Source organism: Oncorhynchus kisutch, linkage group LG1 (genome assembly GCF_002021735.2).
Source record: "Oncorhynchus kisutch isolate 150728-3 linkage group LG1, Okis_V2, whole genome shotgun sequence".
In the NCBI taxonomy this organism is placed as follows: Eukaryota; Metazoa; Chordata; class Actinopteri; order Salmoniformes; family Salmonidae; genus Oncorhynchus; species Oncorhynchus kisutch.
In genome coordinates this window covers 45760284-45830512 of record NC_034174.2, presented here as the reverse complement: position 1 = coordinate 45830512, position 70229 = coordinate 45760284, and the positions used below count along the sequence as shown (strand labels likewise).

Genomic DNA, 70229 nt, shown 5'->3' with positions numbered 1-70229 from the left:
CTGAAAGATGAAACCAATTCCCACAAAGTTCACTTGACCATCGTAGTAGTTTATCACTGAAAAGTTTTCTTCCCTGTTTGGCTCTGCCACTGAAATGACCAGTATTTTACCCTTACACTTCAGGAACTTTTGTCTTGTGTTGATACTCTGTTGGAAAAGACACTGTCCTTGATTGCAAGTCTATATTGTATCTGATAGTGACTTCAATATGTTACGGTCCCTGGAAACTTCATGGTTTCTGATGCACCGTTCAACTGTTATGTAAATTATTTGATTGTGATCATGTGGGAACGTGCCTCAGCCAACGTTGGAGTTGGGACTATATTCAGAACAACGGGCATTATTCTGAAAAGGAAGTTGGGACGTGCTACACGTCCCATCAGATGTTTTCATTGGAGGAGGGATCTGCTCACAAGCACCTATTTGTTGGAATGCTGCCTCAAGCACCTAACAAGGGAATTTGGGCAGAGTTAGTTTAAGCTGAACTGCGGTGCACCGTTCTAAGGCCCGTGATGTGAACGGCAAAAGTGGTGAGGGAGGAGCGCCCTTCACAAATAGAACAGTAACCTGTGTCGCTCAGTTATGTTGTGATACTAAATATACATAAGTATATCAAAAGTAAAAGTATAAAACTTTATAAAGTGCTTATATTAAGCAAACCAGACAGCACAATTTTCTTGTATTTTTTTTTAATGGATAGCCAGACATCATTTACAAATGACGCATTTGTGTTTCGTGAGTCTGCCAGGTCAGAGGTAGTCGGGATGACCAGGGATGTTTTCTTGATAAGTGAATGGGAGAAACGGTCCATTTTGCTCACTCGTGGGAGGCTGCCCGGTTCCAAAACTAATGCAATCACTTTTCACCTGATACACCTGTGTTTGGAGATGGACTACTACATTGCTGTCATACTGTAAAGAATCACTGATCCTCAAGTCACCTTGCATCCCAGATAACTCCTCATTACAGATCAGCGATTCTGCACCTCGCCTTGCTCAACTTGAGCCCTAAAATGCACCCCTAGACAGTCAGTCAGATTCTGCTGTTTGGAGCCAGTCAGTGTTAGTCAGTTAGCTCTCTCAGCACTCACTGAGGGAGGGAGTTTCCTGTATGACAAGAGGATGCTGTAGGGGAAGCTGATGTGGTGAGCAGAGTGGGAAAAAGGTCAAGCACAGGGAAACTCTTACTCCGGGGGGGAGAGAGTGGTGTATGTTTTAGCTTGCGGATGTGTGCGCCATTCTCCCCACCCCTTAATCTCTCCCCACTATTCAGCTATGAGCAGAGGAAGTGGTTACCAGGGTGGTTGTGAGATCCCCACAGTTCTGCCAAGTCAGGTTTTCAGAACGTTGGCTGGTGATGTGGGCAATGTCGGGGGGCCTCTTCCTGTCAGACCTGAACCCAGTGGGGCGTTCTGCTGGAGTTGGTGTTTTTCTTGCTGAGTCACCAATCCCCACGCTTTATGACAGTTTCTCAGGCCTGTTAACTTTGCTGCAGCAGGAACATCTTACCACTTCAAATGGCTCCACGTCCTGCCCGTTGGAACATCGCTCTCCCTCCTCTCTGTTGTAAGTTACAGAACCAGAGCTCAGAACAGCTCTCTGATCAGCTATGATGGAGATTAGCGTGTGGAGTGTGAGTTAAATGTAGCTATATACTGTCTTATGTAGGTTATATTAGGATATGTTTGTGAAGGTGCTAATACAACTAAATGACTAAATCAGGGGAGATTACGATCACTTTATTGGTCAAGTGTCCAACCAGAATTTGACTTCGTCTTTTAACCCATCCCATCCGAAAAACACGCATATGCACTACCGTTCAGAGGTTTGGGGTCACTTAGAAATGTCCTTGTTGAAAGAAAGCACATTTTTTTGCCCATTAAAATAACATTTTTACTGTTGTAAATGACTATTGTAGCTGGAAACGGCTGATTTAAAAATAAATTGAATATCTACATGGGTGTAGAGAGGCCCATTATCAGCAACCATCACGCCTGTGTTCCAATGACACGTTGTGTTAGCTAATACAAGTTTATAATTTAAAAGGCTAATTGATCATTAGAAAACCCTTTTGCAGTTATGTTAGCACAGCTGAAAACTGTTCTAATTTAAAGAAGCAATAAAACTGGCCTTCTTTAGACTAGTTGAGTATCTGGAGCATCAGCATTTGTGGGTTCGATTACAGGCTCAAAATGGCCAGAAACAAGGACATTCTTCTGAAACTCGTCAGTCTATTCTTGTTCTAAGAAATGATGGCTATTCCATGTGAGAAATTACCAAGAAACTGAAGATCTCGTACAATGCTGTGTACTACTCGCTTCAGAGAACAGTGCAAACTGACTCTAACCAGAATGGAAAGAGGAGTGGGAGGCCCCAGTGCACAACTGAGCAAGAAGACAAGTACATTTGCCACATCTCAAACTGGCCAATAAAAAGAAAGGATTAAGATGGGGGAAAAACAGACATTGGACAGAGGAACTCTGCCAAGAAGGTCAGCATCCCGGAGTCGCCTCTTCACTGTTGACATTGAGACTGGTGTTTTGCGGGTACTATTTAATGAAGCTGCCAGTTGAGGACTTGAGGCGTCTAGTTTGAGAAACAGACACAATAATGTACTTGTCCTCTTGCTGGTGTAGACTGAACAAGAATAGACTGATGAGTTTCAGAAGAAACTTCTTTGTTTCTGGCCATTTTGAGCCTGTCATCGAACCCACAAATGCTGATGCTCCAGATGCTCAACTAGTCCAAAGAAGGCCAGTTGTATTGCTTCTTCAATCAGAACAACAGTTTTCAGCTGTGCTAACATAATTGCAAAAGGGTTTTCTAATGATCAATTAGCCTTTTGAAATGAGAAACTTGGATTAGCTTACACAAGGTGCCATTGGAACACAGGAGTGATGGTTGCTGATATTCCATTAAAGATCAGCTGTTTCCTGCTACAACAGAAATTTACGACATTAACAAAGTCTACACTGTATTTATGATTCAATTTGATGTTATTTTAATGGCTTTTCTTTCAAAAACAATAATATTTTTTAAGTGATCCCAACTTTTGAACGGTTGTGTATACACAGACAGGTTTTTGGAAAGGTGTGGGGGCTACCACACTGCACCCAGGGAGCTGTTGTGGGGGGGGGGGGGGGGGGGGGGTTGTTTAAGTACCTTGCTCAAAGGAACAACAGCAGGCAATGGCATCTAGGTTTTGATACCAGCAATAGGAATTGTAAAGGACCTGTCATTCCTTGTCTCTCCCACTCTACCTATCTGAAAACACAGCCTAGGCCTCTGACAACAAGTCATCCTTACCAGGAAAGATATTTTCTTAGCTGCCCACTCGGGTATGAGAATGATGCGCCCTAGATCAGTGCAGGTTAAGGCAAAGGGATGAGGAAAGGAAGCGACAGGCCATTGAGATGCACCCTGACTCTCCTCTCTCTGTGCAGGTGTTCACCATCTTTGCCTTTGCCACCACGGGGGGTTATTCTGGGACGACCCAAATCCTTGTGAAATGTGTGGGGGAGGAGCTCAAGACCGTAGGGGCAAGGTTCAGCTACCCCTTCAGGTAAAACCTGTTATCCCTCACAGATGGAGCTGCAAATTAACAACATTACTGTAATTGTCATTCTGTGTTTGTGATATCTTCTTTTATAATGCCTACCTAATGGTCTTCACAGTAAGCCTATCCCTGACAAAAGTTGTGTAAAATCTGCTGAAGGGCCTATTTACTCTTAAGCTGGTTGTGATATGCTTGCATTCACACATGGAAAAAAACAAACTAATCTTCCCACCAACATCATTTTCTTTGTCTCTGACTCTTGCCTCTTAAGTGTTTTTGTGGTTGAAATGCATTCGTGCCATACAGTTGATTTTATAGATTTGGTTTTGTTTCTCAACCGCCTCACTACTCTCTAGGTTGTCTAGCTACGGCCCTTTCATGGTGCCTGCATGTAACAGCAGCGCTGCGAATGCGACCTACCTCCAGGGCGACTACTCCTCCTCAGCCGAGTTCTATGTCAGTGTCGGTGTCTTGGGCTTCCTGTACTGCACCGCCACCCTGGTGCTCTACCTGGGCTACCAGCATGTGTACCGCGAGGGCCGCGGACCCACCTTTGTGAGTCTAAAGATACCGTAGTATCTCGTGTTTACCACTGGTATGTTAGTTACTGTGTAGTAGACTATTATTACTACTACAGTATAGTTGTAGAATAGCTGGAGAACCATTTTTATAATAGTTAAGGCGTGAGCCTTATCGTTGTAATGATATTTGATTGGAAAGCTACGTACCTCTGTCCTCAACATGGTAATATAGTGATGATATAGCCCTGTGTTTCTCCCAGGACCTGTTGGTGACTGGTGCCTTTGCCTTCCTGTGGCTGGTGTCCTCCTCTGCCTGGGGGAAGGGCCTGACTGATGTGAAGTGGGCCACCAACCCATTACACCTGGTTGAGGCCTGCCAGCCCCAGTGCTCACCTGGAGAGTACCCGTCCATGGGAAAACTCAATGCCTCTGTGGTGAGCAATTTCATATTGTAATACATTTTATTCAGAGTGTTCTGCATTTTCTAGCTAATTCTCAATGTGAATGTGCAAGTTGAGCGTGAATGACAGGGCTACAGGTATAGGGTAGCATTTGTAATTCCTTTGTTTGTGTTTTGTCTTTGTTTTGTACTCTTCCTCCTCTGTCAAGATTTTCGGGTTTCTGAACCTCATCCTGTGGGCAGGTAACTGTTGGTTCATCTTTAAGGAGACTCCATTCCACAAAGACTCCAACCCAGCAACCACCATGGAGGGTGGAGTCCCCAGCTCTTAATTGGCACACAGAAGCTCCACCTCTATAGTTCAAGCCAATCGCAAAGGTGCTTGGGACTGACAGTGTAACCCTATTAGGAAAGAAACTAAAATGTAGAGCAAAATTAATTTTTTTAACCACCAACAACACAGGCCCCTTTTCAATGACGAGTGTTCGGCTCAAGCTGAGGGATAGTAGTTAGTTGCCCATCTCTAACTTTCACCACAGTGAACCCAGGTTGTTGTTTATCTACTCTTCATAGAATTGGTCAGTTAATATGATTGATTTGCTAGCTGCACTCAACACTACCCCAATTTACAGAGTGATCACTATTTTTTTACTTTTTTAAATGGAATTTCCCTTCCAAACTAAGTGCCTTTACTGTACATAAAATGTGTTCAGTTACTGTGAACGTGGCTTGAGTTGAACACTTTGATGGGGATCTGGGTATTTGTGATATCCAACATGTTTGATTTGGTCGGTTCCTCTAGAACAGGTGCTTTCGATCACATAGGCCTACCACAAAACAGGGCTCGCAGACAACCTACTGTAGCTGAACTGTTCCCTATATTTGATTCATATGAGGAAGTTCAGTAATGCTGGGTTGACATACAGTAATTGCCTGTCTGAAGGTCTCCTCCTTTCCCATGAATTTGTTAAAGGAGATGTCAAAGGTCATGTTGAAAGCCCCTCTTCTAGGTTGCCTTTCAGGTCTAAATTTGGCCCTTTCAAATAAGAAACAATTTAACTATTGGCCTTTCAGTAACTCCCTAATATTCCACTACTACTGCGTGTTTTGAAACGGACCTCATAGATACATTGATGTTGCGTTTCTGTGTCTGAAAGCGTATTGCTTTGGTGCACTTAACTCGTTAGAGCTGTGTTAGCTACTTGATTGCAGTCGTTACTGATGTACAATGCGTTCCTCTCTTTGACGTGTGGTATGGCTTTTTTGTCATTATTTTGTTAACCGTATGAAAAGTGCCTTGGTAATTTACACCAAATATCAGTATCTGGTTAAGAGATTACTTACTCTCAAAGAGTAACCAAGTTATTTTGGCTACAGTCAAGTTGATGTAACACGTTTTTAGTAACGGCTGTCTGTTTTAGTTATTCAAACGGTCAGTGCCTATAGTCCTCGACAGCGCTGGTTGGTGTATGTTTGCTCAACAACCTGCAGATAAGTGGTATTTTTGTGGATATCTTGGAAAATTTAGCCAAACTTTTTTTAAATTTGTGTATTGTGGAGGTGACCATTCAAACAACTACAACACTAAGTTCCCTATGTATTTGACTCTTCTCAAAAATGTTGTTTGAACGGGATACGGCAACTTTAGAAAAGTCATTATTTATACTTTTTTCTTTCTTTTTTTTTACCAACATTCATTGGTCAATAAAAAAATAAAATTAAAGCTAATTTATGGCTTCTGTGTGCTAAGAAAAATATATTTTATGCAGCTTCTCTACCGGAGTCATTTTTATACAAACACGGGTCCTAGATTTGTTGCTTTTTATTTGGCACCACTGGACAAGCTAGACTTAATCATGGCGCCGCCAAGTAACAAGTGGCAACATGTAGGTGCCAAAATGTGGTGAATCCTGCTGTATTTTTTTGAATAATGCTTCTTTTTTCCCCCTCACTTATTTACATTGGTCCTACATTTAATTTCGGCAATGATTGCGTTTGATGGTTATGTGGGGATGACGTGCAAAGTCTGTCCAGCTCTATGGGAAGTGAATGGAACTTGAGTTTTTTGTTGTTGCTTTGCACTAAGTGTTGTAATTAATGTCATTGACTTATGAGTTGTGATTTGAGGGAAATGCAGACATTGTGCAATCCACATAGTGCCGTTCATACCGCCTTGGCCTCTGTAGTTATTTACAAAGGGAAGGTTTGAGTCAATATCAGTCATCAAAAGACACTGATCTAGATCATTTGTGCCATTTTAATAGAAATAACCTAGCTTTTTAGGGTAGAAGTCAGACTTGTGGGTCTTCTATATTCTCGAATGGGATTTCTGAAATTTGACTCTGTATTTCTTTTTTATTTTGTTCCATGTTTGTACAAAATAAACGTCTGTACATCCTCTGTATTGACAACACATTAAAGGATAAGAGAGCTGCAACAACCTCTGTACTGATGTTTGTGTTCACTGCCCTGTAACTGTAATGTTACCTATGAAGTAAAACTAAAGTGCATTTTTTTTGCCAGAAGATGGCGCTATTGCATTTCACAACTAAGGTTGCAGTAATTTGTTTGCCCACTAGGTAGCACTGTTTTGAAGACAGTCATGCCCAACCCCAAATCCTTATCCCTTTATAAACAATTAACAAAAATATAAATCCAACATGTAAATTGTTCGTGTCATGGGTTGAAATAAAAGATCCCAGAATTGTTTTCCATATGCACAAAAGCTTATTTCTCTCAAAGGTTGTGCAGAAATCTGTTTACATCTCTGTAGGTGAGCATTTCTCCTTAGCTGAGATAATCCATCCACCTGACAGGTGTGGCATATTAAGAAGCTGATTAAAAATCATGATCATTACACAGGTGCACCTTGTGCGGGGGCAGAACGGCCACTAAAATGTGCAGTTTTTTCACGCAACACAATGCCACAGATGTCTCAAGTATTGAGGGAGTGTGTAATTGGCATGCTGAGTGAAGTAATGTCCACTAGAGCTGTTGCCAGGTAAATGAGTATTTGTTTCTATACCATAAGCCGTCTCCGTTGTTTTAGAGAATTTAGCACAAGGTTCAACCTGCCTCAACCGCAGACCATGTGTAACCAGGCCAGCCCAGGACCTCCACACCCGGCTTCTTCACCTGTGGGATTGTCTGAGACCAGCCACCCGGACAGCTGTTGAAACTGGGTTTGCACAAACAGAATTTCTGCACAAACTGTCAGAAACAGTCTCAGGGAAGCTCACCTGCGTGCTCGTTGTCCTCACCAGGGTCTTAACCTGACTGCAGTTTGTCGACCTAACCAACTTAAGTGGGCAAATGCTCACCTTTGTTGGCCGCTGGCAGGCTGGGGAATTTTTATTTATTTTATTTCACCTTTATTTAACCAGGTAGGCAAGTTGAGAACAAGTTATCATTTACTATTGCGACCTGGCCCAGATAAAGCAAAGCAGTTCGACACATACAACGACACAAATTACACATGGAGTAAAACAAACATACAGTCAATAATCCAGTATAAACAAGTCTATATACAATGTGAGCAAATGAGGTGAGATAAGGGAGGTAAAGGCAAAAAAAGGCCATGGTGGCAAAGTAAATACAATATAGCAAGTAAAACACGGGAATGGAAGAATGTGCAAAGTAGAAATAAAAATAATGGGTTGCAAAGGAGCAAAATAAATTAATTAATGAAATACAGTAGGGAAAGAGGTAGTTGTTTGGGCTAAATTATAGGTGGGCTATGTACAGGTGCAGTAATCTGTGAGCTGCTCTGACAGTTGGTGCTTAAAGCTAGTGAGGGAGATAAGTGTTTCTAGTTTCAGAGATTTGTGTAGTTTGTTCCAGTCATTGGCAGCAGAGAACTGGAAGGAGAGGCGGCCAAAGAAAGAATTGGTTTTGGGGGTAACTAGAGAGATATACCTGCTGGAGCGTGTGCTACAGGTGGGTGATGCTATGGTGACCAGCGAGCTGAGATAAGGGGGGACTTTACCTAGCAGGGTCTTGTAGATGACATGGGGCCAGTGGGTTTGGCGACGAGTATGAAGCGAGGGCCAGCCAACGAGAGCGTACAGGTCGCAATGGTGGGTAGTATATGGGGCGTTGGTGACAAAACGGATTGCACTGTGATAGAATGCATCCAATTTGTTGAGTAGGGTATTAGAGGCTATTTTGTAAATGACATCGCCAAAGTCGAGGATTGGTAGGATGGTCAGTTTTACAAGGGTATGTTTGGCAGTATGAGTGAAGGATGCTTTGTTGCGAAATAGGAAGCCAATTCTAGATTTAACTTTGGATTGGAGATGTTTGATATGGGTCTGGAAGGGGAGTTTACAGTCTAACCAGACACCTAAGTATTTGTAGTTGTCCACGTATTCTAAGTCAGAGCCGTCCAGAGTAGTGATGTTGGACAGGTGGGCAGGTAGCGATCGGTTGAAGAGCATGCATTTAGTTTACTTGTATTTAAGAGCAATTGGAGGCCACGGAAGGAGAGTTGTATGGCATTGAAGCTTGTCTGGAGGGTTGTTAACACAGTGTCCAAAGAACGGCCAGAAGTATACAGAATGGGGAAGTGTGCTTTTCACGGATGAATCCCTTTTTCAACTGTACCAGGCACACCGCGTGTATGGTGTTGTGTGGGCGAGCAGTTTGCTGACATCAACATTGTGAACAGAGTGCCCCATGGTGGAGGTGCGTTTATGGTATGGGCAGGCAATGAACACAGTTGCATTTATCGATGGCAATTTGAATGCATGGAGATACCGTGACGAGATCCTGAGGCATATTGCCGACTCATTTATCCGCCGCCATCACGTTTCAGCATGATGTCGCAAGGATCTGTACACTTCCTTGAACCTAAACATTTGCAAGTTCTTCCATGGCCTGTGAACTCACCAGACATGTCACCCATTGAGCACGTTTGGGATGCTCTGGATTGACGTGTACGACAGCGTGTTCCAGTTCCCGCCAATATCCAGGAACTTCGCACAGCCATTGAAGAGGAGTCAGATACAATCAACAGCCTGATCAACTCTAAACGAAGGAGGTGTGTCGTGCTGCATGAGGCAAATGGTGGTCACACCAGCTACTGACTGGTTTTCTGATCCACGACCCTACCTTTTTTTTGACCAACAAATGCATATCTGTATTCCCAGTCATGTGAAATCCATAGATTAGGGCCTAATGTATTTATTTCAATTTCCTGACTTCTTTATATGAACTGTATCTCAGTAAAAATCTTTGAAATCGTTGCATGTTGTGTTTATATTTTGTTCAGTGTATGTACATCTAAACTTAAGAAAAAGTTGGATAGATGTAAGGAATGTAACTAAATTGCTATCAGAGGTCAAGGAGGATTTTTGCTTCCACCTATCCTATTATAAATGAATCAGAGGGTAGGTTGATAAGGGATTAGGCAGCAGTGGTTGTTTTGTATGTCAGGTTAGGTCAATAGTAATTCTCAATTCCTGGGATGTCCTCCACATTCAGTAAGCCATGCATATCTGTGGCTGTGAAACTGATCCTTTGGTGTTGACCCATGCACCAACCCCTGGTTTTCCAGCACTGGTACCAAGCACAATATCCAACCCTGCCAAAACACCAACCCAGGTTTTCCTGGTCCCAGCCCCAACACCAGCAACAACACTGGACACGGCACCGACCAACCATAACTGCCACCTTCATCAAGCAGCTCAGACCTCACCCCTTCCCCTTCCCTCCCCAACACAAAGACACAAACACACTGTCAACCACTCCACCAGACCAACCATGACTGACTAACTAACAAATTGATGGACTGTGTGGAAATATTGAGACCACAAATATGAATTAATATGCTGTGAACACTACCTAGCAGCAAACCTGCTTGCACCAATACCTTGTAATTACAGTCAAATAATGTGAAATACAAACCCATCCACTCAATGAATTTCATCCATCCATCCATTCATTCTGATTACACTAATTGTACTGTAATATTAAATAAAGAATTTTACTTTCCATCTAGATTACTGTCAAATTCATGTTAACCCCTTTACAGTGAACGTTACAGTGGTTTTCATAGGTGTCTGCTAATGAGGATATTTGTGTGTAGAGCGTGTGTATGAGTAGAACACAATAGTATTGACTTCTGGGGTTTAACCTCTCAATGGTATTATGGTATTATGTGTAGGCCAGGTACAGGACAGTACAAGTAAAGAAGGCTCTACTCAAAATGGGAAGCCAGTGAACAACTCTGAAAAGAAACACGTGTGGTCAAATCCTATTTTTATCCCTCGACCCTTTCCTTAGCACCTATCTTTTGTGTTCACTGATCTGAAAGGACTGGATTTATGTTGGTAATATAGTGATGCCATATTATATATTTTTTCCAGTGCTTTGGGGTCTGTGAAGGGGATAGCATCTGACTGCGTGCTTTCATCTAGGTGTACCAGTGCCTGGTTATGCAGGAAGATACAATGTTCCATCGGCAGCATCTGAATGGTCTGAACTTCTGAAGTGGTCTCCTCTGTATCATTTCCTTCACCTGTGCTGATGTGGGAAAACGACCTTGTTCTTTTTTTTGTTTCAGTTTCAAGTTTACTACTGCAGCACAACAGAGATTGAAATAGCGAGGTTTCCCATCTTGTCCACAGCATAAACACTCAACACCCAATAGACAGTCAAGTGACCTCCTGCTGTTCGCCAGTTGTTCACTGTAGTTCTCCCCCGCAATGTTTTAGACTCGACTGCTACGTGCGGGAGTTTCGTGAACGCGCACGCAGGGACTTCCCATCGCTGTGGTGAACGCGGAATATGACGTAAGTCACTTGCGGGGCAGTGATGATGGCGGTGTGTGAACGCGCAGTAAAAGTAATGGCTGCTCTGGAACGGCGGGTGCCTAGTCTCGATGATTTCGTGGGCCAAAGCTGGAGCGCTTGGGCTGAGAGAGCCGGTGTGACTGCGTCGGAAGGTAAGGGAGCACCTTTGGAATCGGTATTGTCAGATATCAAATCGATTGGCCATTCTGTTGAGGTTTATTTTCGTGGAAACGGGCGGCAGCCATAACCATGTTACCCAAACAAAGACCCTGCTGGGTCCTAGCGCTTGCTGGATAACATGTTGCTCTCTCCCAGGTCCTAGCGGGCGGCGTCTTCTGAAAAAAATAAGTGATAATTGTGTCTATTTGATCCTCATTTTGTCTTTTTATGTACACATACACACACCATGGCCACCAGTTGACAGTATGCTCTCATTACAGCGTCACACGCCCAAATATAACTGTGGCCCTACACAGCGGAAGGCGGCTTGCATTAGTTGTAGGGATGGTTGGGCGAGCAACTTCTTGCCATAGCAAGCTGGCCGTATTAGCAATGAAGATAATACTGCTAACAGGATGATACAGTCTGATGCTGTTGCCACCATGTAAATGCTAGTCTAGATTGTTATTTCAGGGCGAATTTCGAACTCTTCTCGATTCATGTTCTTGGAAGCACTGTGGATTCGAGGCACAATTATTTTTCTGATTCTTTTTTAAAGTTTGTTTCAAGACGATAAGTGTCTAAACAGTTACATTAGTGTATATGCACGCGCATTCATTGTCTGGCACCTCTCAAAGTGCTACTCTACTCTCTCCCTAACTTTCTTATCAACCAACAATTATCTCTAACATAATGAACACGATTCCAACAGTAAACACACGCATTAGGTCAAAGATCATGCTCATAGCCTAAATCAAGCACAGCAACAGACAGAGGGGCCAAGTTCACCATGCGAAAGGGAGTCACTTATCCAGCTCGCTAGTTTTCTTGAAAATGAACATTCATACTGAAAGGGAATTCCCATCTATATATCCTGTATGCATTACAGCTTCAATATTTCTGTGATCTGTTGTGCAAGTTACCAGTTGTGAGACAGGAAGTCACGATCAGAACCTGTCTAGTCAACACCGACAAGGGGATTCATCTTAATAATCTGATATGGAGTAACTTGACTGGCAAAGGTGTGCGTCTTCCGTGTTGCTTTCACTTGACCTGCCTTTCAGATCATTGCGGATCAAATGAAGAAGAGGTGATGGAGGAACCACCTTGACTATTGAGATGCGCCCAAAGCCTACTATCCATGCGTTTGTATCCTGTATGCCTTATCCCCTCTGATGAAATTCCCTGACCACTGCACCTCAGTCACAGAGTCTCTGTTTTCAGGCTCTGATGGAGATGACTGCAGCAAGAATGGGAAGAACGCAGCCGAGGCAATGTCTCTTAGGAAGGAAGGTAAGTCTTTATTGGAGTGCATGTTGGTTACATCCTTCATACTCAGGTTTAGATTGACATCGAACCTTACTATCCAGGTCCCCTGGCAACAATGGACACAGCTTCTGCACAGAGTGCGTTTCTCCAGATTTGTCTTCTTCGTCCAGTGCTCCCCTGTGTGTCTTGTCTTAAGATCTGAATGGGGTGTGGGGTTGGGGGGCACAGGGGGGCTGCTCCTTGCTAGGATCTCTCTCGCAACCAGCCTGGCAGTCTGCAGCTGTCTGACAGACATTACCGTGTGTACTTGTCAGACTGCGTGTGTTTCTCAGGGTGACAGACAATGTGATTTGGGTTGTTCCCCCTCAAAAACAGACAATTTCGATGGCTACCATCTCATATTGTTCTGAAATCGTTTTTCTGTTTCAAACAAGATTAATGGAACATACATACTTTTTGTATTTTACCCCCTTTTTCTTCCCAATTTCGTGATATCCAATTGCGATCTTGTCTTATCACTGCAACTCCCCAACGGGCTAAGGAGAGGCAAAGGTCCAGTCATGCGTCCTCCGAAACATGACTCGTCAAACCGCGCTTCTTAACACCTGCCCGCTTAACCCGGAAGCCAGCCGCACCAATGTGTCGGAAGAACACCTGTCACAAGGAGTCGCTAGGACAAGGACATCCCGGCCGGGGAATTTACACAAGATATACTAAGAATATGTACAGCAGTAGATATATTAGTGAGCGATCTCAAGAATCCAGTATATAGATAAATATGCGGTGTGTGTGTATAAACAGGTTAACTAAACATACAATGTACAGTAGGATAAATATTAGAATGAGCTATGGGATACTGGATTTAAATACAGTGTGAAACGTTAAGTGTCTGGTGGTTCAATGTCTCTATAACATGTGACCGCAGCTGGCTTTGAGTGTGTGTACATTCGTGTGTTTGTGAGTATGAGGTGTGTGTGATGGCTTGTGTTGCTGCCATACCTGGTCCATGTAAGAATGCTTACAGGGTAAGGAAACCAATGTTACTTAGTAATTTGGGTGAACTATCTCTTTAACAATGGGGGGGGGGGTCTTAAAAAAATTATCGCCTAATAGCAAAAACAGCACCAGCAATTGGTCAACCTGGGAAGATGTAGGATGAGACAATAACTTCAATGATTCATTTATTTGAACAGGGAGAAAAAAACGCACCAAATTCACTGAGAATACATTAAATAGGATGAAGAAACAATATTCCAAGCCGCAGGTCTATGCTACTTGTCAGACTTAGTGAACTGATACTATATATTGGGGTATGAAGGGTCCGTGGTTTACTTTGGCCACTTTGGATTTATTTTTCAAATCAAATTGGACTCTATGTAAACAGGAAATAAGAGTAACTATCATTATTGAATCCTCCTGTCTTACTCATTGTTAGTAGAAAGTTTGGTCCAAATTGGATATTAGCAACTATCATTATTGAATATTTTACGAGTCCTATAAATTAAAGTGGTCAATTTGGATGCAATCATTTAGCTTAATTGTTCAGAGAACTAAGTATATTTCAAGAAAATAATGTTTCCGGAATGCTAATCTTATTTGTTTCTAACAGTAACCATTTCAGAACAATCTGAGATGGTGGGAGTCATGGCTTGCTGAAATTACATGGAACGACCCATGTGTGTCTATACCCGCTTTCCTGGTATGTGTGATTTCTCACCTGTTTCTCATTTCACTCTCTCCTAACCTCCTTCAGACATGTCGATCTTCGGCCACTACCCGGGCCAAGATGACTTCTACCTGGTGGTGTGTAGCCACTGTGGCCAGGTGGTCAAGCCCCAGGCTTTTGAGAAGCATTGTGAGAGGAGACATGGCCCCCTGAGCAAGCTGTATGCACGCCTCCGCCCCCCCCCTCCAGCCCCCCAGCAGCGACCCCGCCACAGCCACTCCCCATCCTCCACTCACGCAACCTCTTCCTCCTGGGAAGGAAGGGGGCAAGGGTCCGGAGCACCACGAGCAGCCCCCCCATCCCCATCCACCCCCCCCCAGTTCAGACATACCAAGCCCCCCAAGGATGTAGTACGGTAAGAGGGATGGGATAGATGAAGGGGATTAAGAGGGGGGATCTGAGGATAGGTTTAGTGGTCCTATTATTTTAGTGGTCCTAAGAGGTTAAAACCATCTTATTGGTACGTTATTGGTAACATTTATTCTGATTCCATTTCCATGTTTTAAACATCTGATCATGTTCTCGCTCTTTTTGTTGTTGTCCCTTCAGCCACTCCCCCCTAGATAAGAGCCCCCACAGCGGTCACTCTGAGTCGGCTGTGTTTAAGCAGCCTCCACCCCTGGAGCCTCCCCTGAGCTCCCCACTCCCCTCCCTCAGAGACCCACCCTGGCCCCATGGAGACACCCCGCCCGGCCGGCCCTCCAACAGTGAGAAGACACATACCCAGAGGAAGGAGGTCACATCGGCCCCTAACCTCCCTGCCCACCTCCGTGGACCAAGACCCTACAACAAAGTGGCCTCCAGTGAGTCTTTATTTCCTTTCATCTTAGTTCATACAAGTTTGGGTCACTGAGATGCAATGTGTTTTTTTTAACAGAGATGGGCCTTCCCCTCAGGATCTGTTTTGTTGGGTGAAGAGCTTGTTAAATAGAAGAATGCTAAAATGAAGTGACATCTTCTATTACCAGGCTAGTGATCAGAGAGGAAAGAGCACAGAGCTAGGAAGCTAATTCCGACTGAGTCACAGCCGTTGAGTCTGATTGCTATTAAGACACTCTTCTGTTCCTGTCATCTCCAGGGAGAGAGTGTGATCTCGACAAGCACTGCGGAGTACTAGACCCCGAGAGGAAGAAAGTCTGCACTCGTCTCCTGACCTGCAATGTAAGTTCGCACACTCTGCATATGAAATCCAATCTCCCTCCTCTATCCCAGTGTCCTCTCTTCTTGGCCCAGCATTTTCTTCCTTGCCACCTATAGTATTCCATCCCTCTTCGTCCCCCCCCCCCCCCCCCTTTTCTCTCCTCTCTTTTCCTTCCTCTCCCTCTTCCAGCTCGTTCTCCCTCTCCCCTACCTTTTCTCTCCTCTCTTATCCTTCCTCTCCCTCTTCCAGCTCGTTCCCCCCCCTTTTCTCTCCTCTCTTTTCCTTCCTCTCCCTCTTCCAGCTCGTTCTCCCCCCCTTTTCTCTCCCCTCTTTTCCTTCCTCTCCCTCTTCCAGCTCGTTCTCCCCCCCCCCCCCGCTTTTCTCTCCTCTTTTCCTTCCTCTTCCAGCTCGTTCTCCCCCCCCCCCCCCCCCCCTTTTCCATCCTCTCTTTTCCTTCCTCTCCCTCTTCCAGCTCGCTGAAGCTTTGGGAAAATGACTTCTGTCCTTACTGCTTTTGACCCAATTATGTTCACTCTAACAAGAGTCCGTATAGGATGTGAAGTTTGGAGGATTGTGACTTTTCCCATTGTTCACTGCTGTCAGATATCTTGTTCCAACTGATTGATTTGTTTGAGGAACTTATCTACACGCGCTGGCTCCTCTATTGTGGGTCCAACTGGCAAGAGATGAAAATTCTTTCCCAATAGAAAGACGGTCAGTGATATGCCCAGAGTAATAACTTGGGTGCTTTCTTTTATCTGTGATTCAGCGACCATGAGAAACGGGAACTGTCGGACACAGATAAGAGACATGTCTAGGTTATTACTCTCCTGTGTTAATTGGAGGAGCTCCAATGATGGCGAAACCTTCAAAACTATGAACCCATAGATGACAATAGTAATTGCTTACATTCATGACGTCACATCAGGCATGTATTTCAAACAAAGACACTTTAAATGAAAGGGGTGACATGACGTGTAGGCTTAATTGGGCTGTTTTCGTATGATGATGAGTCATTTCTCTCCATTTTGACACTCTTGGTCCTCCTCATGTCTCTTCTATAGTTTACACTTCAGCTATTCATTGCTATGGCAGCATAGTACATTAGTCGTCTAAATATCATGTTTCGTGATTGCGGTGTTGCCATAGTATTTGAAAGGTTCTCTACATAAAGGAAGGGGTATTTTGTGCAGGGTATTGAGGACATTGTGGTATTAAAAATGCAAAATGTCCCCTAGCCTCAGTGGAGTTACAGTGGAAGAGACAAACCTTCCTCCTTATCAAAATCTCTGCTCTGACATGACTAGGGAGGTGAAGGCGAAGTAGTGGAAACCTTTCACCCACCCCATGTTAGATCGGTTATTACAAGGTCCTCAGGTCTCTCAGCGGGCAGTGGGGTCACGTGTAGGCAGGAGCAGATATGACCCAATTTGATTTATTTTATAAAAAATCTTAATTTTCTGTATTTAAAAAAAAAAACATAATAATAATTACAGGAAAGGGAAAGAATCTGAGAAACTGCTTCTCGTTCAGACGCCCACACTGGATTTTTCTTAACGTCTAATTGTCTGCTGTACCAGGGCTTATCCTCCCTCTTTACCAAGACTATTTGATAGAGCAATCTTTTGTCATCTGTGGTTATACCAATGTATTTTGAATGAAATCCAGGCTCTTTTTAAATGCTTTCTACATATCTCTCACATTCTGGTTAAGGCTCTGCTTTTCTGAGGCACTTCTGATGCTTTTTGTTTTTTCAAATCATCCCTCCTCATAGTTTGTCACTTCTTTCAACAGATTTGCTCGGGCGTATGTTGACTGTATGTGATTCAGGTCATCTCTAGCAGATCCGTTCAAATGCTAATGAATCCCACCTCGTCTCAGACCCATCTGTGGATGTGAGAAGATGGTGATGTGAGAGAACACATTTACCCTAGAATTAGTGAACTAGATTGAAAAAGATCGCTACAGACAGTCAGTGGTTATCAGGACTTTGCAGTCATAGGGGCTGGGCGCTATTTCCTCCAAAACACAAAGGAAAGTTGGACAGCATCACCCTTTATTCACCGCACGAGGACTATTTTTATCATGTCTATTCGGATGGAAAGTATAGGCTTTGAGTCACTTTTGTGTGTAAGAAACTGACGTTTTTAGACAAACACATAATTGTGTTTAATTGTTTTCTCTCCCTGGTCTGTTTCTTTCTCCTGTCCTTAGATTCACTCCATCCACCAGCGGCGGAAGGTTCCTGGTCGGAGTAAAAACTTTGACCAGCTGGTGGCCGAGCTGAAGACTGGGGCCCGGATCCGTGAGCGGGGGGGTCAGACCCAGGAGGGGAGCGGCTCGGGTCGGTCCCCCAGCCCAGAGGCCCCCGAGGACCCCCCAGAACCCCCCCACTGCAGGAGACCCCTCACCAACAACCCTGCCTTTAGGTAGGGGACTTATGTTATCAGATGAGTACCTTTACTATTACTTTAACACGTGGTAGATGTGGACAAAATATTAACACGTGTGTTCAGTCGGTCCAGGGCGTCTTTAGAAAGCGCTCCAGAGGAGGACAAACCTTGTCAGGAGGAGGGTAGTGCCCCATCACCCCTCACCCAAGGGCGCATCTCCAGCGACGAGAGCGAGGGAGAGGGGCCTGAGGAGCCGTACGAATACCCTTCCTCCTCCTGGCACCCCAAACCAGCCGCGGTAAGATTACAGGGTGTCATCAACTACTCCTAGTGGTATTATCAGATGTACACTGGGTGTTCTTTTTGTTTTTTTGTACACCTGTTCTGTCCATGACAGACTGACCAGGTGAAAGCTATGATCCATTATTGATGTCACTTGTTAAATCCACTTCTATCAGTGTAGATGAAGGGGAGGAGACCTGTTCAAGAAGGATTTTTAAAGCTGCACTGTGCAGAAATAACTCTGCCATTTCCCAATTGCTAAAATTCTAATAGTTCTCTTCATTTCAGTTTGTGACAAAACAGGCAGGTATAGTCTAGAGCAGTGTTTCCCAAATTATGTCCTACTGCTTCTTAGACTGCTTTCAATGAGACTTTGAACAGGGTATGGTAGTAGGTGCCAGGTGCACCAGTTTGAGTCTGTTAAGAACTGCGAAGCTGCTGGGTTTGTTACGCTTAAGTTTCCCGTGTGTATCAAGAATGGTCCTCCACCCAAAGGACATCCCAGCCAACTTGACACAACTGTGGGAAACATTGGAGTCAACATGGGCCAGCATCCCTGTGGAATGCTTTCGACACCTTGTAGAGTCCATACCCCGACGAATTGAGGCTGTTCTGAGGACAAAAGAGGGTGCAATGCAATGGGTGTTCCTAATGTTTGGTATACTCAGTGTATATCACTGGAGTATGGTGACCTTTTCACAGCTGTAAAATAGAGATGTTGCCAGCACTGACTATATTAACAGTCCCCTAACCCACCATGTGCTCTGTCTCCTCTCCCTAGGTGTGCTCGTTTGGCAGTCATGAGATGGGTCGTGGTGTGTACGCCTTTGACCGACGGCTCCACCACCTGCGGTCGGCACTCAACGCCATGGTGGAGCAGCACATCAGCGCCCACCTCTGGAAGTAAGATTCTTTGTGATGTGTGGCCCTGTGGTAACTTAACAAGGTTTACTGGTGCAGAGGTTTGTCATAAGAGCTACATAGTGCTGTTCGAGCACCATTTTCCTGATTGTTTCCCCTCTGGACAAAGTGTTGCATTGTTGTTCTCTCTATCTAATACAGGTATATTATCTCTGCAGGAAAATACCTCAAGCTTCAGACCTCCAGTCCCAGAGTCCCTCTGCAAAGAACAACCCCTCTTCCTCCTCCTCGTCCTCCTTTTCCTCCCTGCATTCTAAAGTCAGGACAGGAAGCCACAGCACCCCTTCTCTCAGGCCCCCCTCCTCTTCTTCCTCCCACGGACCAGGAAGGGAGACACGCCTACAAATCCCCTCCCACTCCACAGTCATTAACCAATCAGCGAACTCCAGTGCTTGTGGCAGCCAAATTGTAGCCCCGGCGCCCCCTCCTGTCCGTCAGACAGGCCCAGGGCGGCCACCAGGGCCCGGAAGGCCCAAGAACCCAGTAGGGCGACCCAGCAAGCAGCAGCTGAGACTCAGAGAGGAGGCTGCTGCTGCCGCAGCCCTCCGTAAGCGCAAAGCCCCGTCACAGGAGGGTGAGCACTGCGGCCCAGACAGGAACTCTATCATCCCCCAGGACCGGGGACGGCCCCCCTCCACTTCCTCTAAGACCACCCCGCCCACTCCTCACAGCCAGACCAATGGTACTCTCTCCCCCAGCAGCAAACCCCGCCCCCAGCCATCCCCCTCGGAGCCCCATTCGCCAGCGGCAGCCTGGGCGTTTAAACGGACACATCCAACCTCTGGACACTCTTCCTCCCCACCCGACCCTCACAGCCGAGGTGGGGACTCAGGACTACACGGGAGGGGGGCGGCGGGGTACGAGCACAGGGGGCTGGGGAAGAAACGCAAGGGGGGCAGCAGTGAACCCTCGCCCCCCTCTAAACTGCACCGCCTTCCCTCCTCCCCTCGCTCCAATTTCTACCCCTGGAAGGACAGTAAGGGGGGGGCGCTGCCTGGTGGGTTGGAGAAGAAAATGGGCACACAGAAGGTGGGTTACTACTTAAGATTATATTAGGAATACGTTATGTGCATTCGGGAAAGTATTCAAACCCTTCACCGTTTCTACATTTTGTTACATTTACAGCCTTATTCTAAAATGTATTATATTGTTGTTTTTTTTACCTCAATTTCCACACTACCCCATAATGACAAAGTAAAAACATAATGACAAAAAAAAAAAAATGAAATCACATTTATATAAGTATTGAAATCAAATTGTATTTGTCACATGCCCCGAATACAACAGGTGTAGACCTTACAGTGAAAGGCTTACTTACAAGCCCTTAACCAACAATGCAGCTAAGAAAAATACCTTAAAGAACTGAAATAAAAGTAGCAAATAATTAAAGAGCAGCAGTAAAATAACAAGAGCAAGGCTATATACAGGGGGTACCGGTACAGAGTCAATGTGCGGGGGGGCACCGGTTAGTCGAAGTAATATGTACATGTAGGTACAGACCCTTTACTCAGTACTTTGTTGAAGCACCTTTGGCAGCGATTACAGCAGGGATTCTTCTTGGGTGTTATGCTACAAGCTTGGCACACCTGTATTTGGGGAGTTTCTCCCATTCGTCATTACAGATCTTCTTCCAAGCTCTGTCAGGTTGGATGGGGAGCGTCACTGCACAGCTATTTTCAGGTCTCTCCAGAGATATTAGATCGGGTTCAAGTCCGGGCTCTGGCTGTGCCACTCAAGGACATTCCCCGAAGCCACTCATGCATTGAGGAACTCTAGAGCTCTGTCAGAGTGATCATCGTGTTCCTGGTCACCTCCCTGAGCAAGGCCCTTCTCCCAGGATTGCTCAGATTGGCTGTGCGTCCAGCTCTCGGAAGAGTCTTGGTGGTTCCAAACATCTGCCATTTAAGAATGATGGAGGCCACTGTGACCTTCAATGCTACAGAAATGTTTTGGTACCCTTCCCCAGATCTGTGCCTCGACACAATCCTGTCTCGGACGTCTATGGACAATTCCTTCTAACTCATGGCTTGGTTTTTGCTCTGACATGAACTGTCAACTATGGAACGTTATATAGACCGGTTTGTACCTTTCCAAATCATGTCCAATCAATTGAATTTACCACAGGTGGACTCCACACAAGTTGTAGAAACATCTCAAGGATGATCAATAGAAACTGGATGCACCTGAGCTAAATGTTGAGTCTAAGCAAAGATTCTGAATATTTATGTAATTAAGGTCTTAATGTTATTTTTATACATTTGCTAAAATTTCTAAAACTGTTTTTGCTTTGTCATTATTGGGTGTTGTGTGTAGATTGATCAGGAAACAAATTATTTAATCAATTTTAGAGTAAGGCTGTAACGTAACAAAATGTGTCAAGGGGTCTGAATACTTTCCGGATGCACTGTTTGGTACAAATGATATTGTATTTGTTGTCCAAGTATTTGTGACTATAAAGCAGCCATTTGACTGTGGTCTTCCTCCTTTCTCCACAGCCAAAACTGCACCATTAAGAGTGCTTGCCTTACAAGCCACTATGAGGGAGACAGCCCTGTCTGCGCAGTCAGACATCACAGGACTTGAGATGTGTGTGTGTGTGACTGGATGTTCAAGCCAATGTCGATGTATGCAGGTGCATATGTCTATTGAAGCCTATATGGGAATGGGTATACAGGTGTATGTGGGACAGAGAGTGCTTAAGACCAATACAATACGAGCTAAGTGTTGTTCAGTTCCTGAGTCGGATATGCGTGTGTGTGAGTGTATCTTTGTGAGTTTGTAGATGTTGGTGAGTGTGTGCAGGACAAAAGGGACACGTGAATTTCTGTGTGTGAATTTATAAATACCTCAAGACCTTCTGGTTATGCTGCTAAATTAATATGTTGGTTTATAAAAATTGTTTAAAAATATCCTTTACACTTGAACTTGTGGCTTTTCTTTTGAGGCTGGTATAGGAAGGGGTCACCAGATATAATTTTTTTGCAGCCTTGATATACCAGATCATATACAACCATGTTAGTCTGAGAAATGATCTCACTGTATTGTCTAATTACTGTTGTATGATGCCAGTATAGAAGTGACATAACAGTAGCCTTCACACCTTTGCATCAAGGTGGGAGAGGGAGCGCTGAGTTAGACAATTATTGCTCAAAGGACTGCATTCCATGACGCCATGTGCATGAAATTGAAGCAACTCCTTAAAAAACAACTGGGGTAAGAAGTGTTTTGTTCATGGGTTGGATAGAAAAATGTAATGTATTATGAAGGCTATTCACGCGTGTGTCAAATTAGTGCAATACAAGCTCTTGATTCCCTAGCGCCAGTTCCTCGTTGGATAGCAGCTCGTGCTGCTGGGGATATCGCCATTAGATGACTCACTGATTTGACAGCTGACTGGCTCCTCTGTCAGTGACGTTGCTGTTTTTCCCCCCGAAGCCTCTCTAAAATGGAGGGGGTTCGATTAATCTCGCCCGTGTAGTCGTGTTTTGCACCGGCTGAAAATTCGCATTCCATCTAGAACCGGCCTGCCTCCCGGACGAGAGCTAGGTGCCCCGCGCTGTCAGACGGTGAAATAATTTAGCGGGGCGGCAGGTAGCCTCGTGGTTAGAGCGTTCGGCTTGTAACCGAAATGCTGCAAGATCGAATCTCTGAGCTGACAATGTAGAAATACGTCGTTCTGCCCCTGAACAAGGCAGGGCCGTCATTGAAAATAAGAATTTGTTCTTCAAATCTAATTTATTTATATAGCCCTTCGTACATCAGCTGATATTTTAACTGACTTGCCTAGTTAAGTAAAGGTTAAAAAAAGCACGTGTCGTAACATTCTGTGTTTTCCTATGCTGAAGTGATAGTTTTCATTGTGAAGACTAAAATATTTATTTTATGGAAAATATATTTCTGGCCTATGACCGAGCGGCGCAATTACTGTTCGTCTGTGAGGGCGCTCCTCCCTCACCCTCTTCACATGATTCAACCCGGGCAAGTGTAAAATAACTCCCTCATGTCTCATCCACCAAGAGATTCTATCCAGGAAGTGGATTCGAGAACCCACCTGATCGACTTGAACCAGTGGTAGTAGGCCTACAGTAAATATTCCAGGTGCGCTGGTCAAAAAGTATCAGCTGGTCATTATCTGCGGGGTGTTTTGGAACGAAACCTGCCGGCCTGGAATTTGATTTAGTCTACGTAGGTGCGTAACAGTAAAATGCTGCCGCTTTATAATCTCTGTAACAGGAGGGGATTTACTAGCTACAGACTAATCCGTTGAGACCGCACATCCATCGTTTCGTTTTCCTGTGATGTGTTGGTCCACATAGTTTGTGATACGTTTATGAATGTGATGCAATTTGATACATCCTTGCTGCGCAAGAGTCCCGAGCGCGGTCACGGATAGACTGGCGCCAACGGTTCAAGAACATTAACTGTCCCGATTTATATCCAACTAATCTCCATGTATCTGCCACGACGCTCAGCGAACACAGACCATCGGTTTATCGTTGTACAGTTAGCCCGCACGCTCTCCATTTAGCCGGCCGCGGAGCGATGCGCGCAGATGTGGAGTACAGCCCGGTCGGCGAGGGGCTGGGGATGAGCGAGTTCTGGCTATATGTGTGGATGCGAAGGGTCGCAGTGATCGCTGCGCATGTCATAGCTGTGGGTCTCACTGTACTGATTTCAATACTATCCCGCCCGGGAACAAGTAAGTTGCCTTCATCTTGTTGACCTGTAAACTATTGACAATGATTTTGGCAATGAGTCCCTTTATCTACTTCCCCAGAGTCAGATGAACTCCTGAATATTATTTTTCATGTCTCTGTAACCAGGTTTTCATTCAACCTTTTTATGCGAGTAAAGTAGCCTACTGTCGGATAAAAAATGTCACGACGGGCCTGATAGAAAGAGTACATTTCTAAGAAACAATTCAAAATGTCGCCAAAAAGACGCTAGACAAGGTGGGATCTTTTTGTGTGTGTAAAATTAATTATGCGAGAAATGGCGGTGGAAACGCTTTTATGCACAAATATTGCTATAATAATCATCATATTGAAGTAACTTGGAGTCACGCGATGACGTGTGGTCCCCCCACTGACTTGAAAATATTGTTTTTTAGGCCAGGGTTCCCCAACGTTTTCGCTCAGGTCCCCCTTCCAACATTGGGGAACGTGCCCTGCACAATCCAATTGTATTTCTATGGGCACAAGCACTGTTCACACCCCTCTTGTTGGCGGAGAGAACAATTAGCAGGTTTAAAGCTTATTTCCTGCAATTCTACACTTATTTGTCATGGGGTGCAGATATTATTTTGCAGTTTTAAAGCAGATTTGGCACGTCTATACATTTTGCCATGTCTAATGTGTATTCATGTGATATGAGTGACTCGAACATTTCTACAAAATCTTTGGACTAAAAAGAACCATGCTAAAAAAACGTTATCTGACATGGGGTAGTTCATCTCAACATTTCTGAGCAGTTATAAATAGCTCCACGGTATGCAATGACTTACATGATAAGAGGGAAACCGATGACACACTACCCAATTTCGAAATTGCACCTTTTGCATTCTGCTACTCCAACTTTCAAGAGTAAATTTAAAGTCTGACTGAGTTGCGCCCCCCCCCCCCCCCCCCCGAAAAAAAACATTAATTGCACAGATGAAATCAATTATGATGAACAACACAGGGTGGTGAAAGTGCAATGTGATGAGCTTGATGCTTCTTTCCAATAAATATTGGAGAGTTTTATTCAGGTGACATGATCGATGCTTGGTTTGTCTGCCGTTTGACAAATACAAATAATCTCGCTCTTTTGTCTATAATAATCTCATCATGTAGGCCAGTGGTTTTGTTGCCAAAGTACAATCAGGATGTTTTTTTTATGCTATATTGATAGTACATGTACCAATTCTTTGACAAGGAAACAACAGTCCCACTTTTCCCAATGTCAGTCATTCAATTTTGCCCATATTCTTGATGAAGAATGTTAAACTCACTGGTTTGAGACCACAAAAATCAGCCAAATCCACTAAACGGCGCTGTTAATTACACTACATTGAAAATACTGTGACAGAAGAAAAAGTTCAGATGTTAAAATATGGGTTCATTATCATTTCTACACACTTTATACCTAGTTGTAGTCATTTAAATTCAAACGGGAGCATTTTTCATTAAAGAAAATACTACTTTTTTACTCAGACACTCATGGCCCATTCAAAACCCACCAGTTGAGAATCGCTGATGTAGGCTATACCTGTATCTGCGACATGTTGGCTAGAGTGCACATGCCAATATCAGAATGGGCACATTAGCTATATAATGCAACATTTTTGGTGACAAAACCATCAGTAGAGTTGAAAATGCCCATTTAACTTGTATTTACAATTCAGTACATGGGAATTTAACTGCAAAGTTATTGTGAAATGCTCTTTATCATCACCCACATCATTTTATCCACAACAAGTCAATATGATGGAAACACATCTCTGGTGGGAAAATGTGCATATTGTTTTGAGGATCGCATGAAAATCTGTCGCCAATCGGATGGAAAACTAGCTTCTCTCCAGTATGAAGGAAGTTGGAGGTAGTTTTGCGAGCCATTGCTAACTAGCGTTAGCGCAATGACTGGAAGTGATAACCATAGATTTACAGTCATTGCACTACCGCTGGTTAGCATTGTCTCGCTTCATACTGGACACAGAGACATAAAATGGTATCTGACTGGGGAAGTAGATAAAGAGCCTCATTGCCTAAATCCTGAAGTATACTTTTAAGCACAAAACCTGCAGGCCTGGGGAACTGGTGGGTGCAAGGTTTTGTTCCAGACCAGCACCTAAGCACCTCAAGCATTGACCAAGTATCAGTTGATCAATTATCAGGTGTCTAATACTGGGCTAGAGCAAAAACCAGCACTGATCCCAAGGACTTGATGACTGCATTAGTAACTTTCAATTGGAATGTTTTGTCCAGTGTGGACAATCACACAATGTGTCTGTGTTTCAGGTCTATTTTCCTGGCATCCTGTGTGTATGTCTATCGCAGTAAGTTATCCTGATAACATGACACACACACCACAAAGTACCATAATATACACAGAACAAAAATATATACGCAACATGAAAAGTGTTGGTCCCAATATTTTTCCATACTTTCAAAAAGCTTATTTCTCTTAAATTTTGTGCACAAATGTGTTTAAATCCCTGTTAACATTTCTCCTTTGCCAAGATAATCCATCCACCTGACAGGTGTGCCATATAAAGGATCTTATTAAACACCATGATCATGACACAGGCACACCTTGTGCTGGGGACAATAAAAGGCCACTCTAAAATGTGCATTTTAGTCACACAACACAATGCTACAGATATCTCAAGTTGGCATGCTGATTGCAGGAATGTCCACCAGAGCTGTTGCCAGAGAATTTAATGTTAATTTATCTACCATAAGCCACCTCCAACGTAGTTTTAGAGAATTTGGCAGTACATCCAACTGCCCTCACAACCATAGACCACATGTATGGCGTCGCGTGGGCAAGCGGTTTGCCGACACAATTGCATTTTATCGATGGCAATTTGAATGCACAAAAATACCATGACGAGATACTGAGGCCCAATTATATTTAAGGTATCTGTGACCAACAGCTGCATATCTGTATTCCCAGTCATGTGAAATCCATAGATTAGGGCCTAATGCATTTATTTCCTCATATGAACTGTAACTCAGTAAAATCAATGAACACGTTGCATTTATAGTTTTGTTCAGTATACTTCTAGTCTTAGGTAAGGTACTGTCACATGTGAGAGATTAAGCTCTACAACCATCTTACCTCTTGCACTACATGTGGGCCCTGCCTTGCCCGCGGCACGCTGCCGGAAAAGGAGAAGCTGCAAATAAATTATACATCCACCCCTCTCTCTCTCTCTCGCCTCTCCCCCTCTGTTTCTTTAATAATGGATCGAAGTGTGGAACAGAGATGTGACAGGCAGGTAGCCCTGGGCTGATGACGTAACCAGGTAACTTGACCCAGAGGACTGACTGACTGGAGGAACATTATAGAGCAGTCTCCAAAAACAGCTCAGAGGTCCTTTGTTGTTGTTTAGTGGGACAATGCTGAGTATAGGTTGCAGATGAGATGTACTGGGCAGAACTGACCCAGCTTTCTAAGTCAGCGCAGAAACATTATTTCCCCCACCACAAGAGATTCCTTCTTTCGCTCACCCCCCCCCCCCCCCGTCCCCCCCCCCGTCCATTGTGTCTCTGAGTCAAAGTCTCTGTCTTTTCATTATCCTCAGACAGTGTTAACCCTCTGATTGTCCTCTGATGGTCTTCCACCTCTCCTCTTGTGTCTATCAGTACATCCTGTGCCTGACCGAGGGGATCCTCCTCTTCTGTCCCGAGGGGACTCCGTTCTGCTTCAAGGCACGGAAGGGTAAAGTCCGTCTGCACTGGTTCATCCAGGCCCTGGTCATATTGGCTGCAGCCACCGGAGTTGGCTTCATGGTTGCCAGCAAGAACGTGTCAGAGCGCCCCCACCTGGCCACCTGGCACAGCCTGCTGGGGGTGGGCACCCTGGCTGCCACCGTCCTCCAGGCCGCCTGCGGTATCTGCCTCCTCTTCCCTAAGCTGCTCAAGCTGTCGCCTCCACGGCTCAAGCTCTACCACGCCACCTGTGGCCTCGTGGTGTACCTGCTGGCGACTGTGACCGTGGTGTCGGCCATGTTTTCTGACTGGTTCCAGGCCACGGTGAAGGGGGTGGTGTGGTATGCCTTCCTGCTGCTGCCGCTGTTCCCAGCCCTGGTGATCATGAACCAAATCACTAACGCCTACCTGCCACGCAAGAAGATCACCACCTGAGACTAAGTTGTAGGTTTTCACAGTACAGTAGACTATAGATCAGTGTCTCCCAAACCTCTCATGAGTACCCCCAGCCAGTCCACGTATTTGATGTATTCGACAACTAGCACAGCTGATTTAACTAACGAGGGGCTTGATTTATTAGGTGATAATTTCAATCAGCTGTGTTAGTTCTGGAAAACGTCAAATAAGTCGACTGTCTGTGGGTACTCATGAGAGGTTGGGGAAACTGCTATATATACAGATATACGTATCTTGAAAGACTACCACCAGGAACTCATTCTTACACAAGTACAAACATATACAAAGTACTAGTGACGGGAGTTAGTTGCATACACACATCTATAAGAAGACCTGGGTGTGACCGTTGAATCCTGATAAACATGTATGGGGACATGTATCTGCCCTGAAAGGCTACTGAAAGCTGACCTCTGCTGGGACAGAGTGGATGTAACCCTGAAGTCGTCTCCATTCCGTCATCTGTTTCTCCAGAGGCTACTCTGCAAATATTATCCAGCGAACAATAAGTCTGAGATACTGTATCTGGATGATTTAAGGCAGGGCTGGCCAACCCTGTTCCTGGAGAGCTACAGTCCTGTAGGTGTTCACTCCAACCCTAATCTAGCGCACCTGATTCTAATAATTAGCTGGTTGATAAGCTGAATCCGGTTGGTTACAACTGGGGTTGAAGTGAACCTATAGGAGGGTAGCTCTCCAGGAACAGGGTTGGACAGCCCTGGTTTAAGGGAATACAGTACCATGGTGTATCAACCTGAGTGTGGTTGTGAGCAGAGCAGCTATGTGAGTGTGTTTTACCAACCCTTTATACATTTTGTTTATGATTCTTTTGTCTTCAGTCAGCCTATATGTTACTGTACATTAGCGACACATTTTTAAAAGGCTTTTTTTTTTACCAGTGTTTGACGTCCTGTCCGGAGAAGTGTGTGTGTGTCATTGTCATTGACACTGGAAAATATGAGCTTTCTCTGAATGAAGGTATTCGCTAGAAACACCTGGCGCACAAAGGCCTATTGGATGTACCAGCACGATGCCTAAACTTCTCCCAGTCTTATTCAGTAGGTAAAAACACTTGAAAGAAATTGTGACCAAATACCAGCATGTTGTTGGGCCATTTTTTTATACTTGATAAAGGGCAAATAAGTCAAACAAAAAGGGAATAATATAGTAAGAGACCATAAAGATTTTTTTTATCAAGTCTTCATATGTATTGCCTGCTGTGGCAGCCGCAGGAGTAAGGGAGTTGGTTCCTAATTTTGTTTTCAGAGCATACCTAGAACTCTGTATTTCCTGCTATGCTATAGGTCAAGTTTACCACCAGCAGCTAAAGTAACTTGGTGTCAGACTAATAAAATGGCCTTTGGTGCCCATGTTGTAAAACACAGTTCCTTGAACTACTCAAATCTCTTCTCTGCTTCACTTGCTTGTAAAGCCAATCCAACGCCCTCCTGTTTTAATAACATCTCTCCTAATTTTAACTAATGCAAGGATGTGTTTACTGACTACAACGAGTGGCTGAATTGAGTTTCTAAGGTGGTCTTTTTAGTGTTACTATATGCTCTAATAGTTGTCGTTTGAGTTCCGGGAATTGGGCGAATGGACTCACACTGTGTACTTGCAGTTGGAAAATTTCGCCTAGTTTTCACTTCTGCGCACCTATGAACATAGATGTGTCTTCAGGTGTTGAGAAGTTGATTTCTTCAATGTTTGTTACGAGCACCTAATGAATGTAGCCTATCCTACTAAGGGCTATGACCTTCAAACTCTGTGCTCATTAGAGTAAGAAGTGGCCCCTAACCACTGATACAGGAGAAAATATTTTCTCATCCCCCTATAGGTTAGCATTGATATGGGGTGTAGGGAAATCTGATCTTAGATCTGTGTTTGAGGCAACTTCTACCTTGTGTGTTCATTGGATGAGCTGAGTATTTTATTAGTGGTCAGTAATCTAGGATTGTTTTAAAGAGGAACATGCAAGAGATTGTAACTCCTAACGAAGTTATTTCCCATGTTATGCTTACTGGACATGACCCAGAACTGTAAAGTTGCAGTGAACCTGCTGATGTGTTGTCTAAATAAAAACCTTGAATCCCATGATTTTTTTGTGAGGAATCATTATACTGTAGGTAAAGATTATGGATTCTAAAAAGACACCAATCCTGAGGGTTTAGAAGTTACACTTCGATGCTTAATGTATCAACATACACACTTTCACATCTCAATATTTACAAATCAAACAGGATACAAAACCAGTGTCCCTTGGTGTAGCATAAGTTAGTTTTATTCATTCCAAGCTGCCCAATGTTGCTAGGACAGTTCATACTTCACCAGGAAGTAGAGGTTAGGGGTCACTGGCCCTCCCCACAAATGAAAGTGACTGTTCCGTTCAACAAATCCTCCATGCTAACCGCCATCACCTCCGTGCTGGAGTGACCGTCCTCCGCGTCTCCCAGGGCAACATACACCTGCTGGGATTGGTCCACAGATATCACTTGTCCCGCCACGCCAGCGGGGTCCTCCTCTGTCTCAATCACCTGATCGGAGGTATGACATGTCAATCACATTTCACTAACATGCCATAGTTACATTGTATGAGATAAGAGACTAAATACAGGAGAGCCTAGAGCCCAAAACCACCCGTCATCCCAACCTCTACTCCCTTTTTGAGATTGAATAGGTGTAAGTAATATGGTGAAAATGACACTAAGGGCTCTATTCAATGACGCGTTACAGATTCCTCAATAGAAATGTAAAGGACATTTCCGATTGAGCCGACATATGCAGTGTTTACCGTGAATGCAGTCTCTGCTAAAGCAGGAACATTGCCTTTGAATTTCAATCACGCTGTAAAGCTGAACTTCCGCGATGCAGATTGAATAGAGCCCTTGGTTTATTAGTGACGCAGTGGTCTAAGGCCTTGAACTGCCTTGCCTGGTTAAATAAATCAGAGGACAAGATGGAGTCATTACACATATTCACTGAGTGTAGGGAAGCGATTGGATAAGCGGTAGGGTGTAGGGGTTGACTTAGGACGCAGCCTTACCATCTGAGAGGTGGAGGCCTGCTCCTGCTCCTCTATTGTCCCTATGTGGCAGGAAAGGAAGTGCTCCTGGAGCTGAAGCTGGGAGGGGCAGACCAGCGGGCAGAGAGAACAGCCGAACGCTGCCCCCTCTTGGCTGAAATGCTCAGTGCTGGCGTGCTCCTGCATCTCAGCCTCGCTGGGGAACAGGCCAGGACAGTACAGGCACTTCACCACTGACAAGTCTGGGTATGGGAGAATACAGGAGGGGAGAGGAGATCAATACACATGTACATAGAGCAGACACAGACACAAAAAACTGATTGTTATGTACAGTACCAGTCAAATTTTGGACACTCATTCAAGGGTTTTTCTTTATTTTTAAAAACTATTTTCTACATTGTAGAATAATAGTGAAGACGTCAAAACTATGAAATAACATATGGAATCATCTAGTAACCAAAAAAAGTGTTAAACAAATCAAAATATATTTTAGATTGTTCAAAATAGCCACCCTCTGCCTTGATGACAGCTTTGCATAATCTTGGCATTCTCTCAACCAGCTTAATGAGGTAGTCACATGGAATGCTTTTCCAACAGTCTTGAATGAGTTTCCACATTTGCTGAGCACTTGTTAGCTGCTTTTCCTTCACTATGCGGTCCAACTTGAGGTTGGGTGATTTGTGGAGGCCAGGTGCAGCATTCCATCAATCTCCTTCTTGGTCAAATAGCTCTTCCACAGCCTGGAGGTGTGTTTTGGGTCATTGTCCTGTTGAAAAACGAATGATAGTCCCATAGATGGGATGGCGTATCGCTGCAGAATGCTGTGGTAGCCATGCTGGTTAAGTGTACCTTGAATTCTAAATAAATCACTGACATTGTCACCAGCAAAGCACCCCCACACTTTCTCCTCCATGCTTCACGTGGGAACCACACATAGATCATCTGTTCACCTACTCTGCGTCTCACAAAGACACGGCGGTTGGAATCAAAAATCTCAAATTTGGACTCATCAGACCAAAATACAGATTTCCACCGGTCTAATGTCCATTGCTCGTGTTTCTTGTTCCAAGCAAGTCTCTTCTTATTGGTGTCCTTTAGTAGCGGATTCTTTGCAGCAATTTGACCATGAAGGCCAGATTCACGCAGTCTCCTCTGAACAGTTGAATTGAATTTATTTTGGGCCACAGACATATACAACAAAATGTACAACGTGGACCCAGAGGATATCACTTGAAAGTATTAATTAAAATGCTTGTTTCCAAAGTGGTCCTTAATGGTAAAAACAATAACACATATAATGATTAAAAGACAAGTCAAAATTACAAACAACCATAAATACATTAATTTATATTGACATCCTAGAAAGTGTCACTATTCACCGCCCTTCTCCCTAACCTTAAAAATCAACCATATTCATTTCACATTCAAACAATCTATTAATTGCACATCATACCTATCATTCAAATAAATACACCTGTCCACCAGTAGGGGGCACAAGGTGCAGTGGAGTGGTTTCTCTTACATAGACAACCTTGTCCAAATGAAAAACTTTGCCTGTTTTTTAAAGCTACTTCTACTTTTAATTTGCTTGATCTCCAAGGAAGGCTATTCCTTAGACAAATGACTGTATGGAAAAATGTGCTCCTTGCGGTACTGTTTACTCTTGGAATTTTACAAGACATAACACTAACTCTGGTATTGTGACTGTGTTGGTTGTAGACCATATCAATGTGTTTTTTCACTGTAACCTGCGGCACGATCATTTAAGATGTCAAACATTTAATTAAGTTTAAATTGGTCCATTCTGGACTCCAAAGGCAACAAGCCCACCTCCCGGAACTCCTGTACCCCTCCCTATGTGGGTCCTAGGGGAACATTCAGCATATACCTGCTAACATTATTTTGCATGACCTGCATTCTCTTTTTCAGCTTTTTTGATAGCCCACTATACCAAGCAGAGCAGGCATAATCAAAATGACACTGAATCAAGGTTGAGACAAGCAGTTTCTTAACTTTCATGTTAAAATATCTAGTGTTACGATATAAAAATGTCAATTTGTTTGCCATTTTAGAAAAAATTTGAGCAGCAATCAGGTCTCCAGAAAGGGATTGAAGATACTTGTTTTAGATTCAATCTCCTTGACTACACAGTTTACCATTATCTTGTCAGCCCTAAGCAATCTATGTTTTGTTCCAAACAAATATGATTCAGTTTTTCCCAAATATAGTGACAATTTGTTGTCAGACAACCAATCTCTAACAAAATGCAATTCCTTAGTCAGGGTCTCCTCCATGTAAACTGTATCCTTCCCTGATACCAGTATGGCTGAATCATCAGCATAAAGCAAGAGTTTGCACTTTACTGTATCTGGTACATCATTAACGTATATAAGAAATAAGAGAGGCCCTAAAATGGATCCCTGCGGTACTCCACGGGATATTTCTTTGACCTCTGACAGAACATTACATACTTGAGTACTGTTGGTAAGATAAGACCTAAACCAATTCACTGCTACATAATTTAGACCCATGCATTTGAGTTTCATCAGGAGAATATCATGGTCCACAGTGTCAAAAGCTTTCTGCAAGTCTAACATGACCCTACCTGTATAGCTCCCCTTCTCACTTTCCTGCTTAATGTGGTCAAAAAGGTGGATAAGGCAAGTATACGTGGAATGAGCTGTTCTAAAGCCAGATTGTAGTTCATAAAGAAGTTTGTGAAGGTATCCTATAAAGAAGGTATATAAGGTGCTGAGGATTGACACAGGCCTATATTTTCCTACATTTGTTTTACTGCTCTTCTTGTGGATTGGAACCACCTGGGCTGTTTTGAGATCCTTGCGAAATGTACCACTACTAATAGAAAGGTTTACAATATGCGTTATCATTTTAGCAGTGGCACAAGCACTATCCTTTATGAATCTGCAGGAAGGTTATCCAGCCCAGTTGCTTTGATTGTGCTCATAAAGCATAGTAGATTGGAAAGGTAACTTTGGGTCTTTCTTTCCTGTGGCGGTCCTCACGAGAGCCAGTTTCGTCACAGCGTTTGATGGTTTTTGTGACTGCACTAGAATATTTTCCGCATTGACTTACCTTCATGTCTTAAAGTAATGATGGACTGTTGTTTCTCTTTGCTTATTTGTGTTGTTCTTGCCATAAAATGGTCTTGGTCTCTTATGAAATAGAGCTATCTTCTGTATACTAAACCAACCTTGTCACAACACAACTGACTGGCTCAAACGCATTAAGCAGGAAAGAAATTCCACAAATTAACAAGGCACACCTGTTAATTAAAATGCAATCGAAGTGACTACCTCATGAAGTGGGTTGAGAGAATGCCAAGACTGCGCAAAGCTGTCATCAAGGCAAAGGGTGGCTACTTTGAAGAATCTGAAATATATTTTGATTTGTTTAACACTGTTTTGGTTACTACATGATTCTATATGTGTTATTTCATAGTTTTGATGACTTCACTATTATTCTACAATGTAGAAAATAGTAAAAATAAAGCAAAACCCTGGAATGAGTCAGTGTGTCCAAACATTTGACTGGTACTGTACATTAGGAGTGCTATGGTATGTAGAAATATAACGTTATCGCAGCTCTTACCTGATTGCAGGTCCGTATTCCCCACCAGAAGCCCGTCAGAATCAAACATGCCTTTAGGAGACACAAAATAAAAATATATTATTTAAAATAAAAATATATTATTTAAAATGAAAACAAGAACAGTATATTCCTTACAACAGGGATGCACAACACTAATCTGAGAATAACAAAAAATTAAAACATTTTGCGATTATGGCAACCCAAGCAAGGTGGGGGGGAGCAGGATAGGCCTGGAAGCCAGGACATTTCTCCCTGGCCGTCCTCACCTGTGTGCTCTGTCTTCTGGTGCTTAGCCAGGCTACTGGCACTGTGGAGGAACTTGCAGCACACGCTGCACTGCAGGAGAGACTTGAGCTGCCGGTGGGTCTGACCAGCAAACACTTCCGGGTGGTTGGTACGGTTATGATACCACAGTCCCGACATTTGCTGTGGACGGAGAGATATGGTAAGTAATATACACTGAGTGTACAAAATATTAACAACTTCCTAACATTGAGTTGCACCCCCCCACACTTTTGCCCTCAGAACAGCCTCAATTCGTCAGGGCATGGACTCTACAAGGTGTCGAAAGCTTTCCACAGGGATGCTGGCCCATGTTGACTTCAATGCTCCCACAGTCGTATCAAGTTGGCTGGATGTCCTTTGGGTGGTGGACCATTCTTGATACACACGGGAAACTGTTGAGTGTGAAAAACCCAGTAGGGTTGCAGTTCTTGATGCAAACCAGTGCACCCGGCACCTACGATCATACCCCGTTCAAAGGCACTTAAATCTTTTGTCTTGCCCATTAACCCTTTGAATGGCACACGTACACAACCCATGTCTCAATTGTCTCCATGCTTAAAAATCAATCTTGAACCAGTTTCCCCCCCTTCATCTACACTGATTGAAGTGGATTTAACAAGTGACATCAATAAGGGAACATGGCTTTCACCTGGTCAGTCTGTCATGGAAAGAGCAGGTGTTCCTAATGTATTGTACACTCCGTGAATAATATAATACGCGCCATTTAGCGTGCATATATTTTACGCATGGGTGGTCCTGGGAATCGAACCCACTATCCTGGTGTTGCAAGCGCCAAGCCCCACCAACTCGTCCTTCAATAGTAAAAGATGAATATAAAGGTGTGTACACTATAGGCTTATTAGTCTTTCAGAGCGATCAAGTTCAAAGAAATGTTTGACCCCGTTATCATAGACCAGAAACTCCCTTTTACAGGGATACTCGCTCTCTCACCTGGTAGGACTTCTGGCAGAGCTTGCAGCTGAATGGTTTGCCCCCAGCGTGGACAGCTATGTGTTTCTCCAGCAGGGAGGGGTTGGTGAACATCTTGTTGCACTCAGGACACCGGTGGTACTCCTTCGGGTGACACTCCTGGATGTGCTTCCTGTGGTCCTCCAGTGTGGAGAAACTGAGACGACACTTCTGACAGTCATGAGGCTCAGAGATGTCTGAAGAGGGGCGGAGGAGTGGAGGAAATGGAAAGAGAGGGAGCGGGTGCGAGCAGGGTGAAAGCCAGGCGAGATTGAGACATTTCTAAAATGTCCTCGGTGTTGTGTCCACTCACTTTGAAGTATAGATATATATTTTTTCAGAGCATAAGCAGGAGTATCCTACTCACTGTGAGAGGTCTGTAGGTGAGCAGAGAGCCCGTTGGCCTGGCTGAAGCCTTTGCCACACTCCCTGCATACGTAGGGCTTGTCTCCGGTGTGTGTGCGCACGTGACGCGTCAGCTCAATGGACTGGGCAAACAGAGCCTCGCAGTACTGACATGAATACATTTTACCTAAAAACAAACCCCACAAACACATGTGTATTTAGTTTTTTGGAGAATTGGCATTGTTTTGTGAATCCTGAGATGTGAGATCTGTTATAGCGCTTCAATCTGGTGGTAGTGTGTGACCTTCAGAGTGTGTGTGTGTGTATGTGTGTGTGTCCTACCCTCGGAGTGTTTCTTCTTGGTGTGGTAGGCCAGAGCGGCAGCCACACTAAAGCTCATGTCACAGTTTTTGCAGTGGTAAGGCTTCTCTCCAGTGTGCAGTCGCATGTGGTTCTTCAGAGAAGAGTTGGCCCCAAACTTGGCCCCGCACTCCTCACACGCAAACGGCTTCTCCTCAAAGTGCTCTGTGCGTTTGTGGTACAGCATACCTGTCGCAATACAAACACAGTCAATTAAACTGGAGACACATAACACACCAGGTGCTCCTGCAGAATGGTTAAGGCCCGGTAGGCCTGCTATACATTAGTAGTGGGTAAGATTGTGAGTTCCTTCCCTTTCAATGCAAAGAATTTTACTATACAGGTCCTCTACACTAACACAATCCGTTCCCAGTCCTGATCGGGCAAACTCACCTGAGGGGTGAGCGAAGGTCCTGCCACACATATCACAGGACACCTGCGGCCGTTTCTTTTTGGCGGCTTTGGACTCTGGGTGGGCCTTGTTGCGGTGGAGCTGTAGTGCCCGCGATGTGGGCAGCTCCTCTGGGCACTCAGGGCACTGCAGCCTAGCTTCCTTGGACATGGTGCAGCGCTTGGTGTGGGCCACCATACGACACTTAAAACCAAAGGCCTTACTGCACCAGCGACACAAGTACGGACGAGAGGGGGAGGAGCGCTTAGCCCTGGATCTAGTCTTCCTCTCCCCTTCTCCTTCTTTCTCACCGTCCTCTTCAATCTCCTCCTCTTCTTCTTCCTCCTCGGCGGTGTCTGCGTCTGCAGTAGTGGGCGACTGGGGCTGCTCCTCCGGCTCTTCAGCCTCGGAGCCTGGGGATCGATGCAACAAATCATTGAGTAGGCTAATTGATTGACCATTTGATAATGAATCAGTTGCAATGAAGTCCAAAACAACAGAAGAGCGATGGATGGATCCCACTCACACACTGTAGTCAACTTAATTGTTGTTGTGTTGCCAAACATGTTGGCTAAAGCTTGAAACCATGCTGGTGTCCTTATTTCCCCTACTCTGTACCTGTAGCTCCCTGGCTGGTGTCCTCTCCTTGCTGAGTGTGCTCATGCAGCTGGGTTGCCAGATTGGGGTGAAACTCCTTAAGCAGACCCATCAGTGTGAGTAGTGTCTGGGCTGAGAGACTCCTCTGCTCCTTCACTCTGCTCTGGAGCCTCTGAAACACAGCAGGACCCCCTGGATCCCCCTCACTGCAGGACAGTATCACCTGAGATAGGTAAGGGTCAATACATGAGAGAATAATTCTATAAACGTAGTAGAGGAAGACTTGTTCACCGTTTTAAGGAATGGAGTGTTGCATTGAATTGTGCGTTCTGAAATAGCAGAGACCACCCACTGGGCACAAACCGGTTGAATCAACATCGTTGCAACATAGTTTGTCCACGTATTGTGCCTTGGAATCTACTTGGAAAATACATTGGATATGAAAATAGTCATCAACATAAACTGTTATTTTAAAGGTTAAATTTCAACCACAGGATTATGCACCTATGGTAACCAAATTTCAACACAGACAAACCTTGTAAAAAAGATGTTGAATTTGTACCTTTAAACCAAAGTCAGATCTTCAACGTTATATCCACTATCAGAAGAAAAAAACAGTCTGGGCAGCACCTCTTACTGGAGTTTGGATTTTTCTACTGCTACTCTTTGGTCTCCCATCCAGGGTTTTAACAAAGCCCTGCTGGTGATAACACATTAATCTGTTGTATAAATAAACTAAATATCTGGCATTTTATTCCCATTTGAACTTTGCTGTGCTTTTAAAATGGTTGAAAGCACAGTGATAGACATTTGGGTGATAACTAAACCAAACATCTGACATTATTTTTCCATTGTAATTTGGTTGTGCTTTTAGATGGTTGAAAGCATAGTGATAACATTGGAAATTCAACTGACTTTTGGCTGTCTTTTTGAGTGTGTGAATATAGTTGTAATCCCATTAATCAACCTCTCGACCAAATATTACCCAATTATCCACATTGAAATGATGTAGTACTTCCATCCAAAGTCTCACCTGTCTCTCCTCGGTGGAGATGCCGTCCCAGGTCTGCAGTGCTCTGAGCCACTGGCACACATCCACCATCTCTGTATCCATCTTGATTGCTCCCTGGGACAGGGGGTCCACGTCAGCTGCAACCAGGAAATACAATTTTAGTTGACATGTCACCTCACTCACAGAAGCATCCTAACAGAATTAATCAAAATAAATCAGGACATAACAGTAACAAAACGGAACATCGCAATGAGCCCATTTGAATTCAAACCCACCTGTGCTCTCTGGAAGTTGAAGGCGAGCTCTTTTAGATGGTGGCCCATCCTTTTCTTTCCTCTCCTCTTTCACATTCACTGGCTCGCTCCGTGTGGCTGCTGTGCTCACTTCACTCTCCAAACCTGCCTCTTCCACCTTTTCCTTCCCCTGGGCTCCAGAGGGGGCAATCTTCATACCATCCTCTCCCATGCTAGGTACAGCTGTCTCTGGGGAAGCTGTGTGCTCGGCCTCCTGGCTCTGGAACTGTGGTTGGGTGGTGATGGCGGGTGGTGGGGTAGGTGAGGCTGGTTGTGTAGTGTGTGTGGTGGTCGTCGACTGATTCATCAGGTTGGTGAGAATGTTCTTGCAGCCCACAGCTACGTCAAACATCTGCAGGCTGTCTGCGGCGGCAATGATGCGGGTGAAGTTGTGTTTCCCTGGGGGCAGCTTTCCGGTGTACACCATGTCCAGCAGGCAGGAGAACTCCTGGGACGACACCACAGCCGTGTCGATGGAGATGCTGTCCGAGCCCTCCAGCAGAGACCTGAGACAGAACAGAGGGAAGTTGTGGGTGTATGTAGGTAACGCAATGTTTATAAATCACAAGGTGTCTACTATAGGCTAGGAACTTTTCATAAATGAGGACAGTGCCATTTAATTGAAATTAATGATTAATTGATCAACCTAAAGAGCAGACTGGAGGCAGCCAGCACCAGTTTGTGGGCGCGATGGGGTGTGTCCCCCACCAGAATAGAGCAGTCACAGAACTGACTCTCCTTCCTCAGGGCGCGGAGCTGCTGCATTAGCTGCCTGCTGTAGTTGGGCAGCTCCATCACAACCAGTCTACCTGCACAGGTATGGGGAATGAGGAAACATGGTAATGGCGACTGGCAATCTTGGTTACATTTGAGTCATTTAGAGTGGTGAAATATATTTTTTACCCATGTTTTATGAAACAACCACAGTATGATTATTGCAAATAAAGCCTTAAGAAATAACATTCACGCTGTACTGGTCATCGCACTTGTGTGTGTGTGGCAGGGAGGGGGAGTCTGTTCTTGTTTTTAAACCCATGTTGCAGAAGGCACATGAAATTATGCATCAAATCATCAGCTCCATTGGAATTTATTTGATGTGTAGAGGAAAACACTAAGCAGTGTTGTGATGTAATCATCAATAACAAAGTATGTACATTGTGTTATGCAACGAGGGAGATGGCAAATGACCTTGCTATCTGGATAGCCTATAACCTCTAATAGGTAACGTAACTAGATAAAGTTACCTACTCGTTCAGAGTAATCTGATGTGAAAATATTGCAGACACACAGAAAAGTAGCTAACTAATATTAGCTCACCAACATTTGTTTTTACTCTGATGTAGACCATGCTACAACCTGAACCTAGACCTGCTAGCATCAAAAGCTAGCTTTGAGGACAGTGGAATTAGGTCACGAAATGTCAGAAGGAAACGATAAGCAACTACTAAATAAACTGATCAGAAAACAACTCCTCGTTCTCTTTACCTTGACTGTTATTCAAATAATCCGGCTCTTTATTTAAACTCCGTCGATGAACAAACTAAACAGCGCAATAAAGCTTCGGTATTTTGAAATGGCGATTGCTCGCAAGTATGTATAGAGAAAATAGGAGATAGGAATCCCATTGGACAATGAATGGAACGAATAATGCGTCACACAGCAGACTGTCGACCAATCGAGTTCACGTTGTCATGCTGCGTCACGCAATCCTGTCTCCAAATCAGGGTATGAGTCGAGGTGAGAGTATTTTAGAGAGTATTAAAAACAATGTTCTCCCTCCTACAATGAGTCAGGGGTTAATAACACTGATACCTAAGCATAAAAAATAAGTGCTGCTCATCGATAACTGGCGTCCAATTTGTCTTCCTAATAATGACTATAAGATATTAGCCTTAGTACTTGCAAAAATAATTAAAGAAGTCCTGGATGCAATCATTGATGAAACACAATTTGGCTTCATGAGGAACAGACATATTTCTAACAATGTCAGACTAGTATTAGACATATTGACTACTCAGACCTAATGACCGGATAGCTTCATATTATTTTTTGATTTTTATAAAGCATTTGACACAGTAGAGCATCAGTTTCTCTTCCACTCCCTTGAGAGACTTGGCTTTGGGGATTGTTTATGTAAGGGCTCTCTATGCAAATGGTAACAGCTCTATCAAATTGAAATATGGCACCTCACCTAGATTTGAGTTAAAGAGAGGAATTAGGCAAGGTTGTCCTATCTCTCCGTACCACCCAACTTCTTGCAAATTCTTGAAATAATAGTCCTGTACAAGGTATTTCCATTGCTGGTAAAGAAATTATTACAAGCCAGCTGGCTGATGATACTACACTTTTTCTGAAAGACACTAACCAAATTCCCATATCGATCAATATGATAAAATCCTTTCCCAAAGCGTCTGGTCTATATCTTAACATTAATAAATGTGAACTCATGTGTGACACTTTCATAATATGGTATTCCAGTAAAAGAAGAACTTACATATTTAGGCATAACCATTACAAAGGATCAAAAGTCTAGAGGCGTACTAAATTTTAACTCTCTTATTAAAAATACCCAGAAGAAGCTAAATCAATGGCTACAGAGGGACTTATCTTTAAAAGGAAGAGTCCTAATAACCAAGGCGGAAGGTTTCTCTAGACTAACATATGGCGCTCTATCTTTATATCTTGACAGTAAAATAAGCAAGGAGATAGACCAGATGCTTTTCAACTTTCTTTGGAGAAACCATACCCATTACATTAGGAAAACTGTTGTAATGAACACTTATGAGAATGGTGGACTGAATTTCTGGACTTTACTACTTTAAATAATACTTTTAAGATCAATTGGATAAAACAATTCCTAAGAAGACCCACTTCTATCTGGAATTTTATTCCTCATCATGTCCTCTCTACTTTTGATGGCCTTAACTTCATGTTGTTTTGCAATTATAATATTGACAAAATTCCAGTGAAACTTTTTGCTTTTCATCGGCAGGTTTTCTTGTCATGGTCCTTAATTTATAAACACAGTTTTCCCCCACACAGATATTATATATGGAATAATTGGGATATATTGTATAAAAATACTTCTTTGTTTTTAGAATATTGGTTACGAAATAATATCCTATTGGTGAGCCAACTGGTAAATGCAGAGGGTCTTTTACTCAGTTATAAGGAATTCTTATCACTTTACAAGGTCTTTGTAACACCTAAAGATTTTGCAATTGTTTTAGACGCCATTCCCTCAGGTGTTGCTCTGTTATTCAGGAACATGTCAAGACCTGACCCTCAGAGCCTACCTTCTATTGACCCTGTTGACTCATCAGTAGGAAAGACTTGTTTCTCTTTTGGTCCATTCAACAACAGAGCGATACGAACCTTGTTTCAGCAGGATGTTGTACCTTATGTCATGCCTTATTGGAATGGATTTATTGATAATATCTGTTGGAAAAAAGTTTGGATGTTGTCACACACATACCTACTTGTTAACAAAATTAAGGAAGTTTCCTTTAAAATGATTCATAAATATTATCCTGCCAACCACTATATGAAGAAGTTTAAGGAAAACATCAACTCAAATTGCTCCTTTGGTAATGACCACCCAGAAACAGTGTTGCATATTTTTTGGCATTGTGAAAACTGTGGCAAGACATCAGTAGATTTATAATTGAACACATTTATGAAGATTCTACACTATTGTGGAGAGATGTACTGCTTGGATTCTTTACATACGATAGAAATAAGCTGAAACATTTTTATGTAATTAATTGCATTATTCTTTTGGCCAAATTTCATATACACAAATGTAAATTTACAAACAAAAAAACACATCACATTCTTACCCTACAAAAATAAATTGTCCATTGTTTATAATCTATATACACTTGTGTTCCCTTATGTACTTTCTGTATTGATTTGTTGTTAATAAAAAAATATATTGAAAAAAATTCAAGGGAGGAGTCGAGGAACATGCCCATTTTCCTCGAAAGTATGTAATGTCACGATTTACAAAGCTTTACGATATTATAGAGATAAATTAATTATATCACATCTTGGAAAATATTTGTTATGTACTTCTGGTCGACGAAATTCATGCTTATGTTGGGTTTTTGAGCTAGCGCCCAATTGACTCCCATCCTTGTCCCAGCATCGCCCAGAACACATCGCGCAGTCCATTGACGACGCATGGGAACACACAATGTGCGTCACTACGATTCCAATGCCGTTTCCCATCTCCTCAAAGGTATCTATGGTATGGGTAACTACATATGTGGTGTCTGAAAGTGGGCATGTCAACATAAGTAGGAGGCTCATCAGCGCTCTGTAATTATTTTATTTAACCAGGCAAATCAGTTAAGAACAAATTCTAATTTACAATAACGGGTTACACAGTCCAAACCCAGACGACGCTTGGCCAATTGTGCGCCACCCTATGGTACTCCTAATCCCGGCTGGTTGTGATACAACCTGGATTCGAAACAGGGTGTCTATAGTGACACCTCTAGCACTGAAATGCCGTGCATTAAACTGGGGACCTCTTGGTTAGACGGTTTTGATTGTGTTATTCTGTCGTTTCTTAACCTCGTAATGTCGACGTCTGCTTCCTTCCTCGTGACAATTTAATTAGAATACAAAAATCCCCATAAAAATCCGTCAATTTAAAATAGAGATTTGTTTTTTTGCATTGGATGAGTCTCAATCCACCACATCCGTCTACGTAACACTTACGCACCTGCGCTGAAAGGTGACAAGAGCAAGAGCGGTGTTTGTCAGACCATGAGACATCCCAACAATCTGTCTTCTCACAAAATCGACTGTAGCGTTGGCCTACAAACTATAAGATGATTATTGGTGAACTGTGGGAAGCATTGGAGTCCACATGGGCCAGCATCCCTGTGGAACACTTTCGACACCTTGTAGAGTCCATGACCCAACAAATTGAGGCTGTTCTGAGAACAAAGGGAGGTGCCACTCAATATTAGGAAGGTGTTTCTTCATCTGTGATTTGATGGGCTATGTATGATAGGGACACCTGGCATGTTTGTTGTTGAATGTACTTTGTATTGTTACTGTATGCAGCAGTTGTGTCCAAGACAAATGTCCACTTAGGGGCAATAAAGTCAATCTTGAATTACCATTGGAAACACATTGGTCTGTCCTGAATGATAGGCCTACATGTTATTCTGATACATAGCCTATTCATCTTGGCATCTGTTTGTACATATGTTTATACTGCATGTTCACCTGCTCGGGGACTGCAGATTTAAATTTACTGTCATCCAAATCTGGTGCAATGGATCACTTCTCATATTCTGAGACTTATATTGTTCTACATTGCCCCAGCCAAACAAATGTAATACATATATACATATGACCTATTCAGCTCAAGCTAACAATCCTGAACCACAGATTTTACATGCAATGCAAGTACTGATAGATGGACTCTCAAAATTACACAAACATTTAGCTTGGGATGTTTCCCATGTGAACAGCATCCAAACTTATCATGCAGGAAAATAAAAAAAAGAAAGACTTTGTTGTGTTTGGGTCCACAAATGGGAAAACATTCCCTCTAAACATGAAGGATATTAAATAAGAGAACGGTGACTAAAATCTGGGTTTATAATTGCAATTCAACTTTGCCATGGTTTGCTGAGCTAGACACAGGTAACGTTAGCCTATTGCCCCTGAAAGGCCAACATCTAATTTCAGGGAAAAGTCCACAATGAAACTGACATTGAATGTGGAGAATGATACATTTGCAATAGAGCTGTGACCATGATCCCAATTGATAACTAAATATGGCCATTAATAATTGCATAATAACAAATAAGGCTACAACAACATACTGAGTTATAGGCTATTTATTAAATCCGTTTGCCAGCTCCAGGTAGGCTACACAAGTGGCACAAATTGACTTGCAATGGCTCCAGTGATATCGTCATTTCAATATGTTTATTGTATCAAATGGTAGGGTACAGTAACCTGCTATGGCATACCAATTAATAGCCTACTTAATTGCCAACAGATGCAAATGTAGCCTATCATTCTCCACATTTAATGCCATTTGAATCAGCTTTCCATACACTTCTGTTGACACACCCACTGCTCGAGCTACAAACTGCGCATTCTCCAAAAGGCATTTCGTTAAATCATTACATTAAAAAGACACCGATCTGGGATCAGTTTACCCTCTTTGGCAACAAATACTTCAAGATCAGTGCTTAGGGAGAACTCAACTGTGCTCAATGTTTATTCACTTATGAGAAATTTAAATTAGAGTGAAATAATTTTCTTCAATTGCAAAAGAAAATTATGCAAATAGTAGTACTAAAACTACAAACACCAACCATCCACTCTTGTAGTTGCAGTACAATACATCTAGACTTGGTTTACTGTGTATATTGAAGAATGAATTACAAAATGTGAGTATATACTTACTTAATCTAATATCAGTGGTCAGAGGGGCGGTTTCCAGGACAAAGGATTAGGCTTAATCTGTGTCGGGGAAACCGCCCATTGTATTTTCCTACAGTGCACAAACAAGTCCAAAACAATGTGTGAGAATCTGTACATTCAAATTAGAAGAAAACATAACTTTATTGCCCATATGAAATAGAGAAAAGAACAGCTCACACCAAGGCCTGCATCTGTTTCTGACTGCAGCACAATCTAATCTAAATTTCCTATGTTTTTTTAAACTCATTTAAGAAATATACATATTTTCTTTTCCTAAATGTCACAAGGGAGTATTTTGTTAACTTTGTTGAGGTTGTTTAACCACCAAACAGTTACAATTTTCAATATTTAACATTTGCATTCTTTAAATATGTATTATGCATTCTTTAAATATGACCACAAGCTTCCATTGAACAAAAAAATTTCTCTTGTAAAATTCAAGGAAAATTTTGTCCTACAATCAAAATAAAATGGGCACCTTCTACGACTGGGCCTATCCTCTCAGAAGCCTACGGAAGCAGACAGAAGAGAGAAGTTTGGGCTCCATATTGGAAGATGCCACTCAACTAATGACCCGTTTCTACTCACAGTCCGGGCAAAGAGAGCGTGACCACATAGTCCCAGAGAATGCATAAACGTCTTTAAATATTAAAAGCCAGCCGCTACTTTTGTGATAAAGAAAGGGTTTGCAACATAGTCACAGTTTAAAAAAGAAAAAAATTAAAGCACTTTTTCCCCCATTCATGGACACTATTTCAAGCATTTTATTCTTGTTGTCCAGCTTCAGTCCGCTTCGAGGGCAGCGACTTGTGTTCTCTTCAGTGGCCAAGAAGCCCAGTCCCTAAATGGATACATACGCATGTTTTACCAACATTGACATACAATCAATAAATCTGGTCAAATTTAACATAGCTCCACATACTGCAGGTCAAGCATGTAAACATTGGCCATGTCTGAATACCCATACCAGCGTACCACATACTTAAACTGCATACTATGTACTCATCGTCACATACTATTTAGCACATACCGTTTAGTAAAAAGTATGCCACGGCCACAATGCAGTAGCGGCTCCTGACTGGCTGAGCAGGTGGGGCGGGGCCGAGTGCAGGTGGATTTTTCCAAATTCAACAGATATGTATCGCATTAACCAGCCTGATAATAGCCAATTTCCAATTAGATGAATTTCTCCAAGCTGAATAGAATAAGGTGTAATAGTCTACCTATAACCAGCCTGAGAAGGATTATCACATTTGACCTATACCGTAGCCCATATAGCCAATCTATCCAATTGTAAAAAGGACCGAAGACAGAAACAGATCATTTGGTTCCATTTCAACATATTTATTAGTGAAACCAAAGTGCTGTAACATACACATTATATGAAATAAAATAGCCTAGTACATACAAACGTTTCAAATCAAAAGGCTATTGCACAGAAGGGAAAAAATGTGGGGTCTGTTGAATCGCAAATTCAGAACCACTGGACAGCAACATCGTAAACTAAAGCCCTGATCAACGGGAACAAGATAAGAATGACTGCTAAGTAGCCTAGTTGTGTTGTCTGGCTACTTGAAATGAACTTAGGGCCAATGATAAGCCGCCTATCACCTGCAGCCCACCTCTTCCAATGAATCGTGGAAAAGTGTGCATCAAATTCTACTAGGTGAAAAGCCGAAATGAGAACATCCAGGCATTTAAAACACTATTTTCAACAATGTACATACTAAAACGTTCTATTTTCGCATACTGAGAATGCGTTGTGCGCGATTACTGTTTTGGATTATTGGTGAATTTTGGTAGCACACCCCCATACCTGATTATCAGCTGTTGTCAAAGCCAAAATTAGTATGACATCCGGGCATTTAAAGTACTCTCGAAAAGCCACATACTACTCAAATGGACTAGGACGCAAGTATGGGTACTCAGTCACGACCATTGTCTAAGCATAATAGTGATCAGAAAATATCCTTACCTTTGAATCCTTCTTCAGGCATACACACTGAGAAGAGAGCACAGAAACAGTTGTTTGAAAATAGGATCATTCTATTCATAGGCAAATGCAAAAAAGGAATTTCTGGGTGTACGAAAGAACAAAAGGGAGAAAAACAAATTATGGAAAGAGACGAAAATAAACATACCCTGATAAACATCATCCATTGCTGCAAAATCTGCTATGGGTTCATCAGCCTGAAAGAAAAAAACACAGATTCAGGAATGAGCAACTGCATTCGCTGATCGTCTCCAGTAATCCCGTGACGACGTGTTCACTTTCCCATTAGATCCCCATCTGTCCGCACATCGTTCAACAAAAAGTCAACAATCTAAAATGGGGAGTGTTCGTACCTTCAGACAGATGACGCTCTCTGGGATGACTCCTAGGCTGCCGAGGGTGGCAGAATCGTCCGTAAGACAACGGCCGTCGATCGACAGGTTCTGATCAAACGGGGCCACGGAGAAGGCGTGCATGATCTGAGGGAGGACCATTACAACACACCAGAGTTAGGATCAGGAATGAATAGATTCAGAGTGGTGCAAAGGCAAGGAGGATATATTATGAATCCCTCGCCTGTATTTTCAACTCCTTGAGCGTCTGATTGGCTGAGACGATGAGTGCTTTCTCTCCCCGGAGCTTCCTGTGCCTCGTGCTCCTCCTGATCCCCGATTTGCCACCACTGGCCATGGGGGTGGGACTTGCGGCAGCACTGACAGTGCCGTCACTCAGCTTCTGACGCTTTGCCCCATCCTCTGACTGGACAGAGGGTCGTGTGACCAGAAAGCAAGGGCAACATTGGGTAATATTCCATGTCAATCATCCTTCAAAGGGCTTCTCACTTTTACATTATTGGTAAATAACTTAGAGTTTCCACAAAACTACTCAAACATTCGATTCTTAAGAGACTTATGAGCCATAAAAAGTGTAACTGAGGCGAGCAGTTTGTATCCTACCTGGCTGAAATCAGGGTCTCGCTCTCCATCCACCTTAGCAACAGGCTCCTCCCTCTCATCCTCTGCCTCCGACCCGCTCACATTCATCTCAGGAGCTGCATCCTTCAACTACAGAGGAAGACACGAGTTGTACTCTTCTCTGGAGATTCATACCATTTACATATTACACTGACAAGAACCATTTACTACAGAGAGAAAGAGGGAGAAGGGAGAACGAGAAAGAGACTCACCCTCTTGTCGTCTATGACTTTGCGTACGTAGACTGTGGCTTGTGCATACTCTCTCATGTCCCTCTGCTGCTGGAAAATGAAGCCTTCTCTGCAGTCCCTACACAACTCTGGACACACACATACACAGTCAAACAGTTCCTCTGCAGATCTCAAAAAATCAAATCACCAACAGTCACGCAGTCAAGGGGAAATCACGTGGGCTCAAATCTCACCAGGCTGGGTGGTGTACTCCACACTGGAGCCGTTGGGTGTGGCCCCGCTGATCCGGCAGATGGAGATTGGCTGATCAACCAGGAAGTGTCTGCTGATCACCTCCCATTCGTCGGGCCAGAGAAGAGCTATACTGTGCAGAGGGAACACCACACAACATGAGACCAGGAGGGATGGATGATAAAGACCAGAGAAGTGCTGTATAAAACACAACAACTTGAGTCAAGGGGGGTCAGAGGTCAGTGAAGTCACTCACTGTTGGGCGTCTCCCTTTAACATGGAGTCGAAGGTGAACATGAAGCCTCTATGTGGACATAGGAGCAAACTGTTCCCTACGCTTGACACTGGGGTGGTCTTAGTGGGCCTCCTATAGACAGACACAGAAAGACAGAGTCAGAGACATTCATGCCATCTTTGACTTTTTTTGGACTGCTTCACCATCCAAACTGTTGGATTTGGAAAGGACTTACCTGATGAACCTTCTCCACTCGTCTACAAAGAACAGAGGAACTATGTAGAGAATATCTGTCTCCTAAAACAAAGATGGGGTTGATCAGTATGTCAACAACATATATTCAGTTTATCCAATAGTATATTTACTCTAAGAATTGAAGGAAGGAATTGTTAGCCGTTTAATTACCAGCGTCCCAGCAGTCGTTAGCCATTTTATTACCAGCGTCCCAGCAGTCGTTAGCAATTTTATTACCAGCGTCCCAGCAGTCGTTAGCCATTTTATTACCAGCGTCCCAGCAGTCGTTAGCCATTTTATTACCAGCGTCCCAGCAGTCATTAGCCATTTTATTACCAGCGTCCCAGCAGTTATTAGCCATTTTATTACCAGCGTCCCAGCAGTTATTACCTGTTATTAGCCATGTACTACCTACTGTTATTACCTGTGGCCACTTGGTGAGTGTGGGCCTGTTCTTCTCCTGGAAGAGGTTGAGTAAGGAGCTCTTCTGTTCTGACGCCATCATCCTGTTCAGAGCCTCATTCTCCTTCCCCTCTCGCTCCAGCCTCTACAAGAAAACACAGGGGTATCACACAGTTAACACATTTACATTTTAGTCATTTAGCAGACACTGTTATCCAGAGTGACTTAGAGGAGTAATTAGGGTTAAGTGCCTTGCTCAAGGGCACATCTGAATTTCCGCCTAGACGGCTCTAACCAGTGAACTTACAGTTAGTGACAATGCTCTTAACCGCTAGGCTATCTGCCGCCCATTAACCATTTTTAGTTTTTTTACAAGGCTAGAAGACAAGTAGGAAGAGACATTTTTTTTTTACAGTATCTCTAATCCCTCCCACCACATCCGTCCGTCAGTCCCTTCTTACCAGGCACTGCTGACAGGGCTCCTGTAGCTGGGTGAACTGGGGGGCTTTGGGGAAGTACACCCTCAGTTTGGACCACACCTCCTCAGTCACCAGCCGCCGCTCGCTCTCCAGGATACTCAGACCGCCATGCCGACAGAGGATGTCCTCGTTGAAGGTCTTCATTTCCTCCTCGTCTCCGTCCAGGTTCTCTGGGCCGTACTCTGGAAACAGACAGCAATAGTCAAACAGTGAGAAATGCTTTGATAAAGACAAGAATCAGACAGCAATAATTCTCATGATCTCTGCACAAAGAGGGGAATGCATGTTGTTTCTCACCTGACTCTAATAATAATAGTGGAGTTCTCTACTCAGTCATTGTGATAACTGGTCGTTTTACAAGTTGTACGATTTGTGATCTCTGCTGGTTTGTGTACCTTTAGTAGCAGTGATCTCTGGTCCCTCTCCGTTGGTTTTGCCGTTGCTGTGCTTGGTCTCCTCCTCATCCTCCTCCAGCTGCTCCAAGGCCAACTGTCTCCAGCTCCGCAGAGACGTCTTGCCCGCCCAGTACCCCTCATCACTGTCGGACAGGGGTGAGACGTAAGAACACACACTTGCAGAGGATACAATTACTAAATGCAGTATTAAAACTGTATTACTATTCTTTTTTAAATAAGTGCATTCCGCTTACTTACAAAGTTATGGTTATTTTGACCAACCGTTTTACGATCACAAAATGTAATGTTGCCATGAATCTGAGGGAGTCAGCGGTTACCTTTTGGGCGGGCACTTGACAAGGTTGGTGACTTCTTTGTAATCCTCGGCCAGCTGGTTCTTTAGCCGCAGCACCCTGCATCTCTGCCCCACACATTCCTCACAGAGAGTTGAGCCTGGACACACAGGGTCACACAGAAGAGGTCAGAGGTTGCAGAGAGGAGCTGAGAATAACCACTGCACGTCAGCCATTGCAATGGGGCTTACCATCTAGCCTGGGCCCTCCTCCATATTTGTCGAAGAGAAGCTCTGCAGCTTTGACTGAGATCCTCTTGGCCTCCCCCACCTTGTCGGGGTGCAGTTTACCGTGAGAACACAGGAAGTTGCCGTTGTCGATTTCTTTGGTGACCGTCGAGTCATCCAGCCATTTCTTCAGCCACTCCAGAGGCACAAACTCATACTCTTGGCCTGGAAGAAAAAAAAAACAGCAACATGCAGGGTCCGACATTAACAAAGGGCCACAGGCCCAGGGCCAGTAAAAACATGTTAGGCTGGTGGATTTCGTCATTCACTGGCCCGACCGGACCAGTAACTTCTCAACGCATTTTGCGTTCCAGTTTGACATCAAATAAAAAATTGGTCACATGCACAACATATTTAGCAGATGTTACTTAAGCAATAAGGCCAGAGGAAGTGTGGTATATGGATAATATACCATGGCTAAGGGCTATTCTTAGGCAGGACACAGCCCTTAGCTGTGGTATATTGGCCATATATCACAAACCCCCGAGGTGCCTTATTGCTATAATAAACTGTTTACCAACATCATTAGAGCAGAAAAAATAAATGTTTTGTCATACCCATGGTATACCATGGCTGTCAGCCAAACAGTATTCAGGGCTCAAACCACCCAGTTTATAATGCGGTTTTGCGACATGTACTGATCAGTCACAGTCTGCCATTGAAAACCATTGAACAACACACGGAAAAGTCATGTTATTTGTATTTGAGCAATATGATTGGTCGTCAAAGGCCCACCACGCTCCCTGCATGTCACAACTTCTCATTCTCAAGAAGTACATACGTTGATGCACTGCACACGGGAGCTGTGCAGGTTGAAGAGCAAAAAGAAGAGCTCGTCAATCCACTCACTGAGCTTATTTATTTCAGGGAAAGTGATTTTAAAAAGTAAACCTTCAATAGTGAACATACCAGCAACATGCTGGCTACTTGATAACATGCAAAAAAATTAATTTAAAACTAGCATTCATATTGACATGCCTACTGCAGTGGAGTGCTGGAGTAGTGAACTACATGTAGTACAACTAGTAATTACCTACATGTTGCAGTAGCTTGGTGTTAGTTGAACTAAAGTCAAATCTAGGTAGTGTTTTCAGTAGTTCGCTACATGGCAAAAAAAAGTAGTTAACTACTGGAAATACACTACTTTTCTGCTAAAACAAAAGATGGGCGAAGTAGGCAAGAATTTCCTTTATTTTTTTCATCAGACCTACCGAATTCTCACTTGAAACAATTTTACATTCTGTAAACATATGAACCCTGTCCTTGCAATGTGTAGTCTGATTTACAATTTTTTCCAAAGCAGTTTGGATATAGTAAACTACTTTTTAAAAGTAACTTTATTAAGTAAACTATATGTTTCTTAAGGGGTAGCTTTACGGTAGCTTAACTTGTTACAGTGTAAAGTAATTGGTAAACTATATTTTCAGAGTAGCTTCTGGTGTGCCGAGAACAAACCTTTCCTAATCGTGATAAATTTGTTTAACACTCACTTATAAAACATGACCTGTGGAATGCACATGGAATTTTGACTTGGGAGCACCAGCACAGGAAAGATAATACATTGAATTACAGGCATGTTTACATCTGGATCGTTGTTTCATGTCCAGTTCGCTCAGGCTGTTACAGTATCATTTGAGGGGAGCGCATCACAAGCAAAGTCATTTGTATCATTTGTACCACACAGCCTCTGCCACAAAAGCAAACGCATGGCTTCGTGTCCGTGGTTGCACCTTTACTATTAAGCAAACCACTTGTCTGCAGCTCAAACCGTTAAAAACGGTGGAAACGTCTAGAAGCAACAACGGCACAGCCGTGACGTGGTAGACCATGCAAGCTCATAGAACAGAACCACTGAGTGCTGAAGCGCGTAAAAATAGTCTGTCCTCGGTTGCAACACTTACTACCGAGTTCCAAACGGCCTCTGGAAGCAACGTCAGCACATGAACTGTTCGTCGGGAGCTTCATGAAATGGGTTTCCATGGCCGAGCAGCACACAAGCCTAAAATGACCATGCACAATGCCAAGCTTCAGCTGGAGTGGTGTAAATCTCGTTGCCATTGGACTCTGGAGCAGTGGAAACACATTATCTTGGGTGATGAATCACACTTCACCATCTGGCAGTCCGAAAGACGAATCTGGGTTTGGCAGATGCCAGGAGAATGATACCTGCCCCAATGCATTGTGCCAACTTTAAAGTTTGGTGGAGGAGGCATAATGGTCTGGGGCTGTTTTTCATGGTTCAGGCTAGGCCCCTTAGTTCCAGTGAAGGGAAATCTTAACGTTACAGCATAAAATTACATTCTGTGCTTCCAACTGTGGCAACAGTTTGAGGAAGGCCTTTTCCTGTTTCAGCATGACAATGACCCCGTGCACAAAGCGAGATCCATACAGAAATGGTTTGTCGAGATCGGTGTGGAAGAACTGCACTGGCCTGCACAGAGCCAACTCGTATTTACTGGTTGGTGGCGCTGTCTGCTAAAACAGTTGGCTCATAATTCAATGGTTGTGTGTTCTAATCTCACATGGGCCAGAATTCTTTACTTTTGAGCCTTTATTTACAGTATTTTAGCCCAAGCCGACACACTTCTAAAAGTTTAAAAATACCTGTGAGAGGGGTCGCCCTTGTAGTAGTTGTAGGTTTTTAATACAGTACCCAAGACTAATTTGTGAGTTAATTTGAACATTGGAAAAAGAGCGACTGCGTAAATACCGCAATGGGGGTTGGATTGAATTGAGCCCCTAATCTTCATTTTCAATGTGATGATTGCACTTTTCTCCTCAACACAATACAGCAATAAATGCGAGTCCACATTTCAACTAGTTTTTCTGCACCCCATGGGGGATTCGAATGTACACTGCAAGTGTAAGACCTCGCAAGTGTACCCGGGTAGCTTGCCCCCCTGGGTACGAAAATGTTTGCACAAATTTAGATGGCCTCCAGAACATTCAAAAGCCTTGATTCCCACCCGAAATACAAAACAAAATGATTAAATACTTGATCAAATGTATCTTCCAGATTGGAAACATTTGTTGTAGTATTGTGTTTAGAGAGTCATGACTTTACAATTTAAATTAGGGCAGGGCGATATGGCCAAAATCTCCTATCCCAATATAAGTCATTTCATATCCCGATAACTGTACATATCACAATACTGCACATTTTCAGTAAATTCAATTAATAGTTGATCTAAAATGACCACGTAAAGGCATATTTCTTATTACATTTTAAATTATACTCAACAAATAAAACATGTGTTTATTTAGAACCTTTGAGCAAATGTTCAATTAAGCATGTAACAAAAGTATTAAATATTAATGTAAACAATCTAAAAAGGTTAAAAGAAAACACCAACTATAGTTGAAAAGACAAATAAGCCTAACATAAATATTTTTTTAAATGGTGGGGGCTTGCCTGTTTTGCATGTTATTTTGGCATTAATACGTGTCACATATCAATTTGCATTTGGTACCTTGGGTCAAGTGTTAGCACGAACTCACGAAACCCCTGTTTCTCGACCGTGTAAATTGAGGCCCATGTCTTTGCAGATTTAAGTTGTAACAGCAGCTGTTCTCGTTCCATCTTCGTGATTCTTTGCCATATAGTGTGCCGCGGGAAAAAGCTTCTTGCAACGTCTGAGTCAGGGGTTTGTTTTGAGCACTCGACTGTACTTTTTTGGGTCTCCTCTGTAGACTCTCCGTACTGTTTCACATGTTCCTTGCGTAGGTGGTAAAAGAGGTTAGTGGTGTTTGAGCCTGTTGTCAGGACTGGCCTCCGGGCATATTTTGCAGAGGACGTTTTTTTGGTCCGTGTCAGACTTTTCATACCCAAACCACGTCCATGTGACCGAAGTAGCCCCTCTTTTAGGTACGAGCTCTGTGTCACGTTCATTCTCCTCCATGTTTGTTTGTGTTGCAACTGTCCTTCCACACCGCACGCAAAACGCCCTCCAATTGACGAAATGATATTGCCGTAAAGAGTGTGATTTGCGACAAGGAAATAAACGATAGAGCATAATATGAAACGATTGACGTTTTTCTATCGTCACACGATATATATCGTCATATCGCCCAGCCCCAATTTAAATGACTGAAAATGTATGAATTCGGTGTAATGTTAGTCGTTTCGGAAATCGTCTAGGCCTAGTTGATCTGGACTGTTTTCGAAGTAAAAACATTAAACCCGTCTTCGAAGTCTGCCCACATTATCTTGAAAAATAAATCAAAACATGGCTGCTATATGAAATGCAACAGAAAATAAAAGAATGTGCCAGAAAACAATAAGGCTAAGTGGATTTGTACTCATTTGTTACCACTTAAGGCGTCCGCATGCTTCCCATCCAAAACGGGTTGAGCATATATTATGATGACATTGTGTGACCTTTGTTTGTTTTGGTCTTCGGCAAGTGTTTTGTCGGCTGTTCGTGCACACTACACTTTGGTAGCCGAAGTCTACGCCCGTTCGTCGATGATCAACAGTAGGGATTCCTCAATTAAGTGTTTGTTGTCATTCAACGAGAGAACTCGTTTTCATGTGAATTTTCTCACTTGAGAAATACTACACCAAACATCCTAGTTACAAGTAAAAGTGTGTGACTAAAATGCGGACCACACCGCTTGAGACGCATGCCCTGCAAAATACATTTACACATAGATGTTATTCAATCACGGCACCCACACTTCTCACGAGCGTCTGCGTAGCCGGGCATTAAAATAGAACTTGGTTCTATTGTGAAGCTTAATGCACTGCAAGTCCCGCCTCCTCAATAGTTTATAGAAGCATATACCCACGTGGGTGATTGAAAGATGAACTAAGGTCCACACTCCAGTCCAGTTGGTAGTGCACCTTAAAGTTGGTTGCCACCACCATACAAAGTCCAAAGAAGAAGACGAAGAAGCCTGAAGGAGGAGAGATTACTAGAAATTAACTCGGTTGACCCTTTTATCTGTGGATTAATTGTCGGAATAGAGGACCTTGTGCATTTCAGTTAAAATAACAACCCAATGTTTACATCCCAGGACAAATTAGCTAGCAACAGCAAGCTAGCTAGCTAGCTAAACGTCCCCAAAATAATATAGTTGGTTCAGAGTTCATTTTGATATTTCAACCTGCGTGTCCTGATCGCGCCTTGTGTGGGTGGACAAAATCAACATGCGCACGAGCGGTCTGGTAAGCATGTAAGACCTCCTCGGCAAAACCGCCAAAATTTATTACAGATTTCTTGAGTTATGTTAGACTACTTGAGACTATTTTGAGGAAGTGGCTACGGTTTCTCAAGAGACAGAGTACTATTGCCCTTTTTTCAAGTGAAGGTCTTTTAGATTGACGCACGGTTGGATTTTAAGTAATATAAATAAAAAAATCCCCATTAAAATCTGTCAGTTTAAGCTAGAGATCTAAGGTGTTTAGCATGGGCTGAGTCTCAATCCAACGCATCCACCTACGTTGACCATCTGCATCTGTGGTGGAAGGTAGCCGAGTAACAGAGGTGTGTCTTCAGACAATGAGACATCCCGAAAATCGGCCTCCTCATGAAAACGTCTGTAGCGTTTTGTTCTAGAACCCCCACAAGTGCCACGGGAATCGTACAAAGTCGACAATGCTGATGTGCCAACTTTATTTGTAGCGTCCGAACCGTTTGAGCTACAAACTAATATGACCCCATTATGGAAAAGAGTGACTCGATTTGCTCTCCAAACCCCCACAAGTGTCACCGGACTTGTCTGAATGTAACCCATACAAATAAATGGAAGTATGGAGGGAGGTAATTTTGTGGCAACAAAAAAAATTAGCTTTCTTATATTTCCTAGATATTTTTTTATTTTACCTTTATTTAACTAGGCATAGGCAAGTCAGTTAAGAACAAATTCTTATTTTCAATGACGGCCTAGGAACAGTGGGTTAACAGTGGGAATGACAGATTTGTACCTTGTCAGCTCGAGGATTTGAACATGAAACCTTTCGGTTACTAGTCCAACGCTCTAACCACTAGGCTACCCTGCAGCCCCAACATGACTGCAGCCCCAGCCGTCTTTATTTTTTTTATTTTTTTAACCATTTCTGAATGTGTTATTGAATGCGTTTATTTTTTAATTATAAAAAAAAAAGTTACCTTTCATAACTAGGCAAGTCAGTTAAGAGCAAATTCTTATTTACAATGACGGCCTACCCCGGCCAAACCTGGACGACGCTGGGCCAATTGTGCGCCGCCCTATGGGACTCCCAATCACGGCCAGATGTGATACGCTATAGTAGTAAAGGACAAATTCAATGTTTTATCAAATCAATTCAAAATAGCTAAAAGACCCATGGTATATCCATCTCAAAACAATTCCATATGTATTTTTGGCTACAAAAATCACAACTCGCACATGCTCATACTTTTTCAGTTCGGACATTTTTAGGCACATAGGCGAGTAAAATGGTCACTCTGTAGTCTTGAAATTCACTCACAGAGATGATGAAGGAGCAACATTGTCCCCCCTCCTCAGTGTAAAGAAATTAGACTGGAGCCATCCACAGCACACACAAATCACACTGCAAACAGGTACCGGGAGGCGGGACAGATAGCAGAGTGTCAAACTAGCAGTCTTTCCCTTGTGTCGCTCACTTTGTGACTGACATGTGCCTGTCCTAGCAATAGATCTCTAGAAGATGCATATCGTTCATTCTTGCGAATGGGCTCAGCTGACTTTTTTCTGAATAGCGAATTGAAAAGTAGCGTATTAATTTAAGTGGAAAAAGCTGTGGGCTGAAAAATAGTCGGTTTAGCCGACAGCCAGCGCTAGTGGAAAACACTGGCATTAAACATCATGAACATAGAACTACTTCCATATTGCAATATTGTGACATGTCTGGGGTAATGTTTTTACCAACCGTCTTCCGCAGGTAAAAGCTCGTAGAGTTCCTTCACCTCTTCGTGCTTGGCCTTGCCCTTGTCGACGCTCTGCTTGCGCATGTCGGCCATTTCCAGGCACCACTCTTCAAACTTCCTGTTGTCTCGGTCCACCAGCCTCCCCAGAAAGCCTGGCACAGATAGAGGGCTCCCACTGACATCACAGCTCCCATCGCTGGGTTCAAAGGTCATACAACCACAACATTCTAACCAGGCCTCTGCAGCAACAGGTAGTGTACCATGCACATTTAGGCAATTTTACAATAGCAGGGAATATCAAACTACACAGTTCACCCGGGAATAACCTTACTAGAGAATAGCTTTTACCACCTTTTACATTTATTCTTAACTATTTTTATCTGGGGTGTTGACTTGTTGACTATTTGAATCAAGTATGTCTAAGGTCTGTACACACTGCAGCCCTTTAGCTAGCTCAATTCTTACCTTGCACATAATGTATTGTACAACAGTAATCACCAGGTGCAGTACAGTAGTTCGATCCTCACCTGGCACCTCAACGTTGGTCTCCATGGGGTCAGTGTCCTCCTCTCTCTGGCATTTGTACACAAGCATGTAGGCATTTCTGGAGCAGTGATATCCTTTACTGCACTTGGGCTTACGGGTCTGGGACTTCACCGTCTCGGCTGGAGAAAGACCAGAAGAACAGCAGCGAATGCGTATAAGAGAAAAAGTGATCAAGAGTGGAAAGGGTAGGACTTTTACCACTAAACAACTGTCCATTTTTAACCAAGATGTATTACAAAACAATACTGCTACAATTCAGGGAAGTGAAGGGAAAGAAAAGGGAGGAGAGGTGAAGGGGGTATATATGGACTAAGGGAGGGAGGAGCAGGGACTCAGGGAGGCTCACCGATGTCCTCCTCGATGCCCAGCTGTAGCTTTTTGCCTTCCATCTTCTCAATCTCCTCGTCGTTGAACTTGTACCAGTCGCTGGTGCGGGCGTCTCGCACATGGGCGATGTAGTGACCCGAGTAGGCGCTAACCCCGCGGTGGATCAGGACCGCACTCAGCTCGTACACACACTTCTCATCTTCTGGGGACGTCACCCAAAGAGGCCCAAAAAACAAACAAACACACATACACACACAGACTAACCAACTTTCCACAGCATGGATTATGTGTCTGCAGCCTTTACACCATGGGTCTTTACATTTGATTTCATTCACTTTTTGACCCCACCCTACCATGAGACATCCATGTCTTCATAACTGGAAAAGATAAATGGTTGAGTTTGATATATTTTTTTTTAAACTTACAGAACAGGGTTGTCAAACTGTTGTATAATTACAATAAAAATTACATCTAAAAATGCATAAAATCTGTTTTACCGTTTTCACATATGTAGCTTATTTGACATTTGTGTTGTGTTGTGCCCGTCATCGGTTGAGGCACAGCCTACTCTTGAATTGAGGATGGGTGTCATTTCAAATCATAGAAATATCATTGATAGAATGGAGATAACCATTCAGACCACTGCAATTTAGCTAGTAAATCAATTACATTTTTTACTTCCAATTAGTACCACAAAGATGGCTGCCGTTCCACCCACCATTGAATGTAGACCTAAATGGTCATGCCTATTCGATTATCTATATTTTTAGGATTTCAATAGTTTTCCTATGGCAGATTGACAGTGTAATTTTAAACAAATTATATTCCCATTCAAGTCAGGATCTCTGAAGTGTGGACCTCCAACCATCTTTGTGCTAACATTTGAAAGTTGAACATTTGAATTGTATTCCCATTTTAGTACATTTATCAGCCAAAACATGTCACCCACCCTGTATTCAAGAACATGCTGTGTCTCAACCGATAGCGGGCACAACACACTTCAGATTATGTAATAGGATCCAAGTAACATATGCAAAAATGAAAAACAAAACTGATTTTACACATCAAACACTTTATGTGAAAGGTAAACAAAGGACTTCATTTTTTTATTACAAAATTAAAATCATCAAAAATGGACAATGTCAATCGTTTATTTTTTTCCAGTGATGACGACATGGATGTCTCACGGTATGGTGGGGTATGCAAAAATCTAAGTTACTTTTAGACCATTTGTACCATGGGCAAATATGCATAGAAAGTTTCATTAAAATCAAAAGGGGTGCAGTAAAAAGTGATTTAAATCAAATGGAACAACCCTCACACCATTGTCAAAAATACTTTCTCACAGAACTTCAGTCATGTAGCGCAACATGGGCTATTCTCGGTCAACATTTAAGGGCAATCAAAGAAAATGAACAAAAAAAAATACGCTCTTCACTGCATAACTGATTATTTAGCTGGTGTCCTATAAATAACACTGTGCCAAGTGACAATTCTTTGTCATGGTATTTTCTTACTGTATTAACATGTGACACGTGGTCTCTAGCAGCTGTCTCCAGTTCCCTTTCTATTTTATTAATTAAATGTGTTCCTGGTTACAATTGTGAATTGAACTGACCTTCTGAGAGTGTCAGCTTCCCATATTAGGTCAATACTGCTGTCTACTGGTCATTTTTAAAGGTAAAATATGTCTGTCTCCTGCACCATAAATGGCATTTAAACAAGAGAGAATCAATCAAATGGAAATAATTTGTAAGACAACAAAGTAATGCCTTTCATTTGTATAGGTTTAATATGTCAACATTTATTGATCTTGAATGCAATGTCTGCAATATGATTCCAAATCAGCCAGGAAAGAAACGTATTTTCTCATTCAGCTAAAGGTCTCCATCTACCAGCAGGAAAACAAATTTCTTCATTTGATCCTAGTTGGCTTTTGTATGTATGGATGTCATGGCAAATAAATAAACAAATGCTAGCCTCCATGACCTAAATCGAGAGAAATTTTCGAAGAAGTGATGAGCCGGTCGTAGCTAGAATAATTAAAGAATGTAAACAGTACATTTGGTCACATGTAGGAAGTAAGGCAGTCTTTATATATCACCAAATATGCACGTAGTCATGAAATGTTGTATTTGTACTCTTGAATGTGTTACAATGTACGATACCTACATTTTCTTGCCAGAGGGGTTTAAATCGTCACGAGGAAAGAGGGGGAAATAGGTCACGGGTAGGCGTGTCCGAGCGTAGAAGATGACGCGCTATCCATCTTTATCATTAATTATTTGGTCACATGTATAAATTGAGGACAGCGTGTTTTGCCATTGAGAGGCTGGCAATACCTTTTTCCTCCAGAAACGGGCCCATGTCCAGCTGCTCTGGGAAACTGATGAAGGTGTTGAGCTTCTTCTTGTGACCCGTTTGTCTGGAAACCAGAGGAGGAGAGACCACATTCAGCAACACCACTGAGTTGTTGCATTGACCCTCAGTATATGGCCACTACTCAGGGTAGGTAGTGAAGAGTGGTAGACTAGAGACTACAAAACTACAGATGGAATGAATGAATCAAACTGACCTGTCGAAAACGAAACGCATGAGCTGCAGGTTGAGTACCCGTGGGAGGCTGTGCAGTTTGATGCGTCGAGCGGCATTCTGTTTGCTCTGGCAGCTTTCACAGAAGTAGCGGTTGTCACCATCCAACTTCTCCTCCTGCAGAGACAATTCACAGGATAATATTTTTTTTAAACAACTCAAATCAACAACTCACAAATGTTTTTTTTTTTTACTGTAAGATGCTGTTGAAACATGCTGAATATATTTCTATGAGATGCCAGAAGAGCACTTTACTTAGTTGTCAGGTCCTTGCTTATTTTGAGAGCCGTGTTAGCTAGCAAATGTTGTGATATCTTGTTACGGGAATTTTCACCTATAATGACTATTTATGTATACATTTCAATCAGGCCTGGCGAGTCAGAATACTATTATGTTCTGTATATGTACTAATCAGAATACTATTATGTTACTGTATATGTACTAATCAGAATACTATTATGTTACTGTACATGTATGAATTTTCTTTCTTGATCCCAGTACTGAAAATAATGTGGTGAATGTGGTCAAGAGTTTAGAACAATGACGGTCTGTTCCTTGGTACAAATGAATGAACTATATCTCCAGACTAACTAGAATGCCTATCTACACTGGCTGTAGGCGAGGAGGGAAGGCTTGAGAACTATAGAGCCTTTCTACCAGTGTCAAGAAGAGACGGAACATTTAGAAAACGCTGACGTCATTTTCAGTTTATAACCTGTGGTAAAATGTGTAAGTACTCAGTACTCTCTTGAATAAACTCTGCTGTCTGACTTTAAGACTGGGCTCTGTATATCATTATAGAATAAGGGAATTACAAATCCTTATGAATTGACAGAGTGTTTAATTTTAATTGGATATTAAAACATAAAGGAATTCAATTACTCTAACATATCTTTAGTGTGGCTAGCAGGTAAGAGCAATTACAGCGCTTGTAGGCTAAATACAGCTGGCAAAATGTCTTATATTAACAGAGAAAATCCATGTCCATGGTTGAAACATATTTACTAGTTTCGGGGTTCATCTGGATCTGTGAAGGTAACGTGTTGGTTGAGCTGATGCAAGGACGAACACCAAACGCACAAATAGTTCTGGGTGCCAGCGTGCAAAAGAAGTAACCATGATGAAACATAGCAACGTCGGAGCACATGTGCTGTGATATGCATTGCTAAATATCATACCTTTTGGGGCCTCCCGAGTGGCGCAGCGTTCTAAGGCACTGCATCGCAGTGCTAGAGACATCATTACAGAACCGGGTTCGAACCCGGCCTGTGTCGCGACCGGGAAACCCATGAGGCAGCGGACTATCATCCCAGCGCCGTTAGGGGAAGGTTTGGCCGGCCGGGATGTCCTTGTCCCATCTCGCTCTAGCAACTCCTGTGGCAGGCCGGGCACATGCACGCTGACATGGTCGCCAGTTGGACAGTGTTTCCTCCGACACATTGGTGCGGTTGGCTTCCGGGTCAAGCAAGCTGTGTGTCATGAAGCATTACGGCTCTCGACATTCGCCTCTCCCGAGTACGTACCGGAGTTGCAGCGATGGGACAAGACTAACCACCAATCGGATATCACGAAATAGGGGAGAAAAAAAAGAGTAAAAAGTAAAGAAAAAATATGTACAGTACCAGTCCAAAGTTTGGACACCTCGACATTCGCCTCTCCCGAGTACGTACCGGAGTTGCAGCGATGGGACAAGACTAACCACCAATTGGATATCACGAAATAGGGGAGAAAAAAATTGTAAAAAGTAAAGAAAAAATATGTACAGTACCAGTCCAAAGTTTCCCGGACACCTACTCCTTCACCTATTCAAGACTTTTTTTAAAATTATGTTCTACATTGTAGAATAGTGAAGACATCAAAACTATGAAATAACACATATGGAATCATGTAGTAACCAAAAAAGTGTTATATATAAGATTCTTCAAAGTAGCCACCCTTTACCTTGATGACAGCTTTGCACACTTGACATTCTCTCAACCAGCTTCATGAGGTAGTCACCTGGAATGCATTTCAATTAACAGGTGTGCTTTCCTTCTTAATGCATTTGAGCCAATCAGTTGTTTTGTGACCAGGTAGGGTTGGGATACAGATGATATCCCTATTTGGTAAAAGACCAAGTCCATATTAATGACAAGAACAGCTCAAATAAGCCTAGAGAAACAAGAGTCCATCAATACTTCAAGACATGAAGGTCAGTCAATTCTGAAAATTAAAGAACTTTCTTCAAGTGCAGTCGCAAAAATCATCTAGCCCTATGATGAAACTGGCTCTCATGAAGACCACCACAGGAAAGGAAGACCCAGAGTTACCTCTGCTGCAGAGGATAAGTTCATTCACGTTACCAGCCCAAATAAATGCTTCAGAGTTCAAGTAACAGACATATCTCAACATCAACTGTTCAGAGGAGACTGACAGGCCTTCATGGTAGAATTGCCGCAAAGAAACCACTACTAAAGAGCACCAATAAGAATAAGAGACTTGCTTAGGCCAAGAAACACAAACAATGGACATTAGACCGGTGGAAATCTGTCCTTTGGTCTGAGGAGTCCAAATTTGAGATTTTTGGTTCCAACAGCCGTGTCTTTGTGAGACGCAGAGTAGGTGAACGGATGATCTCTGCATGTGTGGTTCCCACCGTGAAGCATGGAGATGGTGTGATGGTGCTTTGCTGGTGATACTGTCAATTATGTATTTAGAATTCAAGGCATATTTAACCAGCATGGCTACCACAGCATTCTGCAGCGATACACCATCCCATCTGGTTTGCGCTTAGTGGGAATATCATTTGTTTTTCAACAGTGACCCAAAACACACCTCCAGGCTGTGTAAGAACTATTTGACCAAGAAGGAGAGTGATGGAGTGCTGCATTGGATGACCTGGCCTCCAATCACTCAACCTCAACCCAATTGAAATGCTTTGGGATGAGTTGGACCGCAGAGTGAAGGAAAATCAGCCAACAAGTGCTCAGCATGTGGGAACTCCTTCAAGACTGTTGGAAAATCATTCCAGGTGAAGCTGGTTGAGAGAATGCCAAGACTGTGCAAAGCTGTCATCAAGGCAAAGGGTGGCGACTTTGAAGAATCTCAAATATATTTTGAATTGTTTAACACTTTTTTTGGTTACTACATGATTCCATATGTGTTATTTCATAGTTTTGATGTCTTCACTATTATTCTACAATGTAGAAAATAGTAAAAATAAAGAAAAATCCTTAAATGAGTAGGTGTGTCCTAACCTTTGACTGGTATATATATCATAACTTTGATTAAATAATAATGGGCAAATTTGACATGTTTTGAATCGCACAGTATTCATGTTCATAACATTATCTACATGGTGTAGCTGAAATTTAGCAATTCCGTTTTCTGGGTCACGGAACAACACATTTTTGGTTGGTGGCCCTTGGCATATACCGGGGCCCATCTTTATGTAGCTCCGCTATTACCAGGGGATATAACCCTGATGTCATAATTAATTGTTACTTACGGAACACTGATGTCAAAATGCATTAATACCTTGGGGAACACTGATGTCATTATACAATGTTTCAAGTTTTAATGTCACGTGCCCAAGTACAGTGAAAAGCCTTTCTTGCAAGTTCTAAACCCAACAGTGCAGTAATCAATATAAATGTAGTACTAAAAATAACAAGGTAGAACAAAAACACAAATAAAAATAAGACATAAAAAGACATGACTAGTGAGTAAGCTATATACAGGGTCAGTTCAAATACCATATTTACAATGTGCAGGTATACTGGAGCGATAGAGGTAGATATGTATAGGGGAAAGGTGACTAGGCATCAGGATATTTGATAAACAAAGTAGCAACAGCGTATATGATGATTGTATGCGACTGTGTGTCTGGAGTCAGTATAAATGTGTGTGCGAGCAAATGGAGTGTGTGTGTGTTGAAGTGTCAGTGTGCATGAGTGTGTAGAGTCATGTGAGTGTGCATAGAGACCGTTCAAAAATACATGTAATCCAAGGGTCAACTCAGATAATATGTGTAGACATTTTGTTAGCTATTTAGCAGTCTTATGGCTTCATTGTTACCTTGGGGAACTGATGTCATAATGCATGGTTACCTTGAGGAACTCTGTGACACATTCTGTAAGGTTCTTGTGGCCCTGGATGTTGAGCTCCAGTTCGTAGAATCGGGACGGCAGAGGTGAAGCACGACCACACTGGTTACACCTGTGTTGTAAAGCCAGACAGAGAAACACTCAGGGACAGGTTTACTCAGTGTCCGTACCAGTGCAAAGTCTGCACCTGTTATTTTAGATTTTTTTTGCAGAGGGTTGAAATGTATCGGTGTTGTGTAGAAGTCTGGATTGATTTAAGGCAACAACAAAAAACAAGGTAGTGCAATTACGTTTTGATCTTGATCCAAAAATCATACATGGCAAAAGCGTGGCCCGGATAAAAGGATAACCTTTGCAGCCACAAAGCCAGAACCTCTAGTTAAAAACCCTAGTGTCCGGTCTGACATGGACTGTCCAGTTAACCTGACACAGCACTTTTCCAACTGCCTTTATGATGCTAATAAAAGACTGTTAAATCCTGTTGCATTTCTGACTGGCACCACCACTGATATCAAAGTACAAAATAGTCAGACGCTTGACTTTATAAAACCCAGCAATAAAGCAAGAAAGTACAAGGAAATCTCTCATGGCAACCTGAAGATTTCAAATTCTAACAAATAAAACTACAACTAGGTTGTTAGAATGTTATTTAAGTCTGATTAAAGTTGACGGCTGAATGTAGTCCTGGCTTACACAGTGACGTAAGACATCTGGCCACAGAACTGCTGCTGGATGACATTATGCAGGTTTGGGTTCTTCTGTTTGGATAAGGTGTCCTCCAATAGCGAGAGGAAGAGCTTGGAAAACTCTTGAGCATCCTGAAAGCGAAAGGAAAGAAGACGGGCAGTAGAAAGAGTCAAATAAAAACACAGTTTCAACTTTAAAATTGTATTATTTGTTTTCCTCCTATAGCCACTATCAAAACAAATAAGCTTCATCCAAACATTGTGAACTCTTCACACAGACTTTCCTGTACATGTATAAAAAAATATATATATATTTTTTAAAGATAATTGGGACCCTCTACCTGCTGTTGTCCTGTGTCCAGCCCCAGAGCCTTGACCAGCCCTGAGGGGTCGATGTACCTTCTGTTGCTGTTCTGTAGAAGTGCAAACAGGTACTGCAGGTGTTCACATATGCTGCGAGGCTCGTAGTCTGAGAAAGGGAAAATTGTGTTTCAGCTCTACAATTTGGGTTTACCTGAGGCCACCTATACAGTTGGCCTGATCTCTGAGGGCTTGCACACCTGAGTCCATGTTGTGCTCCTCTGCCCTGGCGTTCTGACACAGGTACAGGGTCCTACGCAGCTCCAGGTTGTGGAACCACACCTGCAGAAAGGTGTTGACGTAACATGTGGCGCCCAGGTTTGTCAGACCCACAAACGTGTTCTAAGAGGGAGAAAGAAAGCGATGGACAAGTACAAACAAATTTGTCTCTTACTCATCCAGTGTTTTCACATCAGTGCAGATCAAAAGGCAGACATTTTAACTTGAAGTGGAACTAAGTAATGTGGATTCACAAACAGGCAGGAGCACATCCTTGCAGATGTGTTCATTGTGAATGTTGTGGAAGTATGCCTACCTTGTCCCGGCGCTCCGAGTTAGGATCGTCAATGTTGTGGAAGGTGTTCTCGTCAATCTCTCCCAACCAGGCATGTTCCCCAATACCGACAAGACAATTTGGGTTCCCTTTGCAATTCCTCCTGTATAAGCAAAGTCAGAGTGAGAGACGTCAATAGCCTAACAACAACTTCTTTCACACATTATTAACTTGAACGCAATTGGGAGACTGTCTTCTGGGTGGGGCGTTAAAAGTTCCTTCATTCATTCATTGGATTCCTATCTCCTTTCTATAATATCATCTCTGGCAACGGCACCATGCAATACACCCTGGACTAAAGAGGTAGACAAATAGGAAAAATGTGCTAGACCCTCGGATAAATTACATATTTCTCGTGGTAGGAATATTGCAATAAATATATTCAATGGCTATATGATCAATGGCTCATTCGAGAGAAGACATCCTCCTGAGTTATGACATCAACTAGTATTGAAATCTGTGATACACCCTGGATTCGAACCAGGGACTGTAGTGACGCCTCTGGCACTGAAATGCAGTGCCTTAGACCGCTGCGTCCATGTGGTAACTATTTAACTGTACTAGAATGCTCAAAGGGCTGCTAAAATTTTATATATTGGTATCAGGTTTTTTGGCAAGGAAAATATTGGATATCATATTGGCCAAAAATGTCATATCGGTGCATCACTATTATTTTTATTTGTCAAACTGCAGCCGAGCACCGATGATCATGTCACCAGAATAAGACCCTTGATATTTATTGGAAAGGAGCATCAAGCTCATCGCCTTGCATTTTCACCACCCTGTGAAGTTCATATTTCATCACTAGCCTAATAAACTGCATGCTTTCCCGATGAGTCATAGTGGGAGGACCACACAACAATATGTGACAATGTTTACTTTGGTATGATGTTATATCAATAATTGCACAGAAAAGCATTTACACCAATTTTTTGGGGCTTAATTGTCTTGTTTCCATCAGGCCTGTCATTAACGGTTACATTGTTTATCCAACATCCACTTTACTCATGTAAAAAGGTTGGATGGAAACCTGGTTAATGATGTCAACATTTGTCTCGTGATGCACTTGACATGATAACCGTGTCAGAGTTTGGAACGACCCCCCCCCCCTTTTTGTTCCATGCTAGCTGAAGACCAAGCTAGCCAGTAACTAGCAAACACCAGACACAGATGAAAGGGTAAACAAGTATCTTTGCCATAGACGAAGTGTAAACCTTTAATTATTTTTGCTGACAACCTATAGTCAAATTTTGGCACCAGTAGAGTAGCTATATAAACCCCACACCCCTCTGCAAACACCTTCTCCTATGTTGGTTACAAGGGGGTACTTATTTAAATTAGGTAAGAGAATATCATGTTACCATTGGTGTATTAAAATTAGCATTAGGGGGTCACTTTATCCCCTTAAATATTCCAGCCTCCTGAATACAAGTGTTTGACATGTGGGAGGGGGCCAGTAGGGTAACGTTACAAATGTCATTTTTTATACTTTGGTCATTATATTTCTAACTGTTTTTGTCCAAATTTCATTCAATTTCATGAAACATGATTTTGACTGTTCCATGGCAAGTAGCCCTTTTGTGCATAGAGTTCTATGGTTTGTTAAACTTGAAATCAATGGTTGTTTGTTAGTTATACATTTTAAAGTAAAGAAAAATTATAAGTTTCAGCGTAATTCCGTTACCAAAGAATTGTCTATACCATTCAGTAATGTGAATATCAAAATACTACAGGAAATGAAAACATGTAATGACAAGTGCATCGCCTGTCTTTCCATAGATGGAATCTCATTGTGTAGCCTATGTATACACATGATATTCAACCGACTAGTTAACTACAAGATAATAAAATAGCAGACAAAAGGTAGTTGTGAAACAATCAATTCACCCTTAATGTTCTCGCAACATTATAGCAGTTGAATATGACAAAGGACACGTTTAGACATTGGGAATTGAAGAAATTAGCTAGGGGGAAAAAATATGTAGCTAAACTTGCACATTTACCTGCATGCTCCCCTCTTGCACGCCGGTACACAGATTCGGTAAGCTATCTCAATATGTTCCCGTTGTATGTCCTCTGGTCTCACCGACTCGACCCAGCGCCAGGCTGCTTTCTCAAGCTGTACGCGAGGCGCCATTCTGCAAGAAAACAGAGCCTACCATGGGTACCCTGACAAAGAGGTGCCGAGGATGCTGCGGCCTAACTCGCGCTGCTACTGGCACAGCTGCAGTCACTCAACGTCGTTAGCTAGCTAACGTTAGCCTGTTGGCTAAATGTAGGGATCCAGTCGTCGGCGAAAAAAAGGCCTAACAAATATTGTAGCTACAACGTTAATCACATCAGGCAAGCAGTTCAAATGACATAAGACTTGAATTACACAATCTAAACATTCTTCCAACATACATAGGCTAACACTAGAATCATGTCAGCTGATGCATTGTCGTAGCTAACTAGCTACCAATCATAATGTTAGCTAGCTTGTCAGATATTCCCCACTGCAAATAACTGCGTAGCTAGCTAGCTAGGTCTAAAGCTAACGTTAGCTAGCTAGCTAGCTAGCCATCATTTCTTGTTAGCGGATAATATAAATATGTTTTATTTTTTTAATTAAATGTACATTCGAACCTTTCGTGCGTGTATCACAAACTTCTGATTGTGCAGCTGCATATATTTTCATATTTTATTCAGTTTGTTTTAGATTTAGCGCCCTTGCGTCAGTTTTTAAATAAATAATTTCCTCCTTCAGTTTTAGGCGCAAGTACTAACGCATGACATGCGATTGATGTCGACGCAGCTACGTAGCCACTTTCAAAGAAAATGCGGGGGACTTCATAAAAATAGAGAGGAAGAGGCGAAGCGAGAGGTTTTACCACAGATAGAACAATGAGACAGATATTTCACCGGATGTATAAATGTGAAGCATCCGCTTGTCGTTTCTACTCATTATCAATAATGACAGTGAGAAGCCCACTTGCCGGGAGTGGGAGAAGATGGAACGAGATGGATTTTGTCCGACATTCTGCAAATGTTCTCATCGATTAATCATTAAACGTCAACACAGTGTTCCCAAAACTAGAATATGTTATAAACATAGTGAATTAAAGTCTAGTAGACTTTACCCTTTGTAAAAGTT

At 42.8% G+C, this 70229-nt stretch overlaps 5 protein-coding genes across 8 annotated transcripts in view; 3 read left to right on the top strand and 2 right to left on the bottom strand.

Moving 5' to 3' along the window:
• sypl2a (synaptophysin-like 2a) overlaps positions 1-6916 on the top strand; it is a 14058-nt gene extending 7142 nt beyond the window's left edge. The window contains exons 3-6 of the mRNA XM_020485785.2: positions 3443-3561; positions 3912-4110; positions 4337-4510; positions 4686-6916. Of these exons, the coding sequence (XP_020341374.1) occupies positions 3443-3561; positions 3912-4110; positions 4337-4510; positions 4686-4808 (615 nt within the window). The 3' untranslated portion in view covers positions 4809-6916. The remainder of the gene's footprint in view (positions 1-3442; positions 3562-3911; positions 4111-4336; positions 4511-4685) is intronic.
• A 4320-nt stretch (positions 6917-11236) lies between these two features.
• Positions 11237-22074, top strand: atxn7l2a (ataxin 7-like 2a). Of its 2 annotated transcripts, none has more exons than XM_031834133.1 (10): positions 11237-11419; positions 12651-12719; positions 14449-14776; positions 14971-15224; positions 15500-15582; positions 17777-17991; positions 18079-18253; positions 19019-19140; positions 19317-20187; positions 21654-22074. In XM_031834133.1, exons 1-10 carry the CDS (start codon positions 11290-11292, stop codon positions 21669-21671), a joined length of 2265 nt encoding a protein of 754 aa, XP_031689993.1. In that variant the 5' UTR covers positions 11237-11289; the 3' UTR covers positions 21672-22074. The 2 variants fall into 2 exon arrangements, with proteins under 2 accessions (XP_031689993.1, XP_031690001.1); XM_031834141.1 differs by having other exon boundaries at positions 11295-11419; positions 12491-12719.
• Positions 22075-23116: 1042 nt separating this feature from the next.
• cyb561d1 (cytochrome b561 family, member D1) lies at positions 23117-30116 on the top strand. 2 transcript variants are annotated; one of them, XR_004211335.1, is made up of 4 exons: positions 23173-23857; positions 26154-26191; positions 27504-28805; positions 28922-30116. XR_004211335.1 is itself a non-coding variant. In XM_020495291.2 (3 exons), the coding sequence occupies exons 1-3, from the start codon at positions 23701-23703 to the stop codon at positions 28002-28004; spliced, it is 696 nt and encodes a 231-aa protein (XP_020350880.1). In that variant the 5' UTR covers positions 23117-23700; the 3' UTR covers positions 28005-30116. The 2 variants fall into 2 exon arrangements, 1 of the variants encoding a protein (XP_020350880.1); XM_020495291.2 differs by having other exon boundaries at positions 23117-23857; positions 27504-30116.
• Positions 30117-30272: 156 nt separating this feature from the next.
• zbtb40 (zinc finger and BTB domain containing 40) lies at positions 30273-40496 on the bottom strand. Its single transcript, XM_020485810.2, has 13 exons — positions 40391-40496; positions 39552-39714; positions 38888-39411; positions 38634-38749; positions 37622-37823; positions 37006-37416; positions 36595-36801; positions 36275-36439; positions 35890-36104; positions 34920-35079; positions 34654-34704; positions 31066-31286; positions 30273-30556 (listed from the first exon to the last, which is right to left on the bottom strand). Exons 2-13 carry the CDS (start codon positions 39698-39700, stop codon positions 30371-30373), a joined length of 2607 nt encoding a protein of 868 aa, XP_020341399.1. The 5' UTR covers positions 39701-39714; positions 40391-40496; the 3' UTR covers positions 30273-30370.
• A 4255-nt stretch (positions 40497-44751) lies between these two features.
• usp48 (ubiquitin specific peptidase 48) lies at positions 44752-69975 on the bottom strand. 2 transcript variants are annotated; one of them, XM_020485824.2, is made up of 27 exons: positions 69722-69975; positions 69100-69234; positions 67079-67199; positions 66744-66885; positions 66525-66652; positions 66191-66315; positions 65501-65609; positions 61396-61529; positions 61163-61245; positions 58840-59022; positions 58475-58612; positions 57950-58099; positions 51040-51240; positions 50834-50948; positions 50496-50638; positions 50083-50282; positions 49644-49766; positions 49221-49282; positions 49007-49117; positions 48753-48883; positions 48541-48647; positions 48311-48418; positions 47931-48113; positions 47708-47833; positions 47503-47551; positions 47337-47363; positions 44752-46202 (listed from the first exon to the last, which is right to left on the bottom strand). In XM_020485824.2, the coding sequence occupies exons 2-27, from the start codon at positions 69231-69233 to the stop codon at positions 46180-46182; spliced, it is 3156 nt and encodes a 1051-aa protein (XP_020341413.1). In that variant the 5' UTR covers position 69234; positions 69722-69975; the 3' UTR covers positions 44752-46179. The 2 variants fall into 2 exon arrangements, with proteins under 2 accessions (XP_020341413.1, XP_020341421.1); XM_020485832.2 differs by having other exon boundaries at positions 58840-59019.
• Between the last annotated feature and the right edge of the window lie 254 nt (positions 69976-70229).

Bases quoted from the DNA above. Each gene is read 5' to 3' on its own strand.
- usp48 (XM_020485824.2), bottom strand. From the start codon at position 69,233: ATGGCGCCTCGCGTACAGCTTGAGAAAGCAGCCTGGCGCTGGGTCGAG. The intron at 49,283-49,643 runs GTAATAACAGTA...TCTTTGTTTTAG, and splicing joins CACTCACCAAGTGGCCACAG to GAGACAGATATTCTCTACAT. The intron at 48,884-49,006 runs GTGAGTGACTTC...CCCTCTGCACAG, and splicing joins TTAAAGGGAGACGCCCAACA to TATAGCTCTTCTCTGGCCCG.
- zbtb40 (XM_020485810.2), bottom strand. From the start codon at position 39,700: ATGGAGCTGCCCAACTACAGCAGGCAGCTAATGCAGCAGCTCCGCGCC. The intron at 39,412-39,551 runs GTTGATCAATTA...GTTCTGTCTCAG, and splicing joins GCCTCCAGTCTGCTCTTTAG to GTCTCTGCTGGAGGGCTCGG. The intron at 36,440-36,594 runs GTAGGACACACA...GTTTGTTTTTAG, and splicing joins CAAGAAGAAACACTCCGAGG to GTAAAATGTATTCATGTCAG.
- atxn7l2a (XM_031834133.1), top strand. From the start codon at position 11,290: ATGATGGCGGTGTGTGAACGCGCAGTAAAAGTAATGGCTGCTCTGGAA. The intron at 15,225-15,499 runs GTGAGTCTTTAT...TGTCATCTCCAG, and splicing joins CTACAACAAAGTGGCCTCCA to GGAGAGAGTGTGATCTCGAC. The intron at 17,992-18,078 runs GTAGGGGACTTA...ACGTGTGTTCAG, and splicing joins ACCAACAACCCTGCCTTTAG to TCGGTCCAGGGCGTCTTTAG.
- cyb561d1 (XM_020495291.2), top strand. From the start codon at position 23,701: ATGCGCGCAGATGTGGAGTACAGCCCGGTCGGCGAGGGGCTGGGGATG. The intron at 23,858-26,153 runs GTAAGTTGCCTT...TCTGTGTTTCAG, and splicing joins ACTATCCCGCCCGGGAACAA to GTCTATTTTCCTGGCATCCT. The intron at 26,192-27,503 runs GTAAGTTATCCT...TGTGTCTATCAG, and splicing joins CTGTGTGTATGTCTATCGCA to TACATCCTGTGCCTGACCGA.